The 60,948-nt window shown below is 34.8% G+C and overlaps 1 protein-coding gene across 5 annotated transcripts; it reads right to left on the bottom strand.

Moving 5' to 3' along the window:
• Positions 1 to 17,783: 17,783 nt before the first annotated feature.
• LOC145694653 (uncharacterized) lies at positions 17,784 to 52,314 on the bottom strand. Of its 5 annotated transcripts, XM_081771095.1 has the most exons (4): positions 52,163 to 52,314; positions 41,741 to 42,701; positions 32,139 to 32,251; positions 18,531 to 18,673 (listed from the first exon to the last, which is right to left on the bottom strand). In XM_081771095.1, exons 2-4 carry the CDS (start codon positions 42,532 to 42,534, stop codon positions 18,666 to 18,668), a joined length of 915 nt encoding a protein of 304 aa, XP_081627221.1. In that variant the 5' UTR covers positions 42,535 to 42,701; positions 52,163 to 52,314; the 3' UTR covers positions 18,531 to 18,665. The 5 variants fall into 5 exon arrangements, with proteins under 5 accessions (XP_081627217.1, XP_081627218.1, XP_081627219.1 ...); XM_081771091.1 differs by lacking the exon at positions 32,139 to 32,251 and having other exon boundaries at positions 17,784 to 18,673; XM_081771092.1 differs by lacking the exon at positions 32,139 to 32,251 and having other exon boundaries at positions 17,784 to 18,673; positions 52,067 to 52,271.
• Positions 52,315 to 60,948: the final 8,634 nt, after the last annotated feature.

Raw genomic sequence — 60,948 nt, forward strand, 5'->3', positions numbered from 1 at the left:
TGTTCTGCAGTGGCTTCCTGGGAACGGAGTTGTTTTTCCGCGCGGACGACAATAACGCACAAAACAGGACCATTGTTGTGAGTGTTGTGTTAAATTTGTTTCCAAGTGTATGGGGTTCTGCTCTGTGACCAAAATGCCGTCCAAAGTATGCCGGTTTTGGGAAGGCTATGTTGCGGCTCTTTATGACGCCCACTTTAGTGTTTCTGTCATTAGAAAACAGTGCAAGAAGAATGGTTTCAACATCAGTTTAAGTGAAATAAAAAATGTTATTAAATAGTACAAGGTAAACTGAAGATTCGTAGGGTGGCGAAGAACTGCAAAATAAATTCGCAGTATTTTCAGGAGCAGATCATGCGGCCGATCTACGAGCATGAGATTCCAACAATGTACGGAAATGACGCCAATCTGGTGTGCATTTACATGAACAAGGCCTCATCACATACCTCACGATCGTCCCTCGCATTCTACAGGGAGATGGAAGAGGTAAGTGGTGATACCTTTCAATGAGGTACCTGTTAAATCTCCAGATGCAAGTCCTATGGACTATTGTGGATTTGGATTGCTGAAGCGGGCTTTGGGAAGACGGCGTATAACTGTGGAAGGACTTTGGAAAGCTGTGCAAAGGGAATGGGACAAGATTCCCCTCCCAGTTCTTCAGAGAAGCCTATTACAGTGGAAATTACGCTGTCGGGCTATTGTTAGGAACCAAGGGAAACACATCGAGCACTTACGGACCTGGCGCCATGGATTCTTCTAAATTTTTAGGTAAGTCGAAATTGTCCAAATGTAGACTAAACAACCTCTGTAGCTGTTGAAGAAAAAACAATATCTTTTTAAAACCTTGTATTTCACCAGTAGTCATCTCAAAATCGAAATGTTCCTGTGGTCTTCATGGTTTGTATCAGTGTTCGTCAGGCACATAACTTGACATAATTTATTCAAAAACTTAACTGTTGATCAGTTTAAGGTTAAGGATAAAGTATGAAGTAATAAACTTAATAACTGCACGTCACTTTTAGCACTGAAGGAAGAAAATAATGTTTTTACATACCTTTTAAAGCAAATTGAACAGGGATTTCCCAAGTGGGCCCAGCCCGAAAAAGTCGCTGTTTTTTTTCGAGTTGGACCCACCTGAAAAAAAAAGACACTAAAACCCACTTGGGTTTTTGAGCTTTTTGTATATTATTGCTACATCTAAGGTGATCTCATTGAAAGTGATTTTTATCAGATTTTGGACTTTCTTTGGGCGAATGAGATGCTTTCACATTAAGATATACAACAACATTCAACATAAGACCTTTATGAAATTCTGATTGCACGGAATGAATAATAATAATAATAATAATAATATAAACACCTTAGCTTGTGATAATTATAGAACAAATGAATGCATGCATTATGCTTATAGCCTATTTAAAGTAAAATATGCAATTTTATATTAGAATATGCTTTCCTTGAATACGCTCACTGACTCGGCGTCGCCAAGGGACGTTTTCCGTCATATGTTGACGGGTTTAATTCCATAGGTGCCTGTATTACCAGTAACTATGTAAATACATTAGTATTATTTCTTACCTCTGATGGTAACACAAGTTATTGTTCAGTAAAATCTGGTTTTCCAACAATAATAGCTTAGTCCAGTCATATGTTGCTAACTAACTTAGTCTATGGCCTATGGAACCCTAAGGTTCAACGTTGGGTTCACAAAGGCTCTCCATTGACTTCTATTCTTAGCCAACTGGATCCAAGTTCTACTTTGTATCCCTATATCTGCGAAATCCTTCTTAATATTGACCTCACATCTGTGCCTAGGTCTTCCTAATGGTCGTTTTCCGATTGGTCGCCCAGTTGAGACTGAAAGCGTTCCTACCGTCTTCCATCCTGGCTACATGACCTGCCCACCTGAGTCTCCTAGATTTGATGACCCTAACGATGTTTGGTAAACCATATAAATTATAAAGTTCCTTTTTATGAAGTTTCCGCCATTCCCCATTCCAGTTCCTGTTGGGTCCGAATATTCGTCTCAGGATCTTGTTCTCAGATACTGTCAGTCTACGTTCTTCCCTCAGAGTAAGCGACCATGTTTCGCAACCTTACAGGACAACAGATATGATTATAGTTTTATATATTTTAAGCTTCAAATTTCTCGACAAAATTCGCGAATTTTCTGTTTCAGTCGACATTTAATTTGTTGGTGAATATGGTTTTCGTTTGTTAATATTTATCCTAGATATTTGAACGTATCCACTTTATCAAACGTACTATTTGATATGTCATTTGTTGCTACTCTTCAAATAAGCATTCTGTAGAATCAGCACCAGCAATAGCGTAAAAATTCTTGTCAAATTTAAGAAGCTTAATGTTCAGAGTTCCGAAGACTACGTAACGCATACCATTTCAAGTGCTGAATTCAAACTTCCGTACTAATTGAAGTTTCGATGTACAGTAAAGAAAGCTACATTTTCGAAAAGAAACCAGTCGTGAAAGAAGTGCTCAAAAAATCCCCGTAATTGAACTAGAGATGTAAGGGCTCGGAAAAAAAAACCCGGCTTTTTTTTTTTTAAAAAAGTTCTTTCTGCTTCGCTTTTTTGCTTGGGAAATTTTGGGCTTTTTTGAAAATTCTGCATTAAATTGATAAAACAGATTTTGTTTTGCTTCTCTATAACACAAAAAGTCATTTAATTAGTGGTTGATGTCGATAATAATAAAAAACCTCGAAAATAAACCATGAATTTCGAAAAGATATTTCAAACAATTTTACTTCTCAACATATTTACGTTATGACTTCCAAAGGATTAACCAATGTATATAATAAGATTTTTCTTAACCTCCTATATACAAAAGTAAGCAGGGTTGGCAAAAACCATGGTTGTTTATAAAAATGACAAAAACCCGGTTTTTGGGGGGAGTTTAAACTAGTTTTTTTTGGCTTAAACCAGGTTTGTAGGGTTTAGATATTTTGCTTTATGTATTTATATTTTATATTGACAGAAATAAGTTTGTTTCGCCTTGGTGTTATGCAACAACGGGGTTATGCTGGAAGAGGCCACATAAGCTTAAAGAAGTCCGGCCAGTAAATTTCTTAAATTGGGAAGCTCCCGCCCTAGCCAGCGGGAAAATCCCGTCATTACTCTAAATGTAAAACAATAATGGAAAAATTCTGTTATTGCTTTGCATGTAAAATTTAAGGGTCAACGTATCATAATCAGCACGCTAAAACTGAGGTACTAAATTACAAATTTAGCACGTACATATCATTGAAAGTCCAATCCAAGCTAATGTTGGAAGTTACGTAGGCAATCGATAAATTTTGCCAATTTCTATCAATATATTTAAGCAACCTTGGCTTCTTTATAAAACAACAGGCGTTCAGGCATGCAGAAATATACAATTTGGTTTCGTTTCGTATGTTCAGGCTTAACATCCTTACGTAATACCCGAGGTTATCAAGGAGAAGACTTTCGCTTAAAGTGACATCCGAACCGCTACTTTGTTTACGCATGAAAGAAGGGTTGTGGTTTGACCGAGAATTGAACATGGGACACCTTGATTAAAAGGTGAAAAGGAAATAAAACTAATGCAGATGGTTTGGTGTGTGGAAACGTCACCATGAAGTTCACATGATTCGCATTTTTCGTTCTTTTTATTTATTTATTTTTTTTTTGGTTTAAACCAGTTGTTTATTATAAAAAAAAGAAAAAATAGCTGGTGTAAACCAGCCAACCCTAAAAGTAAATACTTCTTTTAAAAAATACACAAATAACTAGCAAAATTCTATGTAGTATTTTTACTTCAAAATATTCCATACCCTCTTTTTGGAACAAAATAAAATTAAAATGAAACATGAGAGAAATACTTCGATTTATATGATACTCTTAAAGGCTGCACATCTAGAGCTTTTGGTTCTATATATTCTTGGAATTCTAGTTTTATATAACCACCATCACGGTTTACTCAGTCCTCAAGTTTTCTGAAGTTTTAACAAGAGGGATTCAACATATGAAGGGTGTGAGGCAAGAACATGGTAACTCACAATTTTACTATTTTAAGAAATTAGAGATTTTCTTCTGCACAATCCATTTTGAAAGTCGGAAAGCTGATTTTTCACATAAGACTATACATGAAGGATTAAACGAAGCGGTATGCGTTGCTGTCTATCTGGTGCTGCATAACTCAGCAATTGAAAATTTGTTGGTTACCATGTTCTTGGCTCACACCCCTCATATCATTACGAAACTCCCCCCCGCGCACCCACCACCACAAAAAAAAAAAAAAAAGACTACGGAATATATTTAAGATAAATACAACTGCACAACATGACTGAGTGGAGCTTTTGCGCTTCTATCGGGAAGTCTGGGGTTCAACCTAGCATTCGACCATTCTGACAAAGCTTGTCTTGATTCCATCTGTGAAGTAGAAATAGTGCGTGTACTTTGAGTTGGCCGACTTCCTTTCTTATTACTAATTTTAAATCGTTATTATTACTAATTACCAGCAATGACGGTTTTGCGAAGGTTAGGGTGGGGGGGCGGCGGTCTTTCAGACTGAAGCCTGTTCCCCAAAATTACGGAATGTCTAAAACAAACGAAATATCTATTAGTTATGCCTTTACTCATAAACTTTAAGCCAGTGGTGCCCCCCCCTAATGTGCATGACGCACCCCCTAATTGTCTATCTGTAGGTGTTCTTCCATGAAAAAATCTTTTCGATTTTTACCCCCCTCAAACATATTTATATAGATTTTTACCCCCCCCCAAATATTTCAATGACGCAGTTTGCGTCATATCCCCCCTTTGTGGGCACCCCTGCTTTAAGCTCCCGTCAAATAAAAATTACGAATGTTTACAAAAACTAAACGGTAAGAAAAACCCTTTCTAAAATACTTTTCTAAATCCGCCACTGATTCTCAGTATAAAATGATCTTCAAGGTTGTATCCGGAAGATTATTGCTAAATATATAAACGAAACGAAATATTAGTTATGCCTGTACTCATAAACTTCAAGCTCCTCCCAAATAAAATTAGGACATTTTAGAAAGCGAAACAATCAGAGAAACCCCTCCCAAAGTACTTTTCTCAATCCGCAACTGATTATTTGTATAAATTAGTATTCAAAGTTGTATCCGGAAAATTATTGCTAAATCATTGCACAGCTACAGTATAATAGAAATGTGGAAGTACGGTTTGACGGGCATATTGAAAAACTTATGCTTTGACGGATATATAGAAAAACGTAAGTTTAACTTTTGTGCTAGAAGCTAGAGTACTAAGCTCTAAGAAATGAAACACGGATGACAAACTAAAATGATCTAGAGAATAAAAAAAAAAATGTCGATAACTCAAAAGTTAAAATAAAGTTAAATAGCCTGTAAAATTGCCCTCAAATACTACATTCTTCATGTTAGCTTTAATTCGTAAAACATGTGCTCCATACATCTTGATGGTGAATTTCAGAGCGAAATATGGCATTTAGGTCATTGAATTCTTATCTAACTATAGAACATACTATAAGAAAGCTATTTAGATAGAAAAATCATGAAAATGAAAACAGCCAAAATTTCCAAAATTCTCTTTTTTTTCCCAAAAAAGCCGTCTTTTTTGCATCTAAATTGAACACACAAAGCATCGGAAGTGAACTTCCACAATACAATCATTTATTTTACGATTGAAAATATTTATTTCATATACGACATTTTAAATTTAAATTAATGTATTTGGTATTCATATTTGGGGAACGTCAATGAAGCTCCTGGGATGACTCGACCTATATTTGTTAGTTTGTCTGCTTGTACCACACACACTACAGGGTACAATTTTCGGTCTTTTAAGTTTAAATTCTCAGGGTATAAGCACGAGACACACCAAATTTCCTGTAGAGATTTTGGCGGCATACCAACTTAAAATTTTAGGATGGCGGGTTTAAAAAAAAATAGCGGGTTATCCATGCTACAAAACGCAATTTTCGGTCTTTAAGTTAAAATTTTCAGAGTAGAAGCACACGACACTCTAGCTATATAGTTAGCTATATAGCTAACAAGTTAGCTATATATATTAGCGGTGATCCAACGTAAACTTTCAAAATGGCGGCCATTTTTCAAACTAGCGGGTATCCGTGCTACAAGGTGTAATTTTCGGAGTTTCAAGTTCAGATTTTGAGGGTAGAAGCAGGAAACATTCTAAATTTACTGTATAGATTTTCTCGGCGTTCCAATGTAAAATTTCAAAATGGTGGCCATTTCTTAAAAACAGCAGTGAATAGAAAATTGTTGCTAGTTGTGACAATGACAATCTTAAAATATAAACCACATTTTAACACTTTTACCCCAACGGCATTGAAACATTTCGAAAAAAAAAAAAACCAGTTAAACCCGAAAACACCCATATGGACCCAGGTGGGTTGTTTTTTCAAAAATCCGGGTTTTTTCAAATCCTGAATTTGAGAAATGTTAACTGATTTCATAACTTAACTATACATCACCTTGAGCTCAAGAATACACTATAAAATAACTAACTCACTCACTCTATGGAACCCGGAGGTTCAATGCCGCGTTCACAAAAGCTTTCCACTGACTTCTATCCTTAGCTAACTGTATCCAGTTTCTACTTTGTATTCAAATCTCTGCGAGATCCATCTTAATATTGTCCTCCCATCTGCGCCTAGATCTTCCTAATGGCCGTTTTCCGATTGGTCTTCCAGTCACGACTGAAAGCGTTTCTACTTTCTTCCATTCTAGCTACATGACTCGCCCACCTAAGCCTCCTAGTGTTGACGACCCTAACAATGTTTGGTAAACCATATAACTTTTGTAGTTCCTCTTTATGAAGTTTCCGCCATTCCCCATTCCCGTTTCTCTTGGGTCCGAATATTCGTCTCAGGATCTTGTTCTCAAATACTTTCAGTCTATGTTCTTCTCTCAGAGTAAGTGACCATGCTTCGCAGTCATACAGAACAACAGGCATAATTATCGTTTTGTATTTTAAGCTTCAGATTCCTCGACAGAATTCGCGACGACAAGAGATTTTGAACCGAATAGTAACACGAATTCCCTGCTTTTAGTCGACATTTAATTTCTTCGTGAATATGATTTTCCTCCGTTAATATTGATCCTAGATATTTGAAACTATCCACTTGATCAAAAGTGTTATTTAATATTTTAACGCATCCATAATTTGCTGTATTCCGCTCCCGACGCACTTCCATGTATTTAGTTTTCTCTGCATTTACTTCTAAACCCATGTCCCTGCAAACGTTTAAGAAGATCTCTGCATTTCTTTCTATTGTTCTCCTATCATCCCCTACACTATAAAATACTAAGATGAATACAATAAATTACCGTACGTTAAGCAACCAAGAATTAAAATAGAAACTTTTTAGGCTAACTATATTGTATTTACACGGTGTTAGTGCTATATTTATTTATTTTTTTGATTAGTCACGATCAGGATTAGGGATGCGTACGAAACAAGATTTGGGGCTGTCTCCTCTCGAAAAGGTGCGTCGAAAGTGATGTCTCGAAAACTATCTGTTTCTATTGGAAAAGATCTGTCTCGTCTTGAATTTCGTAACGACAGTTCTGTCTCGTTTCGTTTCGTGCGCAACTCTAATCAAGCCCGTAGTTCAGAGTTCGATAGGGCTTTGTGATATCCGGATTTAGATATTGATAATCGATATAAACAAAATATCGAAACTTGTTCGATATATCGAAACTTGTTCGATATATCGAAATATCGAACTAAAAATATTCGAATATAGAAAATATATAAATATCGATATTTTGATATTTGAGAATATCAATTGTTCGATCAAAATATTCCACATCCTAGGCTCCAACTGTGCCACCTTTAAAATTAATGTGAAAATTGCTAACCGATTTTCTATAAGTAGTATTTTTTCGGGAGAGGACTGGACCCCATGGACCAGCGCCCTGGCTAAGTCCCTGTTCATGATTAGCCACATCAGGGTGTAACCAGGGTGTGAAATCATGATAGTCGAAGTAGGAAGACTGACTGGAGAACTAAAAAAAAAAAGGGGAGGATTATGCTGTACAACTGACCACACGAGATCACCCATTAATTAGATATGAAATACACTTTAATTACATGTGAATTACTGTAATTATTTTGCAAACTTCTGGCATTATTTTACTTCGTTCTACCCCCTCCAGCAGGTTTTTCTAGTACGAGAAATTTTCTCACAAAAATATTTAGTTTGGGAATTCCCCCCGTCCCCCAGGATTTCGAAATCTCGGTGTAACTAGCGAGAATACAAGATTCACAGTTTTAATAAAGCGGGCAAAAGTTGTATTGACAGTGTTAATTTCCGTGACGACTATTGGTTCCCTTCATATACAAAGTATGACCCAGTAGCCGTCAGGTGTGGCGAAGTCTTGTACAAGTGAGTAAAATGCAATCCAGTAGTCGCCACACCCGTACTCAGATTAATAAAAACAATAGTATCGCAATTGATAAGTAGCCAGAAATATACCTGATTTGCTTATGCTTTTACACAAGTGAATATTATTCTGCATATTGTCTCATCACATACTTCGCTACTTTCCCCCAAAGCATTCTTCCACCAATGGTTCTGTTGTTACACGTGAAATTGTGAGGAAGAGTATGACGAAGCTAGCAGCGTATATCTGAACTTTTAATCTCATGTGCTTTTCTTATTTTAAGAATTTTAGTGCGTAAACGACGATTACTGGTGCAGTGACGACCATTGGTGGTTTTACCCTATGTATTTCTTTATCTGATGTATGTTATCTTGTAGATGTAGTTGTTATTGTCTTGTATTTTCTGAAACATCATATACCAGTAATACACAATTGAATAGTTCAATAGAGCATAAAAGTCAGATTGCTTTTGTCTCTTTTTAAAATCCCGAGTTAAACTACTAGTACTGCGGAAAGTCACTTTTTTTTTCATATGAAAACACCTACTTGAAATGACTTGTGCTGTTTACGTCTTTCATATTTTTACAATTTGTGCATCATACACCTGATACACAAGTGATCGTGAATCTACCTAACTCTGCAACTATAAATAGGAAAGTTTAATTCTTGTTAATAAATATGGTACATCGTTGGCTTCGATCTCTTATCACATTACTATTTTCTTCCGTGGTATTGGATTGAGCGTACAAGGTGTAGTTGACTTTTCGGCCGTTGTGGCGCCACTAACTTGAAGTAAACGACAAATTGGCTATCTTTATAAGTCTGAGTACATTTTTTTAAAAGAAAAATTAGATCTAAAACTTTTAGCTTATGAAATAGAAGAAGCAGAGCACTTTTGCAGGAATATTTTGATCGAACAATTGATATTCTCAAATATCAAAATATCGATATTTATATATTTTCTATATTCGAATATTTTTAGTTCGATATTTCGATATATCGAACAAGTTTCGATATATCGAACAAGTTTCGATATTTTGTTTATATCGATTATGGATATCTAAATCCGGATATCACAAAGCCCTATCGAACTCTGAACTACGGGCTTGATTAGAGTTGCGCACGAAACGAAACGAGACAGAACTGTCGTTACGAAATTCAAGACGAGACAGATCTTTTCCAATAGAAACAGATAGTTTTCGAGACATCACTTTCGACGCACCTTTTCGAGAGGAGACAGCCCCAAATCTTGTTTCGTACGCATCCCTAATCCTGATCGTGACTAATCAAAAAAATAAATAAATATAGCACTAACACCGTGTAAATACAATATAGTTAGCCTAAAAAGTTTCTATTTTAATTCTTGGTTGCTTAACGTACGGTAATTTATTGTATTCATCTTAGTATTTTATAGTGTAGGGGATGATAGGAGAACAATAGAAAGAAATGCAGAGATCTTCTTAAACGTTTGCAGGGACATGGGTTTAGAAGTAAATGCAGAGAAAACTAAATACATGGAAGTGCGTCGGGAGCGGAATACAGCAAATTATGGATGCGTTAAAATATTAAATAACACTTTTGATCAAGTGGATAGTTTCAAATATCTAGGATCAATATTAACGGAGGAAAATCATATTCACGAAGAAATTAAATGTCGACTAAAAGCAGGGAATTCGTGTTACTATTCGGTTCAAAATCTCTTGTCGTCGCGAATTCTGTCGAGGAATCTGAAGCTTAAAATACAAAACGATAATTATGCCTGTTGTTCTGTATGACTGCGAAGCATGGTCACTTACTCTGAGAGAAGAACATAGACTGAAAGTATTTGAGAACAAGATCCTGAGACGAATATTCGGACCCAAGAGAAACGGGAATGGGGAATGGCGGAAACTTCATAAAGAGGAACTACAAAAGTTATATGGTTTACCAAACATTGTTAGGGTCGTCAACACTAGGAGGCTTAGGTGGGCGAGTCATGTAGCTAGAATGGAAGAAAGTAGAAACGCTTTCAGTCGTGACTGGAAGACCAATCGGAAAACGGCCATTAGGAAGATCTAGGCGCAGATGGGAGGACAATATTAAGATGGATCTCGCAGAGATTTGAATACAAAGTAGAAACTGGATACAGTTAGCTAAGGATAGAAGTCAGTGGAAAGCTTTTGTGAACGCGGCATTGAACCTCCGGGTTCCATAGAGTGAGTGAGTTAGTTATTTTATAGTGTATTCTTGAGCTCAAGGTGATGTATAGTTAAGTTATGAAATCAGTTAACATTTCTCAAATTCAGGATTTGAAAAAACCCGGATTTTTGAAAAAACAACCCACCTGGGTCCATATGGGTGTTTTCGGGTTTAACTGTTTTTTTGTTTTTTTTTTCGAAATATTTCAATGCCGTTGGGGTAAAAGTGTTAAAATGTGGTTTATATTTTAAGATTGTCATTGTCACAACTAGCAACAATTTTCTATTCACTGCTGTTTTTAAGAAATGGCCACCATTTTGAAATTTTACATTGGAACGCCGAGAAAATCTATACAGTAAATTTAGAATGTTTCCTGCTTCTACCCTCAAAATCTGAACTTGAAACTCCGAAAATTACACCTTGTAGCACGGATACCCGCTAGTTTGAAAAATGGCCGCCATTTTGAAAGTTTACGTTGGATCGCCGCTAATATATATAGCTAACTTAGAGTGTCGTGTGCTTCTACTCTGAAAATTTTAACTTAAAGACCGAAAATTGCGTTTTGTAGCATGGATAACCCGCTATTTTTTTTTAAAAAAAAACCCGCCATCCTAAAATTTTAAGTTGGTATGCCGCCAAAATCTCTACAGGAAATTTGGTGTGTCTCGTGCTTGTACCCTGAAAATTTAAACTTAAAAGACCGAAAATTGTACCCTGTAGTGTGTGTGGTACAAGCAGACAAACTAACAAATATAGGTCGAGTCATCCCAGGAGCTTCATTGACGTTCCCCAAATATGAATACCAAATACATTAATTTAAATTTAAAATGTCGTATATGAAATAAATATTTTCAATCGTAAAATAAATGATTGTATTGTGGAAGTTCACTTCCGATGCTTTGTGTGTTCAATTTAGATGCAAAAAAGACGGCTTTTTTTGGGGAAAAAAGAGAATTTTGGAAATTTTGGCTGTTTTCATTTTCATGATTTTTCTATCTAAATAGCTTTCTTATAGTATGTTCTATAGTTAGATAAGAATTCAATGACCTAAATGCCATATTTCGCTCTGAAATTCACCATCAAGATGTATGGAGCACATGTTTTACGAATTAAAGCTAACATGAAGAATGTAGTATTTGAGGGCAATTTTACAGGCTATTTAACTTTATTTTAACTTTTGAGTTATCGACATTTTTTTTTTTTTATTCTCTAGATCATTTTAGTTTGTCATCCGTGTTTCATTTCTTAGAGCTTAGTACTCTAGCTTCTAGCACAAAAGTTAAACTTACGTTTTTCTATATATCCGTCAAAGCATAAGTTTTTCAATATGCCCGTCAAACCGTACTTCCACATTTCTATTATACTGTAGCTGTGCAATGATTTAGCAATAATTTTCCGGATACAACTTTGAATACTAATTTATACAAATAATCAGTTGCGGATTGAGAAAAGTACTTTGGGAGGGGTTTCTCTGATTGTTTCGTTTTCTAAAATGTCCTAATTTTATTTGGGAGGAGCTTGAAGTTTATGAGTACAGGCATAACTAATATTTCGTTTCGTTTATATATTTAGCAATAATCTTCCGGATACAACCTTGAAGATCATTTTATACTGAGAATCAGTGGCGGATTTAGAAAAGTATTTTAGAAAGGGTTTTTCTAACCGTTTAGTTTTTGTAAACATTCGTAATTTTTATTTGACGGGAGCTTAAAGCAGGGGTGCCCACAAAGGGGGGATATGATGCAAACTGCGTCATTGAAATATTTGGGGGGTAAAAATCTATATAAATATGTTTGAGGGGGGTAAAAATCGAAAAGATTTTTTCATGGAAGAACACCTACAGATAGACAATTAGGGGGTGCGTCATGGACATAAGGGGGGGCACCACTGGCTTAAAGTTTATGAGTAAAGGCATAACTAATAGATATTTCGTTTGTTTTAGACATTCCGTAATTTTGGGGAACAGGCTTCAGTCTGAAAGACCGCCGCCCCCCCACCCTAACCTTCGCAAAACCGTCATTGCTGGTAATTAGTAATAATAACGATTTAAAATTAGTAATAAGAAAGGAAGTCGGCCAACTCAAAGTACACGCACTATTTCTACTTCACAGATGGAATCAAGACAAGCTTTGTCAGAATGGTCGAATGCTAGGTTGAACCCCAGACTTCCCGATAGAAGCGCAAAAGCTCCACTCAGTCATGTTGTGCAGTTGTATTTATCTTAAATATATTCCGTAGTCTTTTTTTTTTTTTTTTTTGTGGTGGTGGGTGCGCGGGGGGGAGTTTCGTAATGATATGAGGGGTGTGAGCCAAGAACATGGTAACCAACAAATTTTCAATTGCTGAGTTATGCAGCACCAGATAGACAGCAACGCATACCGCTTCGTTTAATCCTTCATGTATAGTCTTATGTGAAAAATCAGCTTTCCGACTTTCAAAATGGATTGTGCAGAAGAAAATCTCTAATTTCTTAAAATAGTAAAATTGTGAGTTACCATGTTCTTGCCTCACACCCTTCATATGTTGAATCCCTCTTGTTAAAACTTCAGAAAACTTGAGGACTGAGTAAACCGTGATGGTGGTTATATAAAACTAGAATTCCAAGAATATATAGAACCAAAAGCTCTAGATGTGCAGCCTTTAAGAGTATCATATAAATCGAAGTATTTCTCTCATGTTTCATTTTAATTTTATTTTGTTCCAAAAAGAGGGTATGGAATATTTTGAAGTAAAAATACTACATAGAATTTTGCTAGTTATTTGTGTATTTTTTAAAAGAAGTATTTACTTTTAGGGTTGGCTGGTTTACACCAGCTATTTTTTCTTTTTTTTATAATAAACAACTGGTTTAAACCAAAAAAAATAAATAAATAAATAAAAAGAACGAAAAATGCGAATCATGTGAACTTCATGGTGACGTTTCCACACACCAAACCATCTGCATTAGTTTTATTTCCTTTTCACCTTTTAATCAAGGTGTCCCATGTTCAATTCTCGGTCAAACCACAACCCTTCTTTCATGCGTAAACAAAGTAGCGGTTCGGATGTCACTTTAAGCGAAAGTCTTCTCCTTGATAACCTCGGGTATTACGTAAGGATGTTAAGCCTGAACATACGAAACGAAACCAAATTGTATATTTCTGCATGCCTGAACGCCTGTTGTTTTATAAAGAAGCCAAGGTTGCTTAAATATATTGATAGAAATTGGCAAAATTTATCGATTGCCTACGTAACTTCCAACATTAGCTTGGATTGGACTTTCAATGATATGTACGTGCTAAATTTGTAATTTAGTACCTCAGTTTTAGCGTGCTGATTATGATACGTTGACCCTTAAATTTTACATGCAAAGCAATAACAGAATTTTTCCATTATTGTTTTACATTTAGAGTAATGACGGGATTTTCCCGCTGGCTAGGGCGGGAGCTTCCCAATTTAAGAAATTTACTGGCCGGACTTCTTTAAGCTTATGTGGCCTCTTCCAGCATAACCCCGTTGTTGCATAACACCAAGGCGAAACAAACTTATTTCTGTCAATATAAAATATAAATACATAAAGCAAAATATCTAAACCCTACAAACCTGGTTTAAGCCAAAAAAAACTAGTTTAAACTCCCCCCAAAAACCGGGTTTTTGTCATTTTTATAAACAACCATGGTTTTTGCCAACCCTGCTTACTTTTGTATATAGGAGGTTAAGAAAAATCTTATTATATACATTGGTTAATCCTTTGGAAGTCATAACGTAAATATGTTGAGAAGTAAAATTGTTTGAAATATCTTTTCGAAATTCATGGTTTATTTTCGAGGTTTTTTATTATTATCGACATCAACCACTAATTAAATGACTTTTTGTGTTATAGAGAAGCAAAACAAAATCTGTTTTATCAATTTAATGCAGAATTTTCAAAAAAGCCCAAAATTTCCCAAGCAAAAAAGCGAAGCAGAAAGAACTTTTTTAAAAAAAAAAAAGCCGGGTTTTTTTTTCCGAGCCCTTACATCTCTAGTTCAATTACGGGGATTTTTTGAGCACTTCTTTCACGACTGGTTTCTTTTCGAAAATGTAGCTTTCTTTACTGTACATCGAAACTTCAATTAGTACGGAAGTTTGAATTCAGCACTTGAAATGGTATGCGTTACGTAGTCTTCGGAACTCTGAACATTAAGCTTCTTAAATTTGACAAGAATTTTTACGCTATTGCTGGTGCTGATTCTACAGAATGCTTATTTGAAGAGTAGCAACAAATGACATATCAAATAGTACGTTTGATAAAGTGGATACGTTCAAATATCTAGGATAAATATTAACAAACGAAAACCATATTCACCAACAAATTAAATGTCGACTGAAACAGAAAATTCGCGAATTTTGTCGAGAAATTTGAAGCTTAAAATATATAAAACTATAATCATATCTGTTGTCCTGTAAGGTTGCGAAACATGGTCGCTTACTCTGAGGGAAGAACGTAGACTGACAGTATCTGAGAACAAGATCCTGAGACGAATATTCGGACCCAACAGGAACTGGAATGGGGAATGGCGGAAACTTCATAAAAAGGAACTTTATAATTTATATGGTTTACCAAACATCGTTAGGGTCATCAAATCTAGGAGACTCAGGTGGGCAGGTCATGTAGCCAGGATGGAAGACGGTAGGAACGCTTTCAGTCTCAACTGGGCGACCAATCGGAAAACGACCATTAGGAAGACCTAGGCACAGATGTGAGGTCAATATTAAGAAGGATTTCGCAGATATAGGGATACAAAGTAGAACTTGGATCCAGTTGGCTAAGAATAGAAGTCAATGGAGAGCCTTTGTGAACCCAACGTTGAACCTTAGGGTTCCATAGGCCATAGACTAAGTTAGTTAGCAACATATGACTGGACTAAGCTATTATTGTTGGAAAACCAGATTTTACTGAACAATAACTTGTGTTACCATCAGAGGTAAGAAATAATACTAATGTATTTACATAGTTACTGGTAATACAGGCACCTATGGAATTAAACCCGTCAACATATGACGGAAAACGTCCCTTGGCGACGCCGAGTCAGTGAGCGTATTCAAGGAAAGCATATTCTAATATAAAATTGCATATTTTACTTTAAATAGGCTATAAGCATAATGCATGCATTCATTTGTTCTATAATTATCACAAGCTAAGGTGTTTATATTATTATTATTATTATTATTATTATTCATTCCGTGCATTCAGAATTTCATAAAGGTCTTATGTTGAATGTTGTTGTATATCTTAATGTGAAAGCATCTCATTCGCCCAAAGAAAGTCCAAAATCTGATAAAAATCACTTTCAATGAGATCACCTTAGATGTAGCAATAATATACAAAAAGCTCAAAAACCCAAGTGGGTTTTAGTGTCTTTTTTTTCAGGTGGGTCCAACTCGAAAAAAAACAGCGACTTTTTCGGGCTGGGCCCACTTGGGAAATCCCTGTTCAATTTGCTTTAAAAGGTATGTAAAAACATTATTTTCTTTCTTCAGTGCTAAAAGTGACGTGCAGTTATTAAGTTTATTACTTCATACTTTATCCTTAACCTTAAACTGATCAACAGTTAAGTTTTTGAATAAATTATGTCAAGTTATGTGCCTGACGAACACTGATACAAACCATGAAGACCACAGGAACATTTCGATTTTGAGATGACTACTGGTGAAATACAAGGTTTTAAAAAGATATTGTTTTTTCTTCAACAGCTACAGAGGTTGTTTAGTCTACATTTGGACAATTTCGACTTACCTAAAAATTTAGAAGAATCCATGGCGCCAGGTCCGTAAGTGCTCGATGTGTTTCCCTTGGTTCCTAACAATAGCCCGACAGCGTAATTTCCACTGTAATAGGCTTCTCTGAAGAACTGGGAGGGGAATCTTGTCCCATTCCCTTTGAACAGCTTTCCAAAGTCCTTCCACAGTTATACGCCGTCTTCCCAAAGCCCGCTTCAGCAATCCAAATCCACAATAGTCCATAGGACTTGCATCTGGAGATTTAACAGGTACCTCATTGAAAGGTATCACCACTTACCTCTTCCATCTCCCTGTAGAATGCGAGGGACGATCGTGAGGTATGTGATGAGGCCTTGTTCATGTAAATGCACACCAGATTGGCGTCATTTCCGTACATTGTTGGAATCTCATGCTCGTAGATCGGCCGCATGATCTGCTCCTGAAAATACTGCGAATTTATTTTGCAGTTCTTCGCCACCCTACGAATCTTCAGTTTACCTTGTACTATTTAATAACATTTTTTATTTCACTTAAACTGATGTTGAAACCATTCTTCTTGCACTGTTTTCTAATGACAGAAACACTAAAGTGGGCGTCATAAAGAGCCGCAACATAGCCTTCCCAAAACCGGCATACTTTGGACGGCATTTTGGTCACAGAGCAGAACCCCATACACTTGGAAACAAATTTAACACAACACTCACAACAATGGTCCTGTTTTGTGCGTTATTGTCGTCCGCGCGGAAAAACAACTCCGTTCCCAGGAAGCCACTGCAGAACACTACAGGACGCCACGAGCCAGGTCGGGTGACCATTCTGCCCGGGAGGGGAAGGAACGAAATCGGCCAAACGTGGGTTGAACAACCTCTGTATTCGACTTTGAATTCTAACTACATGATTATGTATAGAAAGGATCAATGTGTCTTTCCAACTATAATACAGCTCCAAAAGATTCACGATGTCACAGAAGAGACAAAACAGTAATTTTTCAACCTCAAAGTGACGATCACTGGTGCTTTTACCCTACTATATTTCTTACTGCAGATATTTGTAATTCTTTACGTTTGGCTTAAATGACTAGAGCACATAGTAGATGACGCGAAAGATTCCTTAGAAAAGGGAAGGACCAAATATAAAAATGTAATTGAGCAAAAAACCAGAAACAGATTCTACACTTCCATCGAACATAATAAACATTTTATACAAACTAACAGATGTCCCAATTTATATTATGAAATATTGAATAAACTGTTATTAACAGTATTGGAGTTAATAAATATCTAGATGTACAGTACCAACTAAGTACTCTCTTATGTGCTAGAGTTTCCATTATTTTTTAAGATAAATATAGATTTCTGTTACAAATCTCTACACATTTGCAACTAAGACTACTAAAACTGTCCACTCAAATTAATTGATTCTCAATGCGTTACAATAAATTAAATTACTCAATAAATAATCATAATGCCAGTATCAAAAGTAAAAAAATATTTATTTTGCAACTCAGACTTAAATACTACAACGGTTCCAGTGACTCCGTAATAATAATATTAATTTCAAACTGAAGAGGAATTCTTCTGACATGATGTCAAATGGGTTCGTAAATTCCACTTTTGGGCAAATCTTTTTCCACATATAGCACACTCAAGTTTACGAATTCCTGCATGAAGATCCAAATGTGTTTTCAGATTGTTGGAACGAGCAAATTTTCGACCACAGATATTACATACAAATGGCTGTTCTCCTGTGTGAGTTGACATATGAAGTTTAAGACTGACTGAACTTGAAAGTTTTGAACCACACACTTCACATTGTGTTGATTCGTTGTGGCTTTTCATGTGGTGTGCTAGGCGATATTTCATCACCATCTTTCCACATATTTTGCAAGAATAACATGTGTTGTCGTGACTTCTTTTATGCTTACGTAGGCCGTGATACGTTCTGAAGATTTTATCACATAAAGGACAAGCATTCTTTTTCTCTCTTTCATGAGTTTCCATATGCTCTTTCAATCTAACCTTTGGCATTTTTCTATCACACACTTCACAACTTACTATATTAAATTTTCTTTCTTCTTTGTAGTGAATAAAACGAATATGTTTTACTAACGTCTTTTTCTCTAAAAACATTTTGTCACAAAGCTCACATGTAAAGTCTTTAGTACGAGAAGTTGAATGTATCACTATATGTCTTCGTAAAACATACAGTTCATTATAACTTCTAGGACAATGTTGACATTTATATTGACCGATTTTATGTTCGTTCCACATATGTTCCCACCGAACTCTCTTTCTCCCAAAGAGCTCCTTTCCACATACAGGACATATTTTGCTACAAACCATCTCCCGTTGGTCTATAATTCTGAAAAATAATTCCAACTAAATAATACTAATAACAAAAATTAGTATAACTTCTATTATATTTTAACATTGAATTCAGAATAAATTTATGTAACACTTCATGTTATTTCACTTGATCATTACTGAATTATTTCTCAGTTACTATTGTTTTATTATTAACATTAACAAAAGTAATTTAGATTCTACATAATAGTAATAATAAGAATAACGAAAGGAACTGCCATGTCTGGTAGATTATATTACAATCTGCACTGATATTCCGGTTAAAATTTCTTTTGAGATAGAAGTGATCGTATATACTTGATTGTAATTGCATTCCTTTCGTTATTTGACTTTTACACCATTTATCATTTTCTTCAGAACACGATTTCCTTTCAACCAGTGTACTAATTGGTTTCTTTAAATATTATTATTACTGTCTCCATTGCTTCCATTTTTTCTTGATTTTCCTTACCACTTCCTCATTTGGTTACCGTCGCACCAACCTCCATATCATAAACTGATTGAGTTATTGTGGTCTAATTGAGACATCCATAACGGAGACATGTATCTGCGTCACATATTTAAATTCTACTATCTTATTAGCGTATAACGAAAACAAATCAAACATGAGAAATGATTGATCATTAGGTGTCCTTGTGCTGAACAAAATGTACGGGCGAGTTAAAAATCTTTATGCCTAATCTCCGGGAAAAAGTAATTTATTTGTAAACCTAAAAACTGATGTTGTATGATAACCTCTCCAACTATTATGGTAAAACTTACTACAACCAAGGTTTGAAAAAAAAACTAACACCTGGGTCCATGTTTTTTTTTTTTTTTAGGTTCTTTTTTTCCGTTTTGGAGAAAACTCTGGGTTCTATATGGACGAGAATTAGTATCGAAAAGTGGTATCCACGAAGAATGAGCAAGACAAGGCAAAATTGTCTTGGTCTTGCACAGATGTTCTTTGCCTTGCAAGTCGAGTCCTGCTTTTGCATACAGTAGACCTAGACTGCAAGACCAAAGTCTATTGCTTTATCATTAATAGTAACGAGCAAAACCAGACCAAGACTGCTATCTTGATCTTCCTGAACGAAGTGTTTTATTCGTCTTGTATATAAAACCAAGATAGACTGCATGTAGAATGACTTCTTGAAGTTTCTCCGTCTATTTTGAAACCACTCTACACTTTATATATATATATATCTTTTTTCGGAATAACGTCAAAGTAAACTGTCCATAATAGTGTTTAATTCCCTTCTGGAGAGGTTTTTCTCAAATAAAAATTGACAGCGCGTGTACGAAAGTTTACAAAAAGGGAAGAGCTAATGGTCCTGTTAATTACGTTTATAATTTTGAAAAGATATATTAAAATACTTTCACTTGTTCTTTGCACGTATCTCTTTGAAAGTACTATCTTAATAACGAATTGTCAAATCCATTCTAACATTAAAATCCAATTTTTATTATTAGTATGTTCTATCTTGTAAAAAGTCTTTAAAACCCTTTTTTCTATTATTTTTATTGGGCACCCTGTAGCAAAGTTTGACTACAACCTAAGCAATCTTCCTTTTCTTTTTTTTAAATTATGACGCTAGGATAGTTAATGAGATATAACCCAAAATTATAATTTACCTACACTCTGTACGATTTGGCACACTTGTTTTATTATGAGACAAAGGAAATTACGTTTCATAACATGAATATTTTTTATTCTTTTTATTATTATTATTATTTCACATACACTCATTTATGTTCCTTGTTACGTATGTCTCAGTATCGTAACTTAGGCTGACCATTAACGAATCTTCAACAGAAAAAAAAAAAACCCTTAAGTTTAAGGAATTATTTCTACCTTAAAACATCAATCACTTCTGTTTAAATCAAATACTTCGCTGAATGCAAAAATGAATAGTTTCATTTTGCCCTACTTTGACCGAGAAGTTATACGCGATTTACTGTATGACGATTTAAACAAGCATGTAGATTCTCACTCTTATTAACGTTTCCGGTTTAAAACTTTAGTTTGGCAACTTTTACAAGTTTTATTTAAGTATTAAGGAATCTCATAAAATACATCTTCATTAACTCTATTTAACTTAATTTTGACAAATCTCCTTTTAACGAAAACTCTTATGATATAATTTCACAACTTTAATTTTAATCCAATGTAAAATTAAATTCACGTTTTTAATTAATTCTTTTTTTTATTACAATTAATCACGTTTCCCGTTAATTTCAGTAATTATGATACAGTTTTAGGGACCCTTTATGGAATTCCTTCACACAAATTTAATTTACAGTTAGCGAAGCATTTTGCATTTAGTTCTACTTCACTTCTTTAATGACACGAATTTATATTACATTTTAAGATCCAAATTTAATCTCACTCGGTTCTATTTCGTCTCATTTGAGCATTTAGAATAAACACGAATGTTCAGTATAAATTAATTTTGATTAAGCGCTATATTTAATTTCCTTCTTTAAAAATTGGTTGGAGTTTAGTTTAACGTAGAATTTTAAATTCCATTCGAAACAACATTGATATTCTATAACTGAAACAACAGCTACGTTTTTTCCCCATTAAAAAAAAAGAAAGAAAAGAAAAGAAAAGATACTGATTCAGTAGCATAGTATGACGCTGGGTTGAGATTCGACAGATCAGGAAGCTACAGAAAGGAAGAGGCACATGCACAAGAATGTATAACTAGCTGACGTCACTCCTACTTCGGCCTTCACCACAAAGGGGAAACTTACTACAAAAGAAAAAGAAAATCTTTGCTGTAATTACTAACAAGGGAGGGTCACGAAGTGGCTCCGCTGAGATCCGAACAAGACAATTGTGTTTGCATTTGATATATTGTAACTAGACGAATCGCAAAGTTGTACGTGCTACCGGGCAAATGTCGTGAGTTACAACATATGTATTTTGTAATGTAAAAGCTACAAATCTGGCAGAATAGTTTGAACCGGGTTATTTGTTCCGAAACAGTTGGCTAAATGGAAAGCTCGGCGAACACGTATCCCATCATTTTCAAGCACACACTTTTTGGGATAAAAAAAAACTTTGCCCCAGGGTCCCAAAAGGGGTCCAACTCAAACTTTTCAAGTGACAAGGGAGTTAAGTAGCACATAGTTTGAAAGCTGTCGTAAAATGAAAGAAAATGGAGCAAGTCTCGACCCTACGACAACCCTGTGCAAAATGACGGCGGGTCAAAATGTAAGCAAAAAATTAATTGAAAAGTCCATGATCACCCTTACAAACCGGAAACGGTGAGACAAATGTGAAGTCAGGGAAGGAGGTGTGGCATTATTTTCAATGTATAACGATTTAAGTTAAAACGTCTTGTCCCAGTGGGGTCCGACTAAAAAGTTTCAAACGGCAAGAGGGGTTAAGTAGCACATCGTTTGAAAGCTCTTGTTAAATAAAAGATCCTGCAATTCTTGACTTTCTACGAGAGCCCTGTGCAAAATGGTGTATGTCTAAATGTCAACAGTAGCTTAATTGAAAATCTATGGCCGCCTGAATCCAAGATGGCCGCTTAAAACCTATGTCATTCATACCAGTACAAATATATATATATCTTTACTTTTCTCTATTATTTATTTAGAAATAATAGGAAGACTAAAGAACAACTAAACTTCGACTCATTTCAACTATTATTTCATTCCGTAACAACACATATATGTTTTGTTCCTAATGCTCGTTCGTCACGGTTCTCTCAATATTATTAGTTGAATATAACGAATATGCGATGAACACACAACTCTGGCTTGCTATTCATACTGTTCAACAAAAGTTGAACACCTTCGGGTATTTTTCTAATTTTGTCATACGTAGTTGATACATAAAGGACTTGCTGCACCTGTCAGGTTGGGGGCTCTATTGTAACGTATTCGTAATGGTTATATTTGTATGTCATTCGTTTGTTTGATCGCAATATTTCAACTAATACCATATATATATATATATACACCCTCCATTCCAAAAGAAACCGAACTTTTGAAAACAAATAGTACCACTAGTGCCATCTGTTGTAATATTTTACCGGTAGATGGCGTAGTTCCTCATTGACAACTGGTATAAATGTCATGACATTTGGATGCACGGCAACAAAGTTATTGCGTTTCAACTGTCAGTGTGTTGTGTACATCGGTCGGAAAATGAGTTTCAAACAACGAGCTGCAATTGAGTTTTGTGTTAAACTGGGTAAAACTTTTAGTGAAACGCACCAAATGCTACAAAATGCATATGGTGATGAATGGCTATCCCGTACGCAAGTTTACGAGTGGTTCAGGCGATTCAAATCGGGTAGAGAGACGCTGGATGATGACGAAAGATCAGGCCGTCCCAGAACCGGATTATCGGAAGAAAACATCGAAAAAGTGCGTGAATTCATCAAACATAACAAAAAAAATCGTCGGTGAAAGTTATTGAAATGGAATTAGGCATTCCTCAAACAACCGCATACCGCATTTTGACCGAAGTTTTGGGCCTTAAGAAGGTTATTCGCGGTTTGTACCACACAAACTCACCGAAGACCAAAAAGTTGATCGAATTGCGCATTGCAAAGACATCGTTAAAAGCGCTCGGCAGGATCGAAACTTCTTGAAATCGATTGCAACTGGTGACGAGACGTGGTGTTTTGAATATAAGCCCGAAACAAAGCGGCAAAGTGCTGAATGGAGAGCGCCGGATGAAGGAACACCCCAAAAAAGTCGCTTGGTGAAGTCAAAAGTTAAGGTGATGCTGATTTGTTTTTACGATTCAAAAGGAATTATCTACAAAGAATTTGTTCAGCCCGGCCAGACAGTCACTGGAGAGTTTTACTTGGGCTCCATGAAGCGTTTGCTGGCAAGAATTCGTCGTATTCGGCCCGAATATCGCGAAATCGGCAGTTGGACTCTTTTGGACGATAATGCACCATCACATCGTTCGCGACTTGTAACTGAATTTTTGGTCAAAAATCACATTATTCGGTTGCATCATCCGCCCTATTCACCAGATCTCGCTCCGTGCGATTTCTATCTGTTTCCGAAACTGCATTTGGCGATGAAAGGAAAGTGGCACGCATCGATTGATGCCATTGAGAAGGCGACGACCGCCGTCCTAAAGACCATTCCAATAAAGGACATGGAGCAGTCGTTTGGCAACTTGTTGGAGCGTGCAAATATGTGTATCGATGCAGAAGGGGAATACATTGATTAATAAAAATGATTTGTTCCAAAATGTACATTGCTTTTTTTTGTTTTTTTAAATCGTTCGGTTTCTTTTGGAATGGAGGATGTATATATATATATATATATATATATATATATATATATATATATATATATATATATATATATATATATATATATATATATATATATATATATATAAGGGCGCATCCAAGGGGGGGTCTACGGGGCTATAGCCCCCCCTGGATGCTCAGGTTAACACTGGATAAAATGGGCTTCAATTCTGCTTTACACTGGATAAAACGGCAAATTATGGTTTAGCTCCTCCCTTGATCATATCCTGGACCCGCCACTATATATACATATATATATATAAACATTTATTTACAAGATTGGTGAGCAGTACCAAACCACATGTAAATCACTTCAGTGCATCGAGCTGCGCAAACTTTGTTGGTTTCTCACAATATTCCAAGAAAGAGCATAAATCTAAACTCATTTTTCACTCTGGCAGCCATACTGTATTACAGATGATACTCTTTGATATATTGTGGATATCTGCTATTAACCATAAACGTAAATATCACATTTCGCTTCTGTATCAGCAGTGGTGATGGGCTGGACATGCGTTCAATACATAGAGAGGCATTTTAAACTCAAGATGTCGCGTTTTTTTTTGTTTTTGTTTTTTTTTTTTAACATTTCGCATCTTCTCGTCACCTACTCATCAATATTTATTCCAAATTTGGTTTTCCTAGATTCAGCAGTTCAGTATGCCTATCCTTTCGAATTAGTTTTAAGCGGCCATCTTGGATTCAAGGTGGCCATAGATTTTCAATTAAGCTTTTGTTTACATTTTGACCGGCCGCCATTTTGCACAGGGTTGTCGTAGAAAGTCGATACTTGCTCCACTTTCTTTTATTTAACAACAGCTTTCAAACGATGTGCTACTTAACCCCCTTTGCCATTTGAAACTTTTGAGTTGGACCACGTCTGGGATCCTGGAGCAGTTTTTTTTTTTTTTTTTTTTTTTTTTTTTTTTTTTTTTTTTTTTTTATACTACAAAAAGTATGTCCTTGAAATGATGGGATACGTGTTCTCCGAGTTTTCCATTTACCCAATCGTTTACGAACAAATGACTCGATTCAAACTATTCTCCCAGGTAATTTTTTGTAGCTTTTACATTACAAAATATGTTGTAACTCACGATATTCCGCCCGGTGGCACGTATAACCTTGGGGTTTTTCTAGTTATAACATGTCAAATGCAAACACAATTGTCTCGTTCGGATCTTACCGGAGCAACTTCGTGACCCTCCCTTGTAAGGAGAATCATTTTCTAAATCTTAACGGATTTTAAAAGGAGTCCGCGTTTATCTTACTTTTTCCTTTAAGATTTGATTACACGAAAAGTGGGATCATTTTATTTGCAGCAGAAGTGTTTATTTAAGACGTGCTTAATCATGAGACGCTCTTTTCTATCGATCCTCAGTTATCAAAATTTAGGATAAGTCCTGAGTCAATAAAAGTAAAAATTCACTGATTTTTAGGTTTAGTGAGATAATTATAATAACCCCAAGCTGACTTTTCGTAGTACTTACAAATAGTTTTTAATCACTGTTGGGAGTATGGGTATCACCTTAGAAGAAAAACAGTATGTACCATATTCAACTTAACAGTATATTTGTAGCATTGGATAGACCAGCGATTAGGGTATAGCCGACGGTAGTTTCCGACTTGCTATATTGTTGAGAAAAGGAATGGTACGTAGGTTTATTACACGAAATCTATATCTAGTCAAACCAATAGGACAAGCGGAGCTCTACATCTTGTAACAGGACATCGTTGAGGCTTTTAATACTAATTCGGATTCACAAGAAACTTCGGAGGTCCGGACCTCTTAGCCACCCAGAATAAGCACCCATGTGCTTCACCCCCGAACATACGCCTGTAGCAGAGAAAGTAATGTGACAACCTATAAGCAACTTAGGTAAAAGATCTTTCTACATAAACTTTCTATACGAAAACAGAACAGTAGAACGACACTAGGGGAGGACACCATATCTGAGGCCTGAATCCAGTAGCTACGCTATTTAGTATTTGGTAAACAATGTAAAGGGTAAGTAACTACCGGCAAACTAAAATATTTGGTCTCCTAGGGTAATAGAAGAAGTTCTTCCAGCTTACATACGACAGATAATGAAATACAAAGTAAACATGAAAAAAAAAAAAAAAGATATCAGTACACAAATGAGATAATATAGAAGTTACGGAACAACAACTGCTTCCGATGGTCTAAAAAATGAAGTAATTATAAAACTTGGCACTCTGGTGCTACCAAAGGTATACTGAATGTCTAAAATAAAAGGAAATAATATAGCAATGAAAAGAATCAAATCCGATTATCCTAAAAGACAGTAAAGACAGTCCACAAGTCATACAAGTCAATTTGCCTCATACACATACAAAGCGTAAAATATTTGAAAAAGTACTTGTCACAGAGATAAAACAAACTGGAATTATTACTTCACAAACTTTTACAGTTAATTTAAAAGAATAATTCTTCAAAAACAGAGCAATGCAAATATGAATGGTATTGCGAAAGGAAACAACATAGCTGGAAAGAGGTTTCGAAACTATATTGGTAACAAACCGATGGGCCTTTTCAACATTTTTTCCACAATGCTAATTACTCATATTAGCTCTTTTGTAATATGGCGCATTACATTTCTAGTAAATTTTATCTTGATTACATATCACGTTTGTAAGTGTCGAATTACATTTATTCTGACAGGTAAATTTACGGCATAAGGCACAATCTATACTCTGAGAAGAAAACCTTAATTGGGAATATTCAAATAAACTGAACCTCGGGTTACGAACATAATTCATTTTATAATACTGTTCGTAAACCGAAATTATTTTTTCCATCGAAATTACTGTAAATACAATTAATCCGTTCTAGCCACAGGAACTCGGTGCTATATGTATATTTTACATTTCTAAATGTTTTTTGCAACAAATATAGAAGGTAGCAGTATGTTTTATAAATGCAAATAAATAACACTAAATTAAATGAAGTGGCATGAGAGCTAAAAATGACAAAATGTGCAGAAATAAAGAAAAATAGTAGTTTTTGAACACAGAACTCTGAGAGATTTACGACAAACAAGCATTACTGGGAGTGTAGAATTGTCGATACAAGCGTGGTACGCGTTCATATCCTTAAATAATGTTCCTAAGCCGAGGGACAAAACTCTTCACAAAACTTGTTCGTAAACCGAGATGTCACTATATTATACAAAGGGAAAAATAGTAGTGAGCCATAGGTTAGAATGTTATTGAGTGACTAATTTCTTGTGTTGAAAGATTGCGTAAAATCCTCAATTGTTAAGGATTATATTCGATTGGAGTTACAATTTAATAGGTAAATTTGACATTTAGTTTACACTTTGATGAATATATGATTTTCTCTCCTATGCTAATGCAAAATATTTATATTTTTTAAAACGTTTTTATTACCGGTAGTAGGTTTCGTATATTTGATTGTCAGAATTCCATAAACCACTAAGACTCAAGATTTATCTAAGTCATTGCTATCAGTTTTTGTTAACTCGTTAATACAAATATATCACTAAGATACTTTATTTCAAAAAACTAAATTAAATAGTTTTATCTCAGTAAATACTATTGAATATTTGCAGTTTTCACAGGCATACCAAGCGATGGTGGGATAGTGCTAAGAATAAATCTGCTTCTTCTATTTCACAAGCTAAAAGCTTTATATCTAATTTTTCTTTAGAAAAAATCCACTCAGACTTATGTGACAATAGCTACTCGGTCCTGTTTACTGCATGTTAGTGGCGTCACAAAGGCCGGAGGTCAATTACCCCCTGTAGGCCCAATCCTATCCTACGGAAGAAAATAGGAAAACGCTAAGGGATATGTACCAGCTTTATTAACAAGAATTAAACTTTACATTTTTTTTATTACAAAGTTAGGCACTTTCATGAACATTTGTTTATAAGGTGTATGATGTATGAACTAGAAAAATATAAAAGAAGCCAACAGCACAACCATTATTTCAGTTAAATGTTTTCATATGAAAAATGTGATTTATTCCCGCAGTACAACTAGTTTAACTACATAGCTTAAAGAAAGACAAGAGCGATGGAACTTTCATGCTCTATTGAAATATTCAATTGTGTACAATGTTTCTTTTAGACATGTTTTTTGGGGGGAGGCCAAAATAATACGTCTGTAATATAATAATAAATAGAATAGTAACAGCAGTGCCCCCCGGAATACTAAGTGTCCCCCCTCCCGCGGAACACTTTTTCTGAAAGAACGACTGATTGTGTATTAGTGATATACGGTTGTTTCACATAATACAAGACAGTAAAAACATAACTCTACAAAAATAAAAAATCAGGACAAATACAGAAATAAATACTATATTTTTAAATGCAGGATATTTGTAATGCTATATGTTTGGTTTAAGTGGCTAGAAAACAAAATAGATGTGAAGGATTTCTTAGAAAAACAAAGTAAGTAGCCTATCAATCAAACACAAAAATGTAGTTGCGCAAAAAACCAGAAACTCATTCTATACTTCGGTCAAATATATTAAATTTAATACAAACTAACTGATATCCCAATTTACATTATGAAAATATTTAATAAACTGTTATTAATATCATTGGAATTAATGAATATTTGCATGTACAGTACGAACCAAGTACTCTCTTACATGCTACCTTTTTCATCAAATTATTTTAAACTAAGTATGGACTACGGTTATTAATATAAGCATCTGCTACTAAGACCACTAAAACTGTCCACTAAAATTAATTGTACCACGTTCCAGTGGAGAAAAGGGACGGTATCCAGAAAAAAAATTCTTTTATTCAAAAACTTCTAAAACCGTTAGTGAAAAATAGAAAGGAGTAACTTCATATAAAAAACAAACAATAACTGTCCCTAACACGGAAGAGAATTCTTCGCAAAACTATTAACAGCCACTGTACAGAAATATAAGTCTTGAAGTAACGTCACAGTCAAAAGAAACGGAAGAAATAGGTTCTTCGATAAAAATACTGTACATCTGAGCGTCCTCATTACAAGACGGAAGGAAAGCAGTGACCAAGTTTAGAAATATCAAAAATATTTTGGCCAAAGTGGAATAAGATAGAGGGCTATGACGTAATTGGGTCAAAGTTACGGTTTGTAATATGGAAGAGATTTGAGATGGTTTATAACAATTTGTTCAGTTCGTTCAATGATCAGTACGATTCAGATCTATGCGTGAGCTGGATCTCTCCGCACAGTCTATCGTGTTTCGTAACCCGCGAAGACCCATCCGTGGTCTGTAGGGCAGTAAATAATTAGGTACGAAACTTATATCATTTAGCTGAATTAACTTACGGCCAAAGTGTACTTATGTTTAAATCACTGTGTAGTCGCGAATTTTACTTGTCGTTATATTTTTAACAGTGTAGGAATGGTTGTAATTATGTAAGTATAATAAGTCATATATTTCAGTATTCATACCTGATTGATTAAGGTTATTCAAGATAGAGTTAACTACGTCTCATTGTGACGTTACCCCAGTGTATTCTGGAGTAGATAGGAAACTTAATATTGCTTTCTTTCGAAATTCGTCTTCGTGGCGAATAACTTTTTGGGTACACTAATAATTACACTCTGTAATATTATGTTACGTATTAATGCTGTCAATCAAGGTTAGAATGTTTCATGTTTTGGACAGCATGATCCTCGAACCCAGGATCTTTGATACTTTGTACTACCATTGCAATAACCTTTGTAACTAACTCACAAAAAGAACATCTGGCCATGGGCATAGGTGGAGCTATAGGGGCAATGTTCCCCCCCCCCCCCAACTTTCTGACAAAAAATAAAAATGCCACCTATAAGAGACTTCAATTCTCATTTGTATCTACCGTGCCCCCCAGGAGAAAATTCCTAACTCCGCCATGGCCACGGGTGAATCAAAATAAATGAATTTACATTACAAAGAACTTTATGGAACTTGGAACAGTAATTTTCAATCTTTGTAAGACTGCGCCGCGGTTCATAAGTATACTTGTAAATATATTTCCAATATTTATTTTTTTATTTGGAACACAAGAAATATTTAACTTGACTATTAAACGAACTCACATAAGGTATGTATAGGTTATAAAGTGGTGTTACAATGTGTGAAAATGTGAAGAAATCGGTTCAAAGGAGGGTTTATCGAACTATGCATAATCATCAAGACTATTAATACATTCGTGGATATGAGCTCCTTCGTGGCTAAGCGGTTAGCGTACTTGCCTTTGGTGTGGGAGACCCGAGTTTGACTCCCGGCGGGAGCGCATTGGTTCGGATTCCACGTTAATCAGTAGGTCCCGTCTCATATAGCCTCACTGCTGTAAGGGACATTAAACTCACCTCGTTCGTGGATATAGGAATCACATTGGTAAGTACAAAATTACATTTGAATTGACTATAAATTTTAACGAATTAAGTTACCCTTACAATATTGCGATAAATGTGCAATATCTGCAATAAGCAATAAATGTTCTGGTATATCATGTTGTTATTTTAGCACTTCAGATATCAAATCGAGTTCGTCTAAACAAACCTAAATACTGACTGATTTCAGTTGTGAAAAATGAACATTTTAGGCACGGCTAATAGAAATCTAAGAATGACAAGAGAAATGATAAATTTAGAACATCCGACCTTTACTTCTCCATGCATAGATTAATCACGAAAACTACGATGGATTTTAGTTCAACATCAGACAAGTGAATTAGCTCGTTAACATTATAACTTACCTTGATTGTAATGGGTATTCACGCAAAATAGGAAAAACATGAAACTAAAAGGCCAATCCAACATTTTCTACTTTGTTGAAGTTAGGGTTGCAGTGGAAAGGTGTCATCTATCGTGTTATTGCAGAATTTTAGGATAATACAAAAAAGGTAAAAATAATAGCTATAAGTGTTCTGAAAGTCAAGCACCTCCACCCCCTTTAAATTTCTGAACACCCCCGCTTTTGAAATCCTGGCGGAAGCACTGTTACATACAAATGGCTGTTCTCCTGTGTGAGTTGACATTTGAAGTTTAAGACTTTTTGAACTTGCGAGTTTTAAACCATATACTTTACATTGTATTGATTCGTTGTGGTTTCTCATGTGGTCTGCTAGGCGATATTTCAAAACCATGTTTCCACATATTTTACATGGCCAACACGTGTTGTTGTGAGATTTTTTTTATGAATATGCATGCAGTGATGCGTTCTGAACATTTTATTACATAAAAGACAAAATACTTTTTATATCTTTCATGGGTTTCCATGTACTCTTTCAATCTACACTTTGGCATTTTTCTACCACACGCTACACAGCTCTCAATATTAATTTTTTCCTTTTTGTGAATAAAGCGAATATCATTATCTACTAAGCTTTTCGTGAAAAGCATTTTGTCACAAAGCTCACACGTAAAGTCTTAAGTACGAGACGTTGAGTGTATCACTATATGTTTTCGTAGAACATGTAGTTCATTATAACTTCTAGGAAAATGTTGACATTTATATTTACCGATCTTATGTTCCTTAGGAATCCTTCTGACATGATGTCAAATGGGTTCGTAAATTCCACTTTTGGGCAAATCTTTTTCCACATATAGCACACTTAAGTTTACGAATTCCTGCATGAAGATCCAAATGTGTTTTCAGATTGTTGGAACGAGCAAATTTTCGACCACAGATATTACATACAAATGGCTGTTCTCCTGTGTGAGTTGACATATGAAGTTTAAGACTGACTGAACTTGAAAGTGTTGAACCACACACTTCACATTGTGTTGATTCGTTGTGGCTTTTCATGTGGTGTGCTAGGCGATATTTCATCACCATCTTTCCACATATTTTGCAAGAACAACATGCGTTGTCGTGACTTCTTTTATGTTTACGTAGGCCGCGATACGTTCTGAACATTTTATCACATAAAGGACAAGCATACTTTTTATCTCTTTCATGGGTTTCCATATGCTCTTTCAATCTAACCTTTGGCACTTTTCTATCACACACTTCACAGCTCACTATATTCAATTTTCTTTCTTCTTTGTAGTGAATAAAACGAATGTGACTTTCTACTAAGCTTTTCGTGAAAAACATTTTGTCACAAAGCTCACACGTAAAGTCTCTAGTACGAGAAGTTGAATGTAACACTATATGTCTTCGTAAAACATGAAGTTTATTATGACTTCTACGACAATGTTGACATTTATATTTACCGATCTTATGTTCCTTCCACATATGTTCCCACCGAACTCTCTTCCTCCGAAAGAGCTTCTTTCCACATACAGGACACATTTTGCTACAAATCATCTCCCGTTGGTCTATAATTCTGAAAAATAAATCAAACTAAATAATACTAATAACAAAACTCAACGTAACTTCAATTATATTTTAAGAACATTGAAGTCAGAATAAATTTATGTAACACCATGTTATTCAATTGATCATTAAAGCTTTTTCTCTATCTTTCGCTCTAACTGAATTATTCCTCAGTTACTAAGAAACTTCCATGCCTGGTAGGTTATACCACAATCTGCACTGATATTCCGGTTAACATTTCTTTTGAGATAGAAGCGATACTTGATTGTAATTGTATTCCTTTCGTTATTTGACTTTTACACCATTTATCATTTTCTTCAGAACACGATTTCCTCTCAACCAGTGTACTAATTGGTTTCTTTTAATATTATTATTACTGTCTCCGTTGCTTCCATTTTTTCTTGATTTTCCTTACCACTTCCTCATTTGGTTACCGTCGCACCAACCTCCATATCATAAACTGATTGAGTTATTGTGGTCTAATTGAGACATCCATAGCGGAGACATGTATCTGCGTCACATATTTAAATTCTACTATCTTATTAGCGTATAACGAAAACAAAACAAACATGAGAAATGATTGATCAATAGGTGTCCTTGTGCTGAACAAAATGTACAGGGGAGTTAAAAATCTTTATGCCTAATCTCCGAGAAAAAGTAATTTATTTGTAAACCTAAAAACTGATGCTGTATGATAACCTCTCCAACTATTAAGGTAAAAATTACTACAACTGGGGTTAGAAAAAGAAAACTAACCCACTGGGCTTACGTTGCTTTTTTCGGATTTCACTGTTTGTGTTGTTATTTCGATTTGGAGAAAAGTCTGGGTTCTTTATGGACGAAAATAAGTATCGAAAAGTGATATTCAATAAACATGAGCAAAACAAAACAAAATTGTCTTGGTATTGCACAGATGTTCTTGGCCATGCAAATCGAGTCCTGCTGTCCTGGTTTTTGATATGGTAAACCTAAACTGCACGACCAAGGTCAATTTCTTTATCATTAATAGTGACGAGCAAAATAAGGCAAAGACTATTATGGTCTTGGTCTTTCTGAACAAAGTGTATGTATAACAAAGACAGACTGTATGTAGAACCACCTCTCGAAGTTTTTCGGTCTGTTTTGGCATCACTGTATATTTTATATATTTTTTCGGAGCAACGTCAAAACAAACTGTCCAAGATAGTGTTAAAATTCCCTTCTGGAGAGGTTTTTCTCAAATAAACATTGACAGTGTGTGTACGAAATTTTATGAAAAGGTCCTATTAATTACATTTATAATTTGGAAAAGACGTATTAAAATACTTTCACTTGTTAAAATTATATGGGCGAATGAGTGGATGATTCAAATTAACAAGAAACTGGCTACTTACCAATTATTCGTATATAAGTAGCCGATTTTTTGTTAACTTCTACTTGTTCTTTGTACATATCCACCTATGTATTAAATGCTAGGTTTATGTTTGTCTCCAAAGAAAAGTTTATATGTTTATCTCCAATCCTTTCGACAATGAGATATTGGATACCACAAGTGCTAGAAACGTGTTTTTTTCACTGATCGAATGCAAATTTTGTGTAGATTGTCCAGTTCTATTGAATATTAAAAAAGCATGGCCGTTATTTCTTTATTACATATTTTAGGGATACACTGGAAGTGTTTACATTTTTAAAAAACATATCCTACGAGTTATACATTCCAACACGACATAGTTATATATATGGGTCGCATATCGCTCAGGCGTTTGTTTCATGGACACATGATAATGAAAAGCGAAGGATAACAGTAAGATGAATCTTTATTGTTTGGAGTGTTTTGCTCAATGAACACCATATATAACTGACATTATAATTAACTGTGTGTAATGTATTTGCTTATAACATACTGCATGCAAGAAGAAAACAGTGGTCATACAGAATTACAAAACTCCAACCAGAAGTAGGCTCAAATCTTGCAAACGGTGCGAGATATTTTAAAAATAATAATAAAAATTCCCTTATGATACACCTTGTAAATTTTTATCAAGATCTCCTTCACTTGTGTCTGTAAAGAGACACGCACAGATGTGAGGAATGACAAGAAGATTCATGTTCATATGTGAATCATGCACTGTGTAGTGAGCGCAAGTTCAGCTAGTTCTAACATTAAAATCCAATTTTCATTATCAGTATGTTGTAAAATGCCTTTTTTTAAAATTATTTTTTATTGGGGTCCCTGTGGCAAAAACCTTGACTGCAACCTCAGCAATCTTTCTTTTTTTTCTTAATTATGACACTAGCATCGTTAATGAGATATAATCCAAAATTATAATTTACCTACACTCTGTGCGATTTGTCACATTCGCTATATAATGATTCAAAGGAAATTACGTTCCATAACATAAATATCTTTTTTAACATACAACTGATTTATGTTGCTTGTGAGTATTTCTCAGTACCCTAACTCAGGCTGACCATTAACGCATGGCACATGTTGCGGGAAGTACAAGCTATTTGAGTAGAGGGGTAACGAACCATCAGTGACAAAATTATTTGCGATCCTAAGAACAGTTCCAGAAAAAGAAATGGCACAATAGTGAATATATTCAACACACATTCAAATTACTCATGCAGTTCAGCATTTGGTTGTAAGTAACTAGTTTAAATAGACTAATCTTACAAAATTGTCAACACTGATTTCAATTTACTTGATTCGGTGACTGGAAAGAGATTTAACAATTCAACTTCCTGTACTGTAAAAATACCTCATAAATAGTCTTCGTTTGTAAGTTTCCCTCTTTCGAAATAGAACTCAAAAGAAAAAATACTATTACCATTAACAAATTACTCTTTTAAATTTGGGTATGATAAGCAAAGAACTGCTTCCGCCTTCAGACTGGATTTAAAGTTATTAAGAAACTGCTAAATAATTTAATTAACAAATTAAGGAGATCAATTTTTACAACTACTGGTATTATTCTGTAATTTAGAGCACTTACTAATTTTAAACAGGAGAAAGAAGAATTTTTTTTACCATTAATTCTCCGATCTCGTTCAATCAGGAAACATCTGACTGAACTCAACTAATCCAACTACATGTAGTTTCCTAAACGCCTTGTATTTTAAATTCTCTTTATATCTTAATTACAAAAGTTTTATTCGTCTATCGCAGGAACTATTTGCATTTGAAAACATCAATCTATTTAAATTAATTACTTTACTAAAGTAAAAAATGAAAAGTTTCATTTTGCCCTACTTTGGCCCAAAATTTCTACGTAATTTATTGTATCAAGATTTACAGACGCAAGAAAATTCTCACTCTTACTAAAGTTTCTGGTTTAAAATTTCTAGTTTGGCAATTTTTACAAGTTTTAAGTATTAAAGAATCTCATTACATACCTATTCATTAACTCTTTTTAACTTAATTTTGACAAATCACCTTTTAATGAAAACCCTTATGATGCAAGTTCACAACTTTAAATTTAATCCAATGCAAATTAATTTCAGTAATTATGATACAGTTTTAGGAAATTCCTTCACACAAATTAAATTTACAGTTAGCGAAGCATTTTGCATTAAGTTTCACTTCACTTCTTCAACTGCACGAATTTATATTACTTTTTAAGATCCAAATTTAGTATCACTCGGTTTAATTTCGGCCCATTTGATCATTTAGAACGAACATGAATGTTCACTATAAATTATGTTTTGATTAAGCGTTTTATTTATTTCCTTCCTCTTTAAAAACAGCTTAAATTTTAGTTAAAAAAAAAAAACTGCTGCAGAAACAAAGTGGAATAACCTCAAATCATCAAGGATTTTAATGAAATATTTCACTAGATTAAAGCGCTCAAAGTCTTTTTTCTCTTTCTCGATACCACGGGGGCGCGGTGGCTCAGTGGTAGAGCGTTCACCTTCGGTGCTTGTGGTTCCTGGTTCGATTCCAGATCGCGCCGTGTGGACTTTGTGGTGGACAAACACCGTGTTCGTGGGTTTTCTCGGGAATCTCCCATTTCCTCCCACTTTCTTCATTCCACTATTTAATTCATATCTCATTATCACCTCTCCTTTAGCCTAACCGGCATAACCGTGGAAAACTTAATATTTCATTTCATTTCATTTCTTTCTTGATACCACAATCTTCAAAACAAACAATAATAGTAATTTAACAATAAAGGAAAAGCATATTTCTTCAACTGAAATTTTAAAAAAGGAAAGAAAAAAAAAGTTTTCTCCTCTCCAAAATATATAGTAATAATTCAACAAAACGTTACAAGATATACATTAACAGTTTTCTTTCAGTCTTTCTGTGCAGTCAGTCCTGTTTACCGTTACACCTGTTATCCTATCCACAAGTTCGATTGACCTATTGGTTTGATGAGATCTGGATTTCGTGTAATAAATCTTCTACGTGCTATCCCTTTTCTCAATAATGTAGAAAGGCGGATACTAGCGTTGCCTATACCCTAATCACTGGTGTAGCCAACGCTATAAATACACTGTTAAAAAGAATATGGTATATAGTGTTTACCTTCCAACGATGACACACAACTCCTAACAATGACTGAAAACTACTTGTATAAACTACGAAAATGAACTTTAGATTATTATAATTATCTTTCTATATCTTTCTAAACTTAAAAATCAGTGAAGAAATTTTGACTTTTTATGGCTCAGGTCTTCTCCTAAATTTTGATAACTGCGGATCGATGAGAAAGAGCGTCTCATGATTGGACACGTCTTAAATACTTACTTCTGCTGGAAATAAGAGGATATCCCTTTTCGTGTAATCAAATCTTAAAGGAAAAAGTAAGATAAACAGGGACTCTTTCTATTCAAGGACCAAGGAGACACGAAAACATTTGAATTATCCAAAAATATGAATTTGAAAGTACGCCAAATCAAGTGAACAAACAAAACTGCCAAATATGAAAAAGTAATTAACATACAGTATTCTTTACTGTTACTAAGAGTACTATTTGCCTTATAAAATACCACAAACAAATAAACAGCAGTTGCTCGCTGATACATTAAGCCACGCGTAACAAAGAAAACAGTCTCTGAAGAATAAAAGTGAGATGTAAACGAAGTTACTAAGATAAAAATAGAAAGATTACCTTGGAACGCCCACTGAATTTCTCTGAGAAAGGTTTGGGAAAAGCTTATGTTGCATGAGACGAGTTTATTATTATTATTATTATTATTTGTAGAAATCCTATCTCGTAAATATTTATGTTCATGACTGCACTAAAATAATGTGACTGGGATATGGGTTTGATTGAATCTTATGAACCTTATACTTAAAACAAACTAACGATCGGTCATATACTACAAATTTTCTACTTTTCAATAAGGTATGATAATTAGAAGACTCGTAAATATTTTTCAGATCTTCTTGGATACGAGATTTCGGAGAAATTTCCCTTGGCATGTCAGTAATTTCAAATTATAACTCTTGGAAGTTAAGTAAGAAATCAATTATTACTAATAATTTTCACGACAAAACAGCTGTTACAATTTTAAGCCTATGAATCATTTTTATGTCATACATTTAATCTCTTGGAAAGGGAAGCTACGAAAACGAAATATTTTAGTTTTACTTTCCATGGTAATGTAATGTAAGCTAAAGAAGGATGATGTTGAGAAATGAGTAAAATGGTGAATCAACGAAGTTGTTAGGTGATTTTAACAATTAACTAATTATTACAACTAGTAAGTAAGTCACTTTCAGATACATATGCTTCACAATTAGAACTATGTTGTCACTGTTAGGAGTTATTAATGTTAGAAGAAATTAAACAATACATACCATATCCTATTTAACACTGCATTTTTACAAAAATAAATAAATAATATACTCCAGCAGTAAAAAAGCTTTGAGTTGATTTTGAGTTTAACGTCCCTTTCAGCGGCGAGGCTATGTGAGACATGGACCTATTGATTAACGTGGAACCCGAACCATATGAGCTACTGCCGGGAATCGAACCTTGGTCTCCAGAAAATCAAATACTTCTTTAGTCCAGTACAGCATTTCCAAAGCATATCTACAAACCAGTGTTTCGTAATGTTGTACCTTAGAATCTATGAATAGTTTCAGACATCATGCTCTGATCTTAATAACTTGTACAGTATTTCCTGTTTAGCCGTCTCTGCTGTAGTACGGAAAAGCAATGAACAAAAAGAAGTTTCGTTTAATCTGTAGACAAAAGATCAATTAAATAAACCATTAATCAGTAAAAAAAAAAATAAAAAATAAATAAAATAAAGTCCGTGCCCATCGTGCACAACAAGGCTACAAACATGCTACATGTTGCTGAAGTTGTGTCTCAGAAGTTAGATAGAAGAGATGTCATAGTGACTCGGAAGTTATAACATTGAAGGCGTGCCGTGCCGTACCGTACCGTACCGTACTGCAGAAAATGTTAGATCATCACAATAAGTAAAAATTAATATGTGGAAAAATTAGCAGAGAAGGTATTCAAAGTTTTATACGCTCAACATGAAACCAACCCAAGAAATGACAAGAACTTCAGTGGTAAAAGACGGAAGAGGAAGAAGAAAGCATATTTCAATTATTTGATGGACTTACTGAAGCAGATTTGCAGTGAATATTAATAGAAACAACAGATCTTACCATGATTCCTTCCACATAGTCCAGACAGAAGATATTCTGAATGGATGATTCGGCAGCCACGACAGCTCTACCTCTAAGCACTGAGTGTAACTTATTCAACATCTCTGTCAGAATTATGTTTTTCAGGCAATACCAAGAATGAAACATAATATCACCTTGCGCAAGAATATGTACAAACAGAAAAAGCTTCTGGAGTACAACTCTAATAAGCCTTGTTGTTCCTTTAAGTGAAATACTCCCGCATCCCACTTTGTACTCTACACTCTAAAGAACAGCATGGTTTGACAGAACCCATGCAGTTTGTGAACACTATACATCACAATTATGAACTCATTATTTCTAGACTCTTTAATATTTATTTAAAAAAAAAATAAATAAAAACTGAACTTCTCGTTTTGTACTTGATATTGGAATTGTATGTACATTCGACGTACGCAAGGTCCTCCAACAAGAAGCCTGAAGTGGCATCTTACTAATAATGTGATCCAGATAATGTAATTTAGAATAACCAGGGAGTTCGTATCGGCAAAACAAAATTGCAAACCTTCACCTCATTTGCAAATGATTTTATAAAGACGGTTAGTGTCAAAGCTGGAAGTGCTCATGCCTCCTCGTTCTTACAACAAAAGAAACAACTGGAAGAGATGTTAGTATTGGAGAAGGTATTAATCTCTATACTTTAGAGAAATATTCCTCCTTTGTTATTCAAAGTGAACCCCAATACCAGCAGAAGACCAGTAGAAGCCTACTGTATAGTTTATCCAACTGAGCTTTATTATTAAGTCGAAGTTACGGTGTAACGAACATAAGCACTTCTATTATTTAATAACTAGAGAAGGGTTTCCATACAAATAAAATCCAAGGGGCAAAAGCAGCATCATATTAAATAACAGCTGCCTTACATAACACAAAACTTTAAGGGTAAACACCAGTAGCTCTTTAATTCAATTCTCGCATTCAAAGCAAAGAGCTCCTGGTGTTAACACTTAAGATTGAGTGTATTAGATATCACCGTAGAAATAAAAGGTCGTTCCGATAATTGTGTAATTGCTTTAATTAACAATTATACTAATTAGATGATGACTCACATAGGAAGAACGTTAGCTATCAACCACAAGCCACACAGCAACTCTTCTGATGAGACAGTCAAGCCACTTACGTCAAAAGCTTGCTTTCAACAATCATTCAATGGTCAATTTAAATTCATGCACTGTACTCTTCTGTTCCGAATATTTCATTTATTTGGTCTCCACATCGAAAGAAGGTATCCCTCGGTTCCTTTGTTTCGTATTCGCAGCATTTTGCAAGTGCCATCAACTAGTTCTGGACTAATAAGTGCGATTTTGTAAAAGAAGATTTGTGTTATTTTATAAGAAACAGCACTGCCGCTGAATTAAGATCTCGGGAAGGTAGTTCATATGAAAATGAAATGAAACCTTTCAGTTTAATGTCCAGCGATTATGATCGTTAAGCTAAGGGAGATGATGATTAAAGGAAATGAATGAAGATGAAATAATTGGTGGAATGATAAAGTGGGAGGAAACGGGAGCACCTTGAGAAAACCCATGGATACGAAGATGTCCACAACAAACTTACTGGGACAGGGATCGAACCAGCGACCCCACACATCAGAGGTAAGCGCTCTACTACTGAGCCACCGTGCCCCCTTGAAGGTAGTTCAATGTATTTTATGCATTGTCATTAGACACATGCTCTCATTTGATACTCATTAAATCTCTCTATGAGGCTCATGTTTTGTAGCGAAGGTTGAACACGATTTTCGTCACACTAATCATATTTGTTTTTCAGTTCAATTTTGTAAGGTAATAGAACTTACCTCACTATTCCATGAATGAAATATCTGTGATAAATTTCTGGAGAACACTGTCTCCTATTCCTAGGCTAGTATGCCACAAGGTCATATGCTGGCTTAGTCAAAAAGAAAATGTTAATCTGTAAAAGACAGTGGCAAGTATTTTAAAGTTCCAAGACACTCCCGTGGACTTTTCAATTCTATTGTATGTTTATATAATACACACTAAAACATACTATTGAAATGTACCCCAGTAACACAAACACCTACACATATTTCTGTTTTTCTAGTGATTTTTTTCCCGTCAAACTTAGTTCGATCTCATCTCGCAGGAATATACTCTTCATTAATGTATTTGCTATTTATTATATAAATTTACAATTGAAAAATACACCGGAGCATCTTGAAACTATTTAAAATAGTGTGGTGTGATTAACTATACCGTATTAAAGTACCGTTCCTGAATAAACGCAAATCAGATGCTTTTTCTTTTCAGTGTAAGTTAGTTCGTTCCTTTCTACCATACTGGTTTACAGTGTTACTCATTTTCAGGTAAAGAAGTGAAAATGTGATCTTGTGCGTCGTTCTTGATCCCAGAACTGCAGAAGATTTTTTAAAAATATTTCACTGGTGTTACATTAATGTGTACTGTGAAAGAATACTGACATACATTATATTAGTCGAGAGAATGTGTACCTTGCGGTCAAGATAGAATTTTCTGAACTTTTCTAGGCAGCACTAATCAAATCCAAGTTTTGAATTCCTTTGAAAATTCTAAAGAATTGAATAATATTTTTTTTTAAAAAATAATAATAATAATAATTTGCTTTGTAATAACATGTTGTACAATAGAGAGATTGGTCAATTTGTAGTCTCAACGACCTTCTTTTGAAAGAAAATTCTTCCTTTTAACCTTCCCTATCTCAGTTCTACCAAGCAAGAAAAGACAACATTGGTCAATAAACAACAGTGGCAAATTTTGTGATGGTAAAACTATGCGTCAACAGACTTCTGCTGAGTTTTCTTGCTTTAACAATACTTACATTGCTTTCATTATAAAAAATACAATCGCTTACCCTGAATCGATGTATTTCTGGGTATTCCTTTGTGATGATGTTGATCTCCCTTTCTCCAAAATACTGCCTTGTCTTGTCTGCATCTTATTCGACGGAATAGATCCCTGCGTTACATTATCAGATTTATGTGATTCTTTAGGCTTAGAAATAACCATACCAGATACCCCTGCTTGATCACTGTCAAGGATATTTGTTTCCGTTTTGTTCTCAAAGCTATCGAAAGTGCTGCTCCCAGGTGTATTTCCTTTTGCATAAGTCCCCTCAGATTTAACAATCTGTTCAAGTTCATTTACTATTTGTTCAACTTTTACCTTACTCTTATTACTATCATCTGCAACTGGGTGACAAACATCTTCTAATTGTGTTAAAAATGTGTCAAAATCGTTAGTTTTGTCGCCATCAACTTTTGAAACATGATTATCTCTGCCAATCGATGTTATCATTTGCCCGCTCTTGGATGTATTAACAACATTAACTGAAATTTCATCGCATTTTACAGAAGGAACACAATTTTCAGTTTCTGAATTACGGAATGGAATGTTCACATGATTCAACTGTTCAACACTTTCCTCTGTCACTGGTTCCTGTTTGATAAGGGAACTGATAGAAGTTTGAAGTAAATTCAATACACCATTAACCACATCAATGTTCTGCTGTCCGATTACCAAAGAGCTCGACTTATTGCTTTCTTCATTGGAGTCTACCTGGCTCATTTCGACCTTCACAGTGTTTGCTGCTTGGTATCTTTCGGAAGCAGACACCGAACTGGTGCTCAATTCACATGAATTTGACATGTTTTCACAATTTAGTACTCCAATCTACAATTCCCCGCATCAAAACCTAGATATCTGGATTCAGACCCAGATAAAACGATCGATTATTTTTCTCCATTGTTGATACTTCGAGTCATCGCTTTCAATCACTCTTCTTAGGTATCTTCATTGGCTATTCTACAAGTAACCTGCGAATATATAGATAAAATATTTCAATATCCTCTCTCTCCTTACTATGATTAATTTGCAAGTACTCTTTTACCTAAATATTAATAATGAAAAAAAAAATGAAGATGTGTACTATTTTTCAGTGTATCAAACGAAGTCACTTAATAAAACGAAAAAAAAATGTAACCTAATACACAAACACTATATAGATCTATTATGTATCCATGCCCTCACCTATTCATAGTTTTCGATATAGGTCCGCAAATACTTTCAATTTCTTAAATATGTCAATTTTAGACAAATTTCCACGCAAAATATAATACAAACCTTCATCAAAAAACATTCACACGATAACATTAGAGTTTTGCTGAGAATCATTACAGACAACTTCAACTATGAAATTATCGCAACGAAAATTAAATTTGGAGATTTTACGTATAACTGAAAAATATTTAAAAACGTATTTTCTAAAGTAATAAATTTTGTTTGTAAGCTTAACTTTTGTTGACGAAAATCTGTAATTATATTATCCCAACCTCTATCTCTGTGTTTAGTATTGGGTTCTTGGTCCTTATATACTTCAAACTCACTTCTATCGGTTACAGACTGAAAACGATGTAAAATTGTAGTATCTTAAATTGTATATTTAAAATTTAGCTATTTTTAACTATTTGTATTACAAACTAGTAAAACCATAAAGGAAAACCATTTCTCTGTTTCATCCTTCCCCTTCCCAATCTTATTTCCCCGAGGTATTGTGGGTTTCCCTATGCCAATCATCCACAGTCAACCTTTAATAACCAGGGAAAATTCTCATATTAACAACTCCAATAAATAGTTTGCGTAGAACTCTTCCGACACACCTAACCAGTAAGCTCTGATCAAAATGTTAATCTAGATGTTTGCCTTCACCATAGATGGACGAGCGAATTTTCATCCCTGCTTACAGATTACGTATCTCGGAAGAGGTTTCCACGAACAAATAAGTGGTATCATTAATACAGGCATTGCTAATGGTTATGATAGATTTATTATGGAAAGCTGCATAGACAAGTATAGCACCTTTATGGCACATGAGATTGGGAAAAGTCGGCAAAAAAAGAATCGAACACAAAAAGAAAATTTCCTTTCCCTCACTTTCTAGTTTGTCAAACAGTTTGTTACAAACAGCTACTGAACACAACCAGAATGCGAGTTTTAGACTGAAAAAAGACAAAAAAAGTTACTTTTCTTCGCATTTTTTTTCAACACTAAAAAATCCTATATAAAAAAAAATACTTGAGTACGTAATTCCATTTGAAGTTGAAGCAATCAAATAAAATGTATAATATTTATTACCTTCATATTACTGAAAATTGCATTTGGCAACAGTACTTCCAAAACAAAATAGTGAACGTTTTAAATAAAATCACCCTTTGAAAAAGGTAAGTAAATGTTAGAACTGTTGCTAAGGAGTTCACTAAAAATAACTGTATCCACTAGATAAAATTAAAGAGCAATTCTTCTGGTTTTTCGAGCGTGGGCTCCTGATTCAATCTTAGCTCCCGCCACGTGGGTTTCGTTGTGGGTAAACATCGTGTGCGTAGATTATCTCGTTTCCTCCCAGTTTCGTCATTCCACTATTAGCGTTCATCCCATCATCACTCTCTCTCTTAGCTTCAATACACAAACATGCAAAAAAAAAAAAAAAAAAAAAAAAAAAAAACAGGTTGTTTTCTCAGCTGTGTGTGTGTAAGTTATTTCTTCAAGAAAAATCACGTTTTAGAAATTTGCTAACTAGTTGCTGTTTCTTTCCAGCGTTTTCCCAAACATCAAGGATCGAGAAAAATCAACACTTAAAAGAATAACGAATTGACAGAAAATAATGCAAATCATTGTGAAATATGTCTATTGATTATCACTGAATAATTTGGAAAAAGTTTTACTACATCACCATACCGAGACTGAAGGTTTGTCCAACATAATGTCTTATTTCATATTACATTTCCTTTTCTTTTTAACAAAAAACAAAAAAGAGGAATTTACAGTTGCCAAAAAGTTCTAGTTGAGAGTCTATGGTTCCATAATATGTTCTTGGCTTGTTACATCTTTAAAAATGAAATAATATATTTCAAACTTAAACTTTAATTTATAGATGTGCATTACCATAATACTGTACTTAAGAAATAAAGAAAAAAAGAACTGAAAGGCAAACATACTAATATTAATGTATGTAAAATACTCTAATAATATAAAGTAAATCGTGAAAAATTTAAAAATACACGCTTGTGGGTTCCAACACCAGACACCATCTGGAATAAAACAATAATTAACAGCCATTCCTTAGCACAAACGGCCAACAAGACAACTGCGATGGTTTATTGTTTATTGTAGATATAATGAATAATAGTCAGAAAATCTACCTCATTTTCTGACATTTGTCACTCTTGAGTAGTTGTGGAAAACGTGATTATGCTCGTGAAATTTTTCTCCCAAAAGCTGCAGAAGCTTATTCATATAGATGGAGAAGGTGAAAGGCTAAATACTAGATTACTTCACAGTTTATAATTTAGAAAAAGAAAAAAAAAGTTTCTTTTTATTTTGATTTCAATTTTACTTGTACACGGGATACCGCAAAAGTAAATGAAACTTTTGTGTGTTTATTGTTTGTTTTACGAAACTGGCAATATAGCAAGAAATTCTGAAATATATGGAAATGGAAGATTAGTACATAAGTAAACATACATATCCCTTTCAGGATATAACCCAATGAAAATGGGTACAAAGAATCATTCATTTTATTCGTATTTTACCTCGAATTACAACATTACAAACCATTACAAGTATAATTATGTGTAAGGCCCAGTACACATACCAGTGGCAGAACTGGAGCTCTGAACTGGTTATGAACTGTGAAATTGCACTCTTCCTGAAAATATTATGAAAATTGCATTATATAGCATTTTGCCATGAATTCCGGACTTCACTCATAAACTAACACCGGGAACTGATAGTAATCTATGCATGTAACCACTCGGCAGCTCTGTCGACATCGAGTGTGTTGATTACATAAGGTAGTGCAAAAACTGGAGACTCTTAATTGCGAAATTATAAGCGTAGTTGCATGTAAGTTATTTGTATAACACAATCTGAAATTACCATCTTTCTAGTTTGTATTCGAGGTTTAGGTTCTTATAAAATCCAATCAAGCTTTTCTGTTTCGGAATAGTTCAGCAATAAATATAGTAATTTCTCTGTGTAATTCTCTAGAAAACTAAGTAAGGAGATACTTTTCCTTCTTGCTTAATTCGTCATCTAGGCCAATAAAATCATAACTATACTGCAGTTATTCTTTCAGAATGGAGAATACATCAACACAAAAGATTCCACTAATCGCGGATGTTTCTACACTGTGAAACGGGTTTTGCATAATTTGAAAATAGTTTAGATAGCCCCTCCGAAGATGTAACACATTCCAAATTTGTAAGTTTCAGTGGGTATAAAGAAGTTGTGTCGCAATAAAGATTTGAGAAAAGTGAACCCAGATTACAGTAAAATTTTAAAATAAATTCAGATGTATTTTAAGTAATGTATAAGACTTTTCTTAAGACTTTGTAATAAGTAAACAGACGTATACAAAAAATTAGTAATGGTCGCTGTCTGTGACAGTCCAACAAATCTGTAAAGTCGATCTGTGACTCCTTATAGATTATTAATCAACAACCAGCACATGTCCCACTGAATCATAGTATTTTATGTAAATCCTAGATTTAATGTTTTAAACGTAGAAATTAAAGCGATTTTCATATACGTTTGCATCCATCAAAAACAAACTGAGTAACCCGATGTTGTATCAATGCATGCACAAGTGTTTAAACGATTGAAGAGGAAAGCTATTTCGCCTGCTTACGCAATATTTGTGCTGCAACAAATGCTTAGTCTTGTAGTCTTGTAGCTTACACTTTACTGACCATTTAGGTTTTTGTTCCACACCGAGAGAACAACTACGGGCTGAGATACTTCAGATTCGGTAATCGCTTACAACACCACCAAATGGCGCATCTTTCGAAAACAATGGCTGCCACTAAAAACCTAGTCACTAAATTAAAATAACAGTTCTTTTGAACTAACGACATGGTAAGGTAACTACACATCAAAATTCAGATTTTTTAAAAATTGTCGAGCAATATGCACTGGACCATTTGATATGAATTTGCCTCTACTTGATTTCTAGGTCGCCACCAAACGAAATCGTTTGCTGTCCTTGACGGATCTCTGAGGCCAATTATTGAATTAGTTGTATCTGTGGATCTGTTTTGTATGTCCTGAAAGGCACTAGGAGGCATTTGTCCCAAACTTCGTACTATATAGGTCCGATGCCATAAGAACAAATAGGCTGTTTAAGAAAGGTAACTATTTCCTTTCCTTCTGATTCATTCTTGGAAATAAAATTATGCAGAGATGAAGAACCATCATTTTCTAAGGCACTTTTACAAGTGTTACCATTAGTATCGCGAAACGTACTCATACAGTTAACATATGCTACGTTAAAGGTAACTATGATACATATATAATTTAAACTTTAACACGCCAAAGTTTGTTAGAAGATTCATGTGTACTAGATAAGAATTTATAGATTAGTGAACTCTAAATCTGGTTATCCTATATTCAATAAAATAGAACACTGCGTATAAGAGGGTTTTCACAAATGAATTCACTGATAGCTTATCATGTTATGTTAAGACTACAGCGATCGGTCCAATGATTGTTGCACCGAATGCTACAGCGCTGGTTATTGATTTTATTGACTCGTAACAGTAGCCTAATTACAGTTGCATCTGAAAACCGCACTTGTCAGAGCTAATAATAATAACTAGGAATGCAATGGATGTACCCGATTGCAATGAAATGAGCTGAGCGAGCTTAAACTACGTAATCATTCCTGGCCATTATGCAATAATAAATGCCATTTTTAATTGTTGACAAAAAAATCGCGTGAAAACTTTTCCCCCATGTTAAGTCTATGCAAGCGTTTTTCGGTGATTATTCCTCGATGGTACATCGGATTTTTTATTTCGACCTATGTTGTCACTCAGCACGACATACTCTATCAGCGTGCTAAGTTTTCTTGAGATCGGCCAAACGGTCTAGGAGGAAGCGTTTTTCGGTCATTATTCCTCGATGGTACATCGGATTTTTGATTTCGACCTATGTTGTCACTCAGCACGACATACTCTATCAGCGTGCTAAGTTTGGTTGAGATCGGCCAAACGGTCTAGGAGGAGTTCGCGGACAACCAAACGGCTAACCCGAGTATAAGAGCTTCGCTTCGCTCAGCTCAATAAATACCTAAGAACATACACAAAACAACGCTTGAATGGACTGACTGATCTGCATTCAAAGTGAAATAACAAAGAAATCCGCAAATATTACTAAGTATAGGTTTTATTTAATAAGAAAAGGAAAGATAACTACGTCGTGAAGTTCCATTTTTCTAAAGTTAGGCCCTCTTGGATCAAACAAACAATACATTGTGATTATAAAAGCAGTAATAATGGTAATGGAAATAATCGATTTTTTTGAATCTGTTATACGTGTAAAATTAAATATTTTCAAGTCCTAGGGTCAATATGAGTACTATTACCTGACAACTTCAATTATCGTTCAGTTCATTTTTTCCTTTTAACGAAGAAGTGGACTGCGTTGCGTATTGTGAAACAACAATAGGTTTTCAAACCATGGATTTTAATAGTAAAACCGGAAGCGGATATATATATAGTTTCCGTTTGCTATTGAGGGATAAGGTCGAAGATGGAAACTGTTCTTTACACGCTGAATTCATATTAAAGAAGTTTCTCCGTCTTTCACAATATTTGATCCAAAAAGATCAGAACTGAAACTAGAATGTATATACCACGTAAATTTCTGAAGCTTCCAGATTTTCAATAAAATAAAGACGGAAGTAGAATTATTCCTATGATACTGAGTCCATATATCCATTTTGATTTAACTCGAATTGAAGTATAAGATAGCGAATGCTGTTTAACATTTATCAAGTACTATATTGCAATCTTATAGAGTGGATGCTACTATTTTATTATTATTATTATAACTGTTCCTTTATGTTAAATATTTAGCGAAATATCATTGTAATTTATATAGATAGTTCAAGCTAGCACAAAAAAAAAAAAAAAAAATCACGATGCATTCAGAATTCTTACTAACATCCCTGCCCCAAGCCCTGCAAATCGACAGAATGACCAAGGAACAGTCGGCGAAAAACCGAGCTATTATTGAGTACCACTACAAGAATGATATGATCCTCTACAAGTGAGATATTGTCATGTCTCGGAACTCTTGTAGTGATACACAGAGGAATATGTAAATGATTTGAATTGATAACTGTTATATACAACTTATAAATTCAAAGGATGCCAGTGGTAAATTACCAGGAAATGAACACTTTTCTTTCATAACGCTGCCTACGTATTGTTCAAATATCACTGTCTGCACTTACTACTAAACATCTCACCATCTTGTGTTATTACCTTACTTAACGCAGGTAACTTTAAATCAAATATTCCTGCATGTCAAGTTTGGCCATGCCACTCGAAATAATTACTGAAAAATTATAATTTTCACTAATTTCCTTCTCACTGTCTTCCAAAAGGTTTGCACTGGGTGACATGACAATACCCCACTTAGCAAAGATGAAGTTCATTTGCCACATTTTCTGCTCAATTTCAATGATCCGAGCGGGGCTACCAGAAATGACTGTTGAAAAATTAAAATTGTACTACGAATGCGCCCGCATATATTCCAATAAAAATACTGTAAAACACAAGCTAACTTGTGCTAAGTGGCCACTAAAAACGCGAATTCTATCTAACCGAGTCAAAGCAGGGCGAAGCTGGTGGGTTCGCGTGAGTGCGTACGAAGGAAGGATTAGCGTCGTCGACGGTCAGTATGCGCGTAAGCAAAGGTACCGTAGTAAAATCGTGTAGGTGTTCACAGTGATAAAAGTTTCTATAGCACTTATAATAGTTTGAACTAGAAATGCAAAACTTGTAAATACAATTTTCGTACCTTTTGGAGAAATACTCCGCCGACAGAACATAGTATCTCATAGAGCAATCTTTCGCATGCACTTATTCATTCTACCCGTCATAAAGTGTTTGTAATGATTTTACACTATTAACCGTACCCTTTTAAACATAAAATACTGCTGTATTACTTACTATTTAATTCTGACGCCTGTAGAAATGTGTTCTTTTTAACTAAATAGAGGGTTAAGTGCAAAAGAGTTGGTCCAGAAATGTGGAAAACACGTAAACTTTACAGGAAAGGATAGCCGAATAGGTTATTTTAAATGGAATTCATGATAACAAAAAAGTATAATGTGGTATTTTCAAGTGTTACTAGCTGCGTGTTGTTGGTACTATTTTGAGTGGAGCCATGCTGACGCCAGACACTATGCTGTAATGAAGAAATTAACTCCTAACATTCAAAGATGGTAGCTGCGTGTGATGGATGTGGCATTTCGTTTGTGAGTTGTATAATAACCTATGTTGATGTAGAAAAAGTAATTATGTTGTGTGGAGCTGCAGGGATTATTGAAATATAGCAAAAAGTGGGACAATAGGAAGGCATTGAAAATAAAGAAATGAAGGAAGAGTTACATTTTTAAATGTGACTGCCGTGTTAATGGTATGAAATATACAAAGCTGTCGATACGGAAGGTACCTAACACAGGGGTTTTAGCGACTTCCTAGTTTCCGCGCAAACCCACCATCGCTGATGAGCGTTGCTTCTAACGCTTCCCCCTCACTCTTAACCTGCTAGAGCTCGTGCCCTGACTGGGTTAGATATCATTCGGGCAGGATTCTAGAACATTGATTCGCACCACAATTGAGTCGTCAGGATTCTAGAACATTGATCCGCATCACAACTGAGTCGTAATATAGAAAGTAATCAATCTCGTTACTAACCCACCTTCACTTGCTTGGCATTACTATAGGAATAGAGTATCAGACTTCGATAAAGAAAGGAACGAACCAATCTAGTTACTGATTCACCTTTATCTATAATTTAATTGATAAAACTTGTCCCTCGTGACAGTTTCTTTCCTTTGGTTTATTCTTCCTGCACGTGGTCATAACAATCAGCCAAGAAGGACTGTTTCTATGGCAACAGCACGTTCAGCCAATTAAGGTGGCTCATTTCTCTCGCTCTCCAGTGGTAAACATTCCACCTTCTCTACACGTTGCCAGTTTGAATATAAACAAACGAACATTGTTTTAGTCGAGTGGTGGTTACTGAGAGCATTCCTTTTAGTCCCCTTTTGTGTCATTTAGCATTCTACATTTAGTAAATGTTAATATGAAACAACAAACAATTCACTTGTTTACTCGTGTAGTTTCAATACCGGACACAAAAGCTGGAAACGCAGAATTGAGACCACGTGCGCGCAGCGAGCTGTCACAAGGGACAAGTAGTATCAATTGCAGTGTATATGTCCGGACCAGCATAGAGCCTTATCTACCATTCGTGCTTTTTAGTGGTCATTCAGTATAGTATTTTAAATGTTTTTTTTATATATATTATAACTTTTATGATATATTTTCGAACGCAAAATGATGAAGTCCTATTAAGGTGAATGTGCACTAAAGAATACTTACGGAACATTTTCTAAGATAATGACAATCCCCATAGCAGAACATGCCGCGATCTGCGATGTGATTGCAGAAAATTTGCCATCCCTGTGCAGAAAAATTGCGAGAGAAAAAAAAAAAGCCAAGAGAAAAGTATAAAAACATGCCTGCTATGTGTAGATGTCTTAAATGCCCGGACGACTCACATAAGTTTGAATTGTTTTTTACGTCGCATTAAGCGTATTTTTAGCAATTACAAGTATTTCTTTTGCAGAAAATTTTTGACTTACAAAAGCTCATCGCAGAAAGAAAAAGAAAGTTTCGGCATCGGGATGACAATTAATTACCTGATTACAAAAATTTCGCGTTTTCCATCATAAAAATACTGTACCACTCTGCGGCACAAAGGCCAAATATTTCCATGTAAAATATTGAACTCTAACGGTAAGATTTGGAAAATGTGGTGGGCCTAAACTTCACCAGTACCAAAATTATTACTGTATTTATACGAAAAATGTGACAGGAATCTAAATTTTCAATGATAATTTTGGTTGCTCTTCTGAACTTAATTTATGATACGAGGGTTATTGCAACCTCGCCAAGTGAGAAAAAAATTGTAAAAGGATTATAATTTCTCAACTATTATTTCGAATAGCGTACCTAAACTTGAGTTACACATTGCATAGTTTAGATTTTATATTTACCACACTAACGTAAATATAAATGAATAGACTCACTCTTGAGGTACGACTTACACTACGACGTTCTTGATTACTTGAAATAATTCATTTTCTTTATATACAGGACGAGAAACATAAATAAGACATTAGTTAACAACCACTTGTGGTTACCTTTACACGGGGTATAACACATTCAAGAAATTATGATCAATGGTAAAATTTAAAAACAATTTCAGCACGCGTCACTGCTTTCACCTCGTGGAACCAATGTTACCAACTTCTCCATTTTATGACTAAATCTTTTGCCATTTTCACACGGCATTTAGGAAGTAAAAAATAGGGTTACTTGTAATTTTGGTCAATTTTACTTTAAAACTGCCATTTTTTAACAATTTGTTTATCGGTAGTTGGTTGCCATCTCCAGTGCAGCTTTACTACACAGATCCATAGATTGTAAAATGTACGGGAAATTTTGGGGAAGCCTTTAATTTGCCCATTTTATGTCGAGAACAGAAATCAATGAAAGCCATTCTGTCCAGTGATGCCAATTTAGCCTATTTTTGGCTAAACGTAGCCTATTTGAAAGGGCGCCGATCCTGGGGTGCCGAGGGTGCCCGGGCCCACCCCAAAGCTCATGTGGGCCCCCACATTGTATTTATGAATATACAATATTTGGCATAATTTAAATTCAATTTGCCTTAAAATCCTCATATTTGTCTTAAAATCCTCATGTCCCCCCCCAAAAAAAATTACAGAAAAATCGGAGCCCTTGCCTATTTGGACAGACATTTAGCTATACAAATCTACGAAATGCCTATAGCCTTAAACATTGCTTATTTTATGAAATCCTTTTACCATTTTCGGCTTTCTTTTTATTAGCCGTTAAATTAATTCTAAAAATATTTTTCTTTGAAAATAAAGTGTAGACCTAATTTTTAAAACTTACTCTATTTGTCATTATATATTATCGTATTAATTGATTTCTCTAGACAGAGGGGGCATTATGCAGAGTCGTTCTGAAGCATGATTAGTGCCATACTAAAGAGTTCTACTAACATATGTTTCATGCAGTAGTCAGGCCTTTAGTATGACGCTAATCGTACGTCAAAATGACTGCATAAGGCGGAGAGTGTTTTATTACGCAACAAACATTTTTCTTTCTTCTTCTCTCTTCCCATCTATATATTTACAACTACTTAACAATATTTATCGACTCAGAAAGAATTTTAATGTCCCTCCTGTAACGGCCCCATTCGCAACTTTTTAATTAGTTTAATTTTCGCATTTCATTGCAAGAATGAAAGTTTTTAATACAAATTTAGCAAACTGTTCGGTTCTTAAAGCCACAGAGATTGTTCTGTTTATTAAGGGGGCAGACTCCTAAATATTTTTGAAAAACTAATTTTTTTTATTTTTTTTATTTTGCCAATTTATGGTAAGTGGAAAGAGGTAATAAAATGTAACTTACTACAATAATAGATAATGTTATTCTACATCCGAAAATACGAATCGGAAGAATTTTCAGTGTTGCCATCAATAAACATTACAGCGTGACCGGAATTTGAATTATTCAAAAATCTAGGTTAAGGCAGCGACTAGAAGAATGAACTCAACGGTAATTGACTTATCTTGCAGTCTAGGGTTCTTGTTTACTACTTTTTAAATAATATTTATATTTATTTTGTAATAACTTATTTATTTTGTTATAATTTATGTAAGTTTTATAAAATAATTATTTATAAAGTAGTAAACAAAGAACATAGACAGCTTGAAAAGTCATCAATTACCGTCGAGTTCATTTTTCTAGTCGCTGCCTTAATCTAGATTTCTGAGTAATTCAAATTCTGGTCATACTGTAATTTCTATGGGTGACATTACTGAACATTCTTCCGATTCGTATTTTCGGGTGTAGAATAACATTATCTATTATTGTGGTAAGTTACATTTTATTATTTCTTTCCACTTACGATAAACGGGCAAAAAAAAAAAAAAATTATTAGTTATTCAAACATATTTAGTAGTCTACTCCCTTAAAGGAAATAAGATATCTAACTATTTCAATAGCTTGAAAACTCTCAAGGCAATCATCATGATTCATGTGTGTATACGGACAAATAAGAAGTGCTTGTAATGGGTATGACGTACCGAAAGAAGTACTACTGAAAATTGGGACAATGGCAGTTTACACAAATAAAACCAACCACAACTAAACGATGGTGCATGCAGTTCCCTGGGCTTGCTGCGACAACATCGATTATAAGTTATTTCAACTCAACTGATAATATGGCTGTAGACTTTCACAAATCAGATGAGTTGTTGATGGATTTTATTGTAATTTTAGTCACGTATGTTGTTTGTTAGTCTTCAGCGAATAAAATTCAACATTTCAAATTTTACTATAACTCACTTATAACCCTACACACAACAAAGGGGTTTAAAACCTACAATGTTTGTTGTAGGTTAGCAGTTCAAAATCTAGCAATTTTTGGCGTAAAAAAACTTCTGAAGGCCATCTAGCCTATTTTCTTCAGGTGTTTTTGGTAACATTGATTCTGTTCCTACAGCTACTCCCACTCCTACTACTACTTATACTATGGATCCGTATAGTAAAATGGCACGCCGTTTCCAACAAAGTTTGCTATTTTCCTAATCACTCTGCTCGTAATAGTACACACAATGCCATTCCACAATTTATCTTGCGTATACTATTTATCATTTTCGCTAACATGCAATATCTCAGCAATTCGAAATTCTGTGAATTTCATTAAGACATGATTCATTTAAGACAAAGAATCTCGAGTATATGTTCGGAGTGGAGATGCATTTTTAATTTTATCCTCGATCAATAATGACATCTACTATACGTAGCCAATATGACCGCAGAAATTTGGGGCGAAGAACAGTGGCGGCTAATGTTAGTGTTGCAGCGTTGCGTAACGACCAAAGTGTTTCAAGAAAAAAATATTATTAGTAATAATAGTAAAGAACAGAAAAATATACTTTCTAATACTCCCATATATCTATATATATAAAAGAGAACGTACAAATCCTTTGTCCGCTCATCACGCTAATACGGCTGAACCAATTTCTTTCATTTTTGGGGGGTTATTAGGATTTGGACCCTAGATGGTTTTTATCATATCACTTTAATTTTTAATTACCAGTGTCTTGAGATAATTGACCATTCAAGTGTCCATAACGAACAAATCCTTTGTTAGTTCATCATAGGTATAAAAATAAACGTATTTATATGCAACCCGCATGACCGTGTCACTCGGCGGGTTAACATAAATGACAGGCGATATAATGTTAACATGGTTTTTATCATATCAATTGAAAGCGAAAAAGTAAAAATTATCTAATTAACAAGGTTTATTGCGTTCCGGGGTGACCCCAGCGAAGCGGGGTGAACGCTGCTAGTACTTTAAATAACATATTTTTTTACTCCTGTAACTGCCTGTTCCGTTAAATCGTTTTAAAAAGCAAAAAAAAAAAAAATCCCTTCACAGAATCTCTAATTTATATTGCGTTGCAACCAGCATGCAACGACCAGATTCCTTCAGCGCGGCAATTGGAGCAAATGTTAAGTCTACTTTCCTCTATCTCAGTAGTTAAAGGCTCTGATCGTTGCACTGCTTCTGCAACACAGCACAGCTTCCAGCGAACGAGAATAAGATTTCGCGCTAAATAAGATTTCTGCATTTTGTTTCACTAGCAACTGACAAATGGAATTCTTTTTTTATGCAATTATATTTTTAAATTGCGGGACTATACTGAAGCAAATCGATATAATGACAAAAAAAAAGTGATTGCAGAATTACAAAATAAAACAGAAAATATGTAATAAAACAGAAAACAAATGAAAGCAAACCCGTATTTGCGAGTTAATTTTTAGCTTATATAGATAATGAAGGCTTTTTGTACAGCAATTTGTGAACCAAATATTAATAAGTCAATATATAGAATCCCCCCTCAGTGGATAGTATTTTAATATATACATAAGCTTATTTGTTTTATAAAATAAATATATTTTATACTCTTGATAATTTCCACTTAAAACTGTATGTTGGGGAGCCCCATATTGAATTTGGGACTAGTTAGAAATGCTCAGGGGCGTAGGCATGAGGGGGGTCCGGACCTTCTAAAAATTTCGAAACTTGACTATTTGTAGACTTTCCTAACGAACTATATTTGTTCAACAGAGTACTGATTGAGGTAGGCTAAATATTTTATTTTACGCCTCATCATGTACTCTTTCTTTTCTTATAACAATAATCGTTCTATCATTTTTTAAATAAAAATATAGGTGACAGTAATTAAGACTTCATTATCGTCTTTTCGGGTGCAGAATAAGATAGGTTCGATATTACATAGACGCATTGGACCTCCCTTAAATACTTTGGACCCGTCCCAGCTAACATTTCTGGGCGTAGAACTTGCAATGCTGTTTGTTTTGACGTTCTTTAATTTTTGGGTTCTGTTACATGCTGATCCTACATATGGCGGGTTTCAATGTTTGCTTTGCAGAACGTATGACGTTGATAAGCATTGTTTCTCTTCATGTGGAAGTATATAGTGTTTATCGTGTATTGCTTAACAGAACAACCAAGACGGGTGATTTCGAATACAGTTTTTTTTTCTTTTACCCACATGTGTATGTTGATGTGTGAATATGTGACATTCGCAATTCATATACCAGTACCTCTTTTGTATCAGCTGTTTTTGTTTTTAATTATTAGATTTAATTTTATTGTGTGTGCTTTAATTCTGTAAATAACCTCCAAATAATGAATGAATTGTATACCAAGACTTCTGGAAGTAACTTTTAAAATAAGTTGACCAACTTTCAACTGAGGAAAAACTTGCAATTAAGGCTTAGACAAAACAAACAAAGGGCAATTCAGGAGAGTGTCCGAAAAAAATCCGGTTTAAATTTACAGGACATCTTATGGCAGTAATGTTGTTTGCACTAGATATACTTCCGCAATTTATTTAAATTTTCCTTGAGAAACTGTGAATAAAGTGTTTTCAATGTACATTTTTTATAACACTAATCTCTGCTACGAGCTCTCTTCAGTCTACGCTGAAGAGAAAGTCGGAACACTATCAAGGACTGAGTTTGCTAGAATTAATTGTTTGCAATAATCTAGAAAAAATATTTAGTGAATCTACAAAGCTTCTGAAATTAATATAAACTGTACCTATGGCGTCAGCAAAAGAAGAAAGTTTTTTTTTTTTTCACATCAACAAGAATTGACACTTTCAAGGAATTGAATGTCCCAAGAAAGGTTATCACCATTAGCAGTGGTCGAAGTGAGACGGTATGCATACCGCCTCTGGTTTTTCAGTGATCAAGACATACCGTCACTGGAGTGTAGATGCTAAATATCTTTAATAAGCCCATTTATACACATTAATTGACAAATAGCTTTGCACGTAAAAGAATTTTATTTCTTATGTAGAAATAATTTCTAAGTTGACAACACCAACATTTTGTTAATCTTTTTCCTATATATCTTGAAAGAATTTCATCTAGTTTATATTTTGATGTCCCATACTGAAGTGTTTCTTTCTTATGTATGAGTGTGTCTTCTTGTCTTAATGCATAAAAATATTGTGTTTTGAGCATGGGCGGATTTAGGGGTTGTCTGCTGTGGGAGGCGAATCTTCCGGGAATTTAGAATATTCTTCAGTCGAGTGGGGAGGGGGGTCCGGGAGTTCTCCCTCAGGAAATTAAGATAAAAACTCGGTTTTTGAGAATTTTCGTGCATAATTCTCTCTAATGCAAAATAACAGGATACATATATATATGTATATTTTTCAGAAAGTTGTTGGCTGGGGATCAAAGTCTCTCCATGTCTTCCTCCTCCCATAACTTATGGAAGCTCTCCAATGGTTTTCAGTTATTATTTAAATAGATGTAATCTTTTTAGACAATATACCTTCACTGTATTTCATCATTTAGATAGCCGGTATGTAGAGTCAAAATCGTCATAAAACATATCGTTCTATTTTTTTTATCTATTTTACTTCGAACAGTGACCATTGGTTATGCTTTTCATCGAAAAAGACCTGACAATAAGAATACCACAGTTCAACCAGGATGTATTAAACAGATTTGCTCCAATCAAAAAGATAAGAATGAACATACTAATTAAATAAGGTGTTTAACACGTTCGCTACCGACACAAAAAATATATTTGGGACGCATTGGTTTTCACCAAGGACCAGCGTCCCATATGTGAGACGCTTGGGCTCGTTCTAGCAGATGGTTTGTGAGTAAGGTAATTTTCTTATGACCGGTCTATAGTGGTGGTTCATGTCTATGAATCGGTCCCTCGTAAAATCTCCTGTGTCCCATATATGGGACGTTGGTAGCCAACGTGTTAATCGGATAAAAAGTTCTGCATTTTTATTTTTTAAAAACAGAGTTTTATTTAATTTCACATAGCATTTGCATCTAAAGTTATGCTAGTCAGTCAATGAGTCCACTTTATATCTTCTGTCTCCGATCGTTCGTACTGCAACACGCGAAACCACAATCTACCGGCCGCCACTGACGAAGAATGAAATTTAAGAAATATATAGTACTTCGTCCATGATGCGAGCAAAGAATACTGTTAATCACAGATCACGCTGTGAATAGTTTAAGGATGAAAGAACCTGATTTGAGAATACCAGTATGATTTAGGTATACAGTAGAACTATTAAATATTTTGCGTGTTTTATTTTGAAAGTGTTTTTGGCTATCAATTTAGCAATAATTTCAGAAGATTTGGAATTTTAAACTAGATCCTTTTTGTCATTTAGATATTTTCAAAATGCACCTGTTGGCAACTCTGGGAAGATAATACAGTGACCCTCCCCCACTATGTTCCAGACAATTTTTAATTCCAAAACCATTGATGGTTGTAATTAGTGCCTTATTCGTATTTTCAATTAGCCTACAAGTGTAAATTTATATATGTATGTATACCTCACAAGGAGGATTTTTCAGTTGAAAAGGAAATTATCAGGTGTTAGGATTCCAAAATCTGGTTGCTATGACGGCTGAGATCATTCTCCTTCCAGGCTTTAGCACGTTATGAAGAAAAAACTATGAAATGCAAGACGAACTATCAATGCTACCAAACCGATGATCCAAAATATCACCAACAAGCAGAGCCGTAGCTAGAGGGGGGCGGTCGCCCCGGGCGCTGATAGTAAGGGACGCCGAACGAGCAAGAAGAAAGGAAAAATTTTGGAGGAGTAAACGACGCGGTGCCCTATTAAATCAATATTATTGTCAGTTAGCAAAGAAGTGGATTTGTTAAAAATTTTCTTGCTCGCTATCCTCGCAACTGAAAAGTTCCAGTAAGGCCGGCTATACACTATAGGATAGATACTATGAAATCTCTTACGATATGTCCTAGAATCAAAATCTCAACGTGTACGGCATCAGATCGCATGTCACTTCGTGTGTTCTGAACGATCCTATAAGATTTCTCTTGTTTAGAGCACGCTCTATTTCGAAAAGAAAATTCATAAGATTTGGATTTAAGCGATATCAGGTGAGAGAATGTGAAAAAACAAGTGAAAACAAACAACTGATAACATCCTTTCAACTGATGCAGTATGTTTTGCTAATTTATTTTCTGATCGCGCAGGTTTACTTTCGGTGCACCACTCAAAATAATTGTTGAAAAAGTATAATTTGTCACTAATTTCCTTATTATTATTTCGTAAATGATTTGCGCTGAGCGGCATGAAAATATCTCATGTGGCATAGATCGTCTAGGTTTACTTTGGTGCACCACTCGAAATAATTGTTGAAAAATTATAATTTGTCACTAATTTCCTTGTTATTATTACAGTAGAGCGTCGATTATCCGAACGTCGGTAAACCGAACGACCGCTTAACCGAGCTGTGTACTCGCTCGCACCTGTTACTCTCCCACCCTACCGTCCATCATCCCCCTCACTCCCAAACCAAGTTTCCCACAGTAGTCGCCGCACTGAGCCACCGCTGGCGGAACATTGCTTCTAATGGGGCCTTCATTAGGCGCTGCTGACCGGCACCGCCAAAGTTGCCTTTGTACGTCACTTTGAAATACTTAAAGAGATGCCTGTTTATATGAATAAATTTACTGTACAGTACTTCTTTTTGGCAAATAAACATGTACAGTTCGATTATCCGAACACCCATGTCCCCCAATTACTTCGGATAATCGTCGCTCTACTGTATTTCGTAAATGATTTGCGCTGAGGAACATGAAAATATATCATATGGCATAGATCGCGCAGGTTTATTTTCGGTGCACCACTCGAAATAACTGTTGAAAAATTATAACTTGTCACTAATTTCCGTAAATGATTTGCGCTGAGCGACATTCCCAGAGTTGCCAACATTGCCTGCAGGTGCATTTTGAAAATATCTAAATGACAAAAAGGATCTAGTTTAAAATTCCAAATCTTCTGAAATTATTGCTAAATTGATAGCCAAAACACTTTCAAAATAAAACACGCAAAATATTTAATAGTTCTACTGTATACCTAAATCATACTGGTATTCTCAAATCAGGTTCTTTATTATGTTGAGCAATTAAGGTCTTAGGATAAAGTTTTAAAGAAGATGGATTACACTATTTATTTGCTATTCCCATTACACTGCTTTTCCACATCCTACATCCTTGCTGGTACTTGTTTAATCGTTCTAATCTCTTCTTCCTCTTTCTCACTCTTGTACATTGTCAGTTTTTCCTTTTCTTCATTCATGGAAACTAGTAATGGTAGGAAATTGAAAATAAGTCTCTTCGTGTGTAGTGTTTATTCTTTTTCAAGGTTTAGTTTTCAGCAAGCTTACTGCAGAAAATACATGCTCTACCACTGCACTTGATGACGAAGGCTTAAAATGCATCATACGACATAAGATAAAAGAACAATACAATATTAGACTTCCCGTAATTTTTCTTTCTGCC

The sequence above is a fragment of the Thermobia domestica genome, chromosome 9 (assembly GCF_964235325.1).
Source record: "Thermobia domestica chromosome 9, izTheDome1.hap1.1, whole genome shotgun sequence".
Lineage (NCBI taxonomy): Eukaryota > Metazoa > Arthropoda > Insecta > Zygentoma > Lepismatidae > Thermobia > Thermobia domestica.

Coding starts and splice junctions, on each gene's coding strand:
- LOC145694653 (XM_081771091.1), bottom strand. CDS start 42,534: ATGTCAAATTCATGTGAATTGAGCACCAGTTCGGTGTCTGCTTCCGAA. Junction 18,674..41,740: donor CAGAAATACATCGATTCAGG/GTAAGCGATTGT, acceptor ATTATTTTTCAG/AATTATAGACCAACGGGAGA.